At 32.8% G+C, this 72089-nt stretch overlaps 3 protein-coding genes, 2 non-coding genes and 3 pseudogenes across 5 annotated transcripts; 2 read left to right on the forward strand and 6 right to left on the reverse strand.

The window, feature by feature from the left end:
* The first annotated feature begins 14544 nt into the window (after positions 1-14544).
* TRNAS-GCU (transfer RNA serine (anticodon GCU)) lies at positions 14545-14626 on the forward strand. The gene has a single exon. It is a non-coding gene; the product is annotated as a tRNA-Ser (tRNA).
* A 2385-nt stretch (positions 14627-17011) lies between these two features.
* LOC110631644 (mitochondrial uncoupling protein 5) lies at positions 17012-18538 on the forward strand. Its single transcript, XM_021779556.2, has one exon. The coding sequence runs from the start codon at positions 17317-17319 to the stop codon at positions 18289-18291; it is 975 nt and encodes a 324-aa protein (XP_021635248.2). The 5' UTR covers positions 17012-17316; the 3' UTR covers positions 18292-18538.
* A 1355-nt stretch (positions 18539-19893) lies between these two features.
* On the reverse strand, positions 19894-31612 carry LOC131176612 (uncharacterized). Its single transcript, XM_058141677.1, has 22 exons — positions 31452-31612; positions 30917-30960; positions 29488-29738; positions 29333-29404; positions 29042-29179; positions 28005-28123; positions 27597-27902; positions 26796-26883; positions 26610-26715; positions 26415-26528; positions 26101-26264; positions 25874-25994; positions 24839-25063; positions 24556-24743; positions 24173-24340; positions 23968-24073; positions 22662-22799; positions 22407-22565; positions 22120-22320; positions 21119-21313; positions 20936-21007; positions 19894-20324 (listed from the first exon to the last, which is right to left on the reverse strand). The coding sequence occupies exons 2-22, from the start codon at positions 30941-30943 to the stop codon at positions 20172-20174; spliced, it is 3111 nt and encodes a 1036-aa protein (XP_057997660.1). The 5' UTR covers positions 30944-30960; positions 31452-31612; the 3' UTR covers positions 19894-20171.
* Positions 31613-33183: 1571 nt separating this feature from the next.
* Positions 33184-37147, reverse strand: LOC131168720 (protein CURVATURE THYLAKOID 1D, chloroplastic-like). The gene is made up of 5 exons (XM_058141676.1): positions 36876-37147; positions 36342-36556; positions 33702-33806; positions 33528-33599; positions 33184-33443 (listed from the first exon to the last, which is right to left on the reverse strand). The coding sequence occupies exons 1-5, from the start codon at positions 37015-37017 to the stop codon at positions 33372-33374; spliced, it is 606 nt and encodes a 201-aa protein (XP_057997659.1). The 5' UTR covers positions 37018-37147; the 3' UTR covers positions 33184-33371.
* LOC131176615 (small nucleolar RNA snoR128) lies at positions 34315-34399 on the reverse strand (annotated as a pseudogene).
* On the reverse strand, positions 34630-34715 carry LOC131176614 (small nucleolar RNA snoR128; annotated as a pseudogene).
* Positions 35669-35763, reverse strand: LOC131176613 (small nucleolar RNA snoR128). Its single transcript, XR_009146608.1, has one exon. It is a non-coding gene; the product is annotated as a small nucleolar RNA snoR128 (small nucleolar RNA).
* A 1887-nt stretch (positions 37148-39034) lies between the features above and the next one.
* Positions 39035-42918, reverse strand: LOC131176611 (14-3-3-like protein GF14 kappa; annotated as a pseudogene).
* Positions 42919-72089: the final 29171 nt, after the last annotated feature.

Raw genomic sequence — 72089 nt, forward strand, 5'->3', positions numbered from 1 at the left:
ACCTGGATAGTTCTATCTTATGAGGTAGTTTACTACGGCCTTCAACTATTGTGATAGTTTAGCTCAGGAGCTAATTTTCTAAAAGCCACAGGTTCCCAAATTGCCCCTACTGTAAACAGTAGAGCCCCATTCTACCCCCATGATGTTATCGGGAAAATTCCACGAGTATCACAGTGGATAGAGCGAGTTTCAATTTGAGCAGAAGCCTTCACGGATACTAACGGGGTAAAACCCACTGCACCGCTACATGACTCCCTCCTACTTTCCTAAAAGGGTAAGAAAGCCTGTTAGGACCATAGTGTGTGAGGACATTGTGTGAGTGTTCAGTGTGTGAAGGGACATCTTTACCTCTTCCCAATCCAGGGGGATTTTATTTTTCCATTTTTTCCCTTTTTTTTCCTTTTTGAAATGAAGAGCACTGTAAGAGATAGAACAGGCAAAACAAAATAGTTAGCAGTAATAATAATTAACATATAAGACATCGCCGAGTGAGCCCATCTAACTATAATTTGATCGGACAAAATTAAATCTACTTTTGGACCACTAGACCGGGGTATAATCCCCAGTGGAGTCGCCAAGCTGTCGCAATAGATTTTGCGGTCGCCTGGACGATCACTCACCGAAGTGGGAAAAAGTGAGGAGTAGCCACCTTAGTTTTGAGAGAAACTAAAGAAAACCATTTGAGAAGTTAAATTAAAAATGAAACCACTTCAAAACAGAGATTCTAAGTTCGGGGTCCGTAAACGGGTGGGGAAGGTGTTAGGCACCCCACCTCGTCCCTTAATAAGGGTAAGTAGATTTAATTCTGCGTCCTTTATAAATTAGTTAGGAGGGCTTGGACGGCAATGTTAATCCTTTTGGTAAAAGGAATATTTGATTTTTCACTAAATTTGGATCACCCAGATACATAAGTAAATGAGACAACCTTAGTGAACGGGTGTGAGAATCGGATAAGAACTCTCCTCCGATCTCTTTTAAGTTGTTTATTAAAATTTTGAGGGGAGACCGGATAAGAACCCTCCTCCGATCTCTTTTAAGTTATTTATTAAAATTTTGAGGGGAGACCGGATAAGAACCCTCCTCCGATCTCCTTTAGAGTTATTTGTTAATGTTTTGAGTTGAGACCGGATAAGAACTCTCCTCCGATCCCTATTTAATGTTTATTAAAATTTTGAAGGGAGACCGGATAAGAACTCTCCTCCGATCTCTTTTAACGTTTATTAAAATTTTGGATTGAGACCGGATAAGAACTCTCCTCCGATCTCTTTCAGATTAACAGGAGCCTGGAAGGGATTTCTCCGATCTCCCGGATTTTTAATTTCAACTACATGACATAAGAGCCTAAAGCTAAGGATTCTGGCATTCTAAGATGCTGGGGATAAGGCTTCTCGATACCTTTTGACTAGATAGGGAAAACTAGACTTGATTTACAGACCTTCCATGCGTTCATTTTACCAATATCTATTAATGACCGATCTACTCTGTTTCGTTTACTTTGGTCTTATTCCACTTTATGACATCTTCGTCGAATTGCTGTTTACGTCGGCCTAATAGTTTGGCTATCTTCCTGACGTGTTATTCATGTTCTCTCTTTTAAAAGAGACCCCTAAGTTGCAGTTACCTACGTTTACCCAACCACTTACATACTACTAGGAGTTAGAAAATTTGCTTTCAAAAAAGATGAAGATTAATAAAAATGAACTGATCACTAAATAGATGATTTGGGAGTGTCATTCTTTGGGGATCGTTTGTGCAAAAATAGTCTTGAAGAAAGTTGCAGATGTAAGAAGAACACAGGAAAATGCGGAAAGTAAATGCAGACACTCGATAAAACAGTGGTATGAGCTCTTACAGTAACATTCTTTGGGGATCGTTTGTGCAAAAGTAGAAAGTCACAGATGTGAGAAGAACAAAGAAAATGCGGAAAGTAAATGTAAGCACTTAATAAAACAGTAGTATGAGCTCTTACCTGTAAGGAGCCAAATCTACTAAAATAACTATGGGGTGTCAAATAGTGATAAGGCAACGGATTGATTGGCCTGAGGGGTGGTGTTCCTCGTGAACTGGAGGGTGCTTAGCTAAAATGCGATCAGATCAAGATGAAAAGAACCGAGTGGAACGAAGTTGAGCTTGGACAATGAAAACAGAGATGATAAAAGGCGTAAAGTGAGAGTGTGACCAGATAATGAACAAACCGGAAATGTAGAGTTCCAGATTCGATCTTTTCAAGAAAAACACTTGAAAACTAGTTTCAAAAGTCTTTTGATCGACACTTTTAAGTAGCAGAGTAGCAAACTAAATGAAATTTCGAGTTCCTGCTATAATAACAGCCTCGTGTCTATTTTTGCCCGTCCCTTGAACAGTTTTTATGCAGGTATTTATAGGAATCGGGTGCTCTTCGTGTAGGGTCAGGATTTATTTGAGGGAGATAGAGGCTCTAGATTTCAAAGGACATGATCGGAGGTTCAGAATTAAAGAGTATAATAATGAATGTTTGAGATCAATATTCATAATATTTGTCATTTTATTCTTTCCATCCGACGGTTCCAAATTTCCTTGTCCTAACGATCCGAGGGCTAAGAGCGAAAGACGCCGTATTGTCGCTTCTCTCTTGATCTAAGGGTTCCGGTTTGTCCTTACAAGTGGGATCAACGGTGGAGATTGGGATGTACAGGATCTGTCATGACATACCCCGCACTCGGCATTGCGAGCGATTCTTAGGCGTGCGGTGGAGATCTCGTGCCTGCAACGCCTTAACTATCTCGCTGATTCGACGACGGTTATTGGAATTTGTCTTATTCTTTTTGCCTACCGATCCTCCTCTTTCTCGATCTTTTCACATGTTCTTTCCGACCTTTCATGCTGGTCTCCCACCTTCCGATCTACTATTCCTATCTTTTCCCTTCTTCAGTCCTGGTCAAAGTATTAATTGTCCTCGATTCCGGCGTTCGCTTGCTTTCGCCAAAGAATAAATGCTCATTTTCCCTATATACACTCCTGCAGAGACATTTCTTTCATCCGATTTTCCTCTCTTCCTTTCTTACTTTCCCTGTTCTAGCTGCTCCGATGGAAGTTCTGGCAATAACTGTGGCTTTGATCTTTTTCCGATGGACTTCTTTACTCACCGACTGAAAATTTACTATCCCGGTGATCGAATGACCTTAACTGACGATGGTGAGAGGACTGGATTTGACCGATCTGTATTGCGGACCTTGGTTGTACCGATCTCGAGTCGCTCAACCGAAGTTCATTCGGTTTCTCATCACATTGAGTGTTCCGACGGTTTTCCTCCACATTGGGTGTTCCGGACAGAGTCGGTTTGGTGGTAACATCGGTGCGATGTCTCTCATCTTCATGGGAGTCATAGTCACCCCATCCGAGTGCACATCTATCCGATGTCAACAGTAGGTCTCTGGTCAAACACGTCTTTTGATTCACCACGAGACTAGGCTTTGACATAGGCCTTTTAGATAGGATGTTCCACCGGTCTCTAGAGATGGCCCAAATGATGTAATCCTAAAATGTAATCAGATCTCTAGAGATCGCCCAAATGATGTAGTTAGACCTTTATTGTAGTCCGATCCCTAGAGATCGCCCAAATGATGTATTTTATTTTCAATGCAATCCGATCTCTAGAGATCACAGAAATGATGTGATCCAATTTTAGTGTAATCCGATCCCTAGAGATCGCCCGAATGATGTAATCCGATCTTTTGAAAATAAAGACTTTATTTTGTCGGTTATCATCTTATTATTTTTGCATTGATTATTTTCCGATCTCTAATGTGGTTATCCGATCTGGTTCTTTACCTGAATGACACTTAACTGATCCTTTATTCAAAATATTTAACTTATTATGCCGATCTCCAATTAACCGATCTCTGAACATTCGGATATTTGAGAGAAGTGTCGAAAATTGCCGAGTCCCACCAATCGATGCGCGCTTAGAACCTCGCGAGCATTAAATGCTCGGACTAGTATAAATAGGGGTGGGAGGGTTAGCCAGTTGTTCTCTCATTCCATTTTCAATCCCCTGCTCACAACTTCGAAGTTCTCTCGTTTTCTCAAGTTCTTCCGACGCCGATCATACTCCGGTAAGGGCTTTAACGAATGTTAGGTCTTAGCATTGATTCAATTCCTTTTAAGGAGAGTTCGGAAATATGGTCATCTGGTAAAGAAAAATGAAGAGAAATCGGAAATGTCATTGGCTGGCCCAGGGAGACCTAGTGCTGGGGATCGGTTTCAAAGTCTTGTTGATTTTGGGGATCGTCCAAAATATGGTATCGACAGCAGGCATGATCAGATCCTCACCACATATCTCATTCACAAGAACACCCTCTTAGCCACCAGAAGCTAAAACGGTTAAAGCAGTCCTGTACATCCCGATCTACACCGTTGATTATAATTGTAAGGATAGATCTGGAGCCCTCAAATCAAAAGCAAATGACAAATTCGGCGCCTTTTATTCCCATCTTTTGGATCCATTTTGTAAGGCGAGACCCTTGACTATTGGATTATGGGGAGAAAGGATAGATATTCTAAATGGAATCCCGACCCTCCATTTTGATTCTTTTTAATTTTCAGACATCAGATTATGTCCTTCTGAATCTAAGCCTTCCATATCCCCCATTTTGGACACCCATTTCCCTATAAATACCTGCATGCAACACTGTAGAAAAAAGGTGGTGATTATCGTGGAAAGACTCTGAACTTTGATTCAGTCTTGCTACTTGTCATTTGGAGCTTTTGAAGTATTGAGAAACTTTAGAAACCAGTTTTCTGAAGTACCTTATCAAAAGGAGCTCTAAATCCTGAGATTTTCATTTTCTATACTTGTGCATTACCCTGTGAAACCATCTTCACTCCGCCTCATTCCCACCGTCCTAGTATCTGTGCATTACCCTCCGAGCTCAACTTCGTTCCTATCTATTCCCATTACATTAGGTAAGCTCAAGTCCTTTGGCCGTCAGCTTTCACCTCTCCAAGATTTGTGGACACCGGAGTCAGCTCGCCTGTCTCCTCAACTTTCCACAGGTAAGCGTCTAAACTGTCATTTTGTTGAATACCCTTGGTTCATTTTTTCTAGTTTTCTTTTAAAGTTTCTTTTATATTCAGTCACACTAAATCTTAGAATAGGTTATCTAAGCTTGTAGTTATTTCCTGTGCTTTCTTTTTATTCATTCATAAACTCCATTATCGTCACCTAGTTTTCATTCCTTTCGAGAGTAGATGTTCGAGTTATCAGCGACTTGTAAATACTCTAAAGAATATAGGCAGGAGTACTTTAACATGAGAGCTTTTAGTCTGAACAAATGAAAAATGATAAAGGAAGATAGGTGTAGCAAAGGTCGAATAGGTTGGAAATAAGATTAGGTCAAACAAATAAATTATGAGATCGGGCCTTGGAACAAGCCTAGACGATAAGACAATAGATCAGGAATCAAGACAAGTTCGGATCCCGGGTGAGCGGCTAAAAAGAGATTAGATGTCGCAAATCAAAGAGTTCTGATAAAGCGATCATGCAGAAGATCGGCAAGGAGTTCGGCCTATCATCCGCCATTTAGTTATAAGGTCCCGTAGGCTAGGAAAAGCTTTACACAGCGGTTTCCTGTGTCTTCGATACTTTATTCCCGTATAAAAGGGACCAAGAAAAACCCTTTACCTGAATTCCTAGTTTGAAGTTTTTATAAAACACCGTTCTTATTAATATATTAAGAGATTGAGAGAGAGTTCTTACCCGAACTCAGCCTACTTTTTAATGCAATATATTAAGAGATCGAGAGAGAGTTCTTACCCGAACTTAGTCTAATTTTTTAATGCAACATATTAAGAGATCGGGGGAGAGTTCTTACCCGAACTCAGCCTAATTTTTAATGCAATACATTAAGATATCGGGAGAGAGTTCTTACCCGAATTCAGCCTAATTTTTAACGCAATATATTAAGAGATCGGGAGGGAGTTCTTACACGAACTCAGCCTAATTTTTTCTAACGCAACATATTAAGAGATTGGGGGAGAGTTCTTATCCGAACTCAGCCTAATTTTTAATGCAATACATTAAGAGATCGGGGGAGATTTCTTACCTGAACTCAGCCTAAATTTTCAATGCAACATATTAAGAGATCGTGGGAGAGTTCTTACCCGAACTCAGCCAAATTTTTTTAACGCAATATATTAAGAGGGAGAGTTCTTACCCGAATTCTTAGCCAAAATCTTAATAAAATATGTGGAGAGAGTTCTTACCTGAATTCTTAGCCAAAATCTTAATAAAATATGTGGAGATCGGGGGAGAGTTCTTACCCGAAATCTGCTAAAATTTTAACATAATACATATAGAGATCGGGGGAGAGTTCTTATCCAAATTCTCGGCCAAATTCTTAATAAAATATGTGGAGATCAAGGGAGAGTTCTTACCCTCAACTTCGTCTGATGTCCATGAGATGTGAACGGAGGGAGGACTAGCAGCTCTCTGACCATCGGTACCTCTCATTTTCAGAAAACAAAAAGGAAAATTAACTGAGAAAAGATCAAAATCCTTACCGAAGAGTAAATCGGTGCCTGAAAACTTTAGAAAGTGAGAGAAAGTGTTGAAATCACTACAGGAAGGTCTGAAAATGACACGAGGAAACAAATGACTCACCTTTTCCCTATTTATACCCATTTGAGCATTAAATACTCACGAAGTCCCAAGTGACGTATCCGTTAGCGAAACTGTGCGGCCTTCTTGACACGTCGCAAGAAGGTTTCAGAAACATAGTAAAAAAATCAGATAAATGAGATCGGTCAACTAAGGTCATCGGATTGAATAAATTTTCAAACCCACGGATCGGCGAATGGCGATCCGTCTAGGAAACAGATTGGGTACACTTATCAGAGATCAAAAAAATAACCAATGCAATAATTAAACAAAAACATTCAAATAAAAATTTCATTTCAAAAGATCAGATTACATCATTTGGGCTATCTCAAAAAATCTGATTGCATCATTTGGGCGATCTTAAAAGATTTGATTACATTATTTGAGCGATTTCAAAAGATCTGATTACATTATTTGGGCGATCTCTCAAAATCAGCATTATGTTCTACCTAGCTTAAGACTACTCCGAAGCCCAGAATGCTGGCTTATGTCAAAGCCTAGTCTTGTGGCTGAATCAAAAGATGTGTTTGATTAGAAAGCCAGCCACAAATATCAGATAGATGTGCAGCTCAGATAGGGTAACTATGACTCTCATGATATTGAGTGGAGTCATCGCCGATATCATTGACTAGAACCGAGCTGCAGTCGAGACGCCCAATATGGTTGGAAGCCAAATGAACTTCAAGAGGCGGTCACCGATATTAAGATTGAAATTAATAGTCCTTTTGTCCAAGATCGGTCTACCGATTGTACCGATAGACCAATTCGAGATCGACATGGCCATCACTTTTGATCTTGATAGGTAAATTAGTCTGGTTCCCTCACTGTCATTAGATGACATTCTCATAGCTCTCCGATTGCCGAGGTCATAGATTTTCAGGCAAGGGGCAAAGGAAACAGTCAGAAAAAGATCAAAATGGCCATCATAATTAGGATTATCACTGAAAAAGCTAGAATTGGGGAAGTGGTGCATTGAAAATAAACTGAAAGAGGAAAAGTGAAGTGTGAAGGTGATTTTCTATTGCTGCATATATATAGAGCCCCGGCATTTATTGCATACAGAACCCGAAGCAAACGCATCTGTAACTGAAGAATTTATTGCTTTGACCAATTCAAGTTAGATAAAGGGGAAAGATCAAGAGTGAGAGAGATCGAGAAATAGGAGGGGACCCGATGCAAGAGATAGAGATCGGAATAATGACCCTAAAAGGGGATGGTCATAATGGGAATATCGGAAGAAACAGGAGACGACCTATAGAGATCGGAAAGCACAGAGGGGTTAAATAACTACTAATCATGGCCTTCAATTAGCTTCCCCCACCGTTAGATCCAAGTTAGTTAAAGCATTATAGGCATGATCAGATCCTCACCACACATTTCATTCACAAGGACACCTTCCTAGCTGCCAGATGCCAAAGCAGTTAAAGCAGCCCTGTACTTCCCAATCTACACCGTTGATTACAATTGTAAGGATGGATCTGGAGCCCTTGGATCAAAAGTAGATGACAGATTCGATGCCTTTTATTCCTAGCCCTTGGATGCATTTCATAAGGCGAAACCCTTGACCGTTGGATTAAGAGGAGAAAGGACAGATATTCTGAATGGAATCTCGACCCTCCATTTTGATTCTCTTTGATTCTCAGACATTAGATTATGTCCTTTTAAATCTGAGCCTTCCGTCTCCCCTAATAAAATCCTGACCCTTCATTTTGAGAATCCATTCCCTATAAATACCTGCATGCAATACTGTAGAAAAAAAAGGTGGTATTATTGTGGAAAGACTCTGGACTTTGATTCAGTCTTCCTACTTGTCATTCAGAGCTTTAAAAGTGTTGGGAAACTTTGGAAACCAGTTTTCTGAAGTGTTTCATCACAAGGAGCTCTAAATCCTGAAGTTTTCGTAGTGTCAGGAAACTTTAGAAACCAGTTTTCTGAAGTGTTTCATCACAAGGGGCTCTAAATCCTAAAGATTTTCCATTTTCAGTACCTGTGCATTACCCTGTGAAACCATCTTCACTTCGCCTCACTTCCACCGCTCAAGTATCTATGCATTACACCCCCCCCCCCCCAAGTTCAACTTCATTCCGATCCATTCCCATCACCTCAAATAAGCTCAAGACCTTTGGCCATCAGCTTTCACCTCCCCAAGAGTTGTGGATACCGGAGTCAGCTTGCCTGTCTCCTCAACTTCCCACAGGTAAGCGTCTAAACTGTCATTTTGCTAAATATCTTTGGTTTGTTTTCCCCAGTTTTCTTTTAAAGTTTTTTTATATCCAGTCACATTAAATCTCAGAATAGGTTATCTAGGCCAGTAGTTATTTCCTGTGTTTTTTCTTTTCTTTTATTTGTAGACTCCATTTATCGTCACCTAGTTTTTTTTCCTTTCGAGAGTAGATGCTCGAGTCATCGGTGACTCATAAATACTCGAAAGAATATAGGCAGAAATACTCTTTACTTAATAAATGAAAAATGATAAAGGAAGATAGGCGTAGCAAAGGTCGAATAGGTTGGAAACAATATTAGGTAAAACAAATAAGTAATGAGATCGGGCCTTGGAACGAGCCCAGGCGATAAGACAATAGATCGGGAATCAAGATAAGTTCAGATCCTAGGTGAGTGACTAAAAAGAGATCGGATGTCGCCAATCAAAGAGTTCTGATAAAGCCATCATGCGGAAGATCGGCAAGGAGTTTGGTCTTTCATCAACCATCTAGTTATAAGGTCCTGTAGGCTAGGAAAAACTTTACACAGGGTTTCCTGTATCTTCAGTACTTCATAAAAGAGGTCAAAAAGGATCCTTTACCTGAATCCTTAGTTTAAATTTCCTATAAAACGCCATTCTAAACGCAACATATTTAGAGATCAGGGGAGAGTTCTTACCCGAATTCTCAGTTTAAATTCTTAATACACTAATAGATCGAGGGAGAGTTCTTACTCGAGTTCTCAACTTAAATTCTCAACAACTAAGATCGGGGGAGAGTTCTTACCTTAGCTCTCAACTTAAAATTCTTAATACACTAAGAGATCGTGAGAGAGTTCTTACCCGAGCTCTTAACTTAAAATTCTTAATACACTAAGAGATCGGGGGAGAGTTCTTATCCGAGTTCTCAACTTAAATTCTTAATACATTAAGAGATCAGGGGAGAGTTCTTACCCAAGCTCTCAACTTAAATTCTTAATACACTAAGAGATCGGGAGAGAGTTCTTACTCGAGTTCTCAACTTAAATCCCTAATACACTAAGAGATCAGGGGAGAATTCTTACCCCAATTCTCGGCTAAAATCTTAATAAAATATGTGGAGATCGGGGGAGAGTTCTTACCCGAAATCTTCCGCAAAGTTCAAACAGAATACATTAAGAGATCGGAGAGAGTTATTACCTGAATTTTCTTAGCTTAAATCCAAACTAAAATACCACAACTTCAGCATTCATATCAACCCCAACAAAATTCATTACACAACACCTACTCACTAAGGGTCATCTCATGTACTAATGTTCTTGGGCAACCCAAAATAGTGAAATATCAAATATTCCTTTTATCCGTTCAAAGGATTAACATCATCATTCCAACACCCTAATTATCAATTTTGATTTATAAAGAGCACAATATTAAATCAGCTTACCCTCATTAAGGGACGAGGTGGGGTGCCTAATACCTTCCCCACCCGCATACGGACCCCGAACATAAAATCTTTATTTTTAAAGTGGTTTTCTTTTATCTTTACAAATGGTTTTCTTTAATTTCTCTCAAAATTAAAGTAGCAACTCCTCACTTTTCCCACTTCGATGAGAATTCGTCCGGCGATCGCAAAAACCCTTGCGACAATTACCATTCACCTGAAACCTCCAAGACAATAATCATATTCAATGAAAGAGAGAAAATTTCAGCTGACAGATTGAATATTCGAATCTCCTTGAAAATAGAATCCAAGGTAATGAATAGAGAAGTAAGAATTTATGGATTCTCTGCGCGCATCAGATTATAAATCGTGAATTTATACACACACACACACACACACACACACACACACACACACACACAGACATATAACGATAATGAAAGATGATGAAAATATCTATTGAGAGTATTTGATAGAAAAATGAGGTGATAAACAGGATTTGAGAGCAAACTTTAGCAGAAAGAGATGATTAGGGTATATATATTTCAAGAGTTCTATTAGGTATAGAATGGGATAAGAGTTATTATTGAACTGGGTTGTTCAGATTACAGATATATATTTAATTTCAAAAATAATATATATACATATAAATAAATAAATAAATAAGCAGGCCATCCAATAAATATTTCTCTTTTTTTTTAGATAAATATATTAAATTATTGTTAGCTAATTAAAATAAATAAATAATAAATAGATAAAATATTGGGTTTCTACATATTTCCCCCCTTAAAAGAAATTCGGTTCTCGAATTTAAACGGACAAAATTCTAACTTGAAGAATCAAATAAGTGAGGATATTTGCCTCGCATTTTTGATTCTGCCTCCCATGTGGCATCACTACTTGAGTGATTATGCCATAAGACTTTGACCAAAGCCACTTCCTTAGACTATAGTTTCATAATTTATCAATATAAAATCTTTACTAGTTGCTCCTCATATGACATATCATCCCTAAATTGTATGGTATGAGGTTGCAAAATATGAGATGGATCTGGTACATACTTTCTAAGCATAGAAATATGGAAAACTTGATGTACATGTGCAAAACCAGGTGGAAGGGCTAAACGGTAAGCAACTGCTCCAATTCTCTCGAAAATTTCAAATGGAATAACAAAATGAGGACTAAGCTTCCTTTTCTTCCCAAAGCTCATGATTCCTTTCATAGGTGAAACTCTTAGAAATACATGATCACCAACCATAAACTCTAAATCTTTATGCTTACGGTCAGCATAACTTTTTTGTTGACTTTGAGCAGTCAAAAGTCTATCACGAATTAGCCAAACCTTCTCTAAAGTTAATTGTATCAACTCTGGTCGAGTAAGCCTTTTTTCTCTAACTTCATCCTAACAAATTGGTGACCTACACCTTCGACCAAATAATGATTCCTGTCGAGCCATCTCTATATTTGCCTGATAACTATTATTATAAGCAAACTCCACTAAAGGCAAATGATGATCGCAACAACTACCAAAATCCATAACACATGCACGAAGCATGTCCTCAAATGTTTGTATGGTACTTTCTGACTGTCCATCTATCAGAGGGTGAAAAGCAGTACTAAAGTCTACTCATGTTCCTAAAGCTTCTTGGAATTTCTTCCAAAATCGAGGTCGTGACAAAGTTGGTATTAGAGTATCTTGAATAAATATATTGTCACTTACTAATCCCAAAAAAATAGACAAAATCCAAATAAACAAAGTACTGAATAAACATCATAAATATCCCATAAGTAAACTGCAGAGTCTCTACGAATTTCAAATAAAACCTTAAACTGTTCAATAAACTAAACTAATTATTAGCCTGAGGAAATATGAATGCGGGCATACAATGAGAACAAATTAAAGATTGTCCCTCTCCAAAAACTGGATTGAATATTTGGATCAGCTACAGAATTCTACTGATCTGAAACAGATAACAGACAGAGAAAACGTGGTTTGAGCTAATGCTCAGTGAATGATAATTATAGCACACAACAAAACAGGAACAGGTAGATGCTTGATTAATTTCGCAATAAATTTTCTATCCCATAAAATCATGCCCATGTTATCAAAATCATTAATAAAATAATTTCATAAAATATATAAATAAAAGAAATTCATTAAATAAAATTTTATGGTACAGTACACCTAGGTGATGATACCCTACATCACCAAAGGCTAGATGGTGAGCACGCTACAATATAGTAGATACCTTCCTCCTCCTTCACAGATATCAATGCATATGATACTAATGCAAACCATAAATTACAATGATGCATGACTCAACAATGCAATCTAATACCTTGATAGTCCATACGGCGGGGCCAGATAGTAGATACAGATACTGGGTACAAGTACTATTTCAAAACAAAAAATCAATTTCCAAAAATCAATCAAAATCAACTCAAAGATTTCAGATAATGAACAATAACTGATAGTGTAATTCCAATAGTTTATTTCAACAATTTCAGAGAGTCAACAAGATCAAATCAATCTCAAATCAATTCTGCATAACATATCTATAAATTCCACAATTAGATATCAATCAATATAAAAGACATTAAAAACCTATTCCCGAAATTCTAATGGCTCTAATGCAAAGATAATTGACAAAATTAATTATTTAATCAAAATCGGAATAAAATTCAATAATAAAATAAAAATCTAGAAAATCACATGTAAAATAATTGTTAAAATATTAAATTAAATTTTTATTTAATAATAATTTTAATGCTAAGAAATATTAAAAGGGACTAAAATGGTGTCATGTACTATAATTACCACTCACCTGAAACCTCTAAGACAATAGTTATATTTAATGAAAGAGAGACAATTTCAGCTGACAGATTGAATATTCGAATCTCTTTGAAAATAGAATCCAAGGTAATGAATAAAGAAGTAAGAATTTATGAATTCTCTGCACACATCAGATTATAAATCGTAAATATATATATATACACACACACACACACACACACGCACACATGTAATAATAATGAAAGATGATGAAAATACTTGTTGAAAGTATTTGGTAGAAGAAGAAGGTGATAAATAGACTTTTAGAGCAAAGTTCAACAGAAATAGATGATTATGGTATATATATTTCAAGAGTTCTATTAAATATAGAATGGGGTAAGAGTTATTATTGAATTAGGTTGTTCAGATTATAGATATATATTTAAATTCAAAAATAATATATATATATATATATATATATATATATATATATATATATATATATAAGCAGACCATCCAATAAACTATTTCTTTTTTTTAAATAAATATATTAAATTATTGTTAGCCAATTAAAATAAATAAATAATAAGTAGATAAAATATTGGTTTCCATATCGATTCTTGCATTAAAATTTAAATTTTAATTGATTTCAAAACCATTAATATAACTGTATAATAAGAAAAAATAAAGAAAAATTATAATTAAACTATATTGATTTTTTAAATTTATATGAAAATCAAATTAGGCCTATAATTATCGGACGAGGAGAGTATTTATTTTTAGTATATGTATATTGTCATTCACAAAAAGTAGATTTTATATTTTTTAATTCAAGTAATAACTGACTATTTGATAAGTGATGGGTGGACTATTTTCACTGTATACTTTACCTAAAATTACTCAAGTAATAAATGTCAACCCTATTATTCAAACATTTATGATTTTAACTCCAAATAATTTAACACTTTCAATTAAACCAAATTAAGAGTTTTGTTTCTTAAACTTCTATAAAGCGTTCATGAACAATATATTTTAAAAGTATAAAACTTTACAAACATAATTATAATTTATTTTCTCAAAAGGAGAGATTGATAGTTGCAATATCACATGAGTTACCCAATAACAACAATAATATTTGGTAAAGATTCAAATACCATATCTCAAATATTTTAAAATGTATGGAGAGATTAGTCATGTATTGTGTAATTAGCACTAATTACCCTTTTTAATTAAAGTGACATTAATTTAATATAAATTAATTATAGTTAAAATTATTTAATCTTAACTTCATTTTTTCCTAAATGCTAATTAAAAAAAATTTATGAAAAATATATTATTTTAAGTAATTAAAACATTAAATCAATTTTGTCAAATAAAAAAATAAGTGGAAATAAATTAGGGAAACTTTTTATATTTGAATTGGGATTTTATAATTATTTTAAAATATAGATTACAAGTCTTAAAGTGGCATAAATAGAAATATTTATTTATATTTGATGTAATGATCACTAGACGTCGCTTTGGCCGAGTGGTTAAGGCGTGTGCCTGCTAAGTACATGGGGTTTCCCCGCGAGAGTTCGAATCTCTCAGGCGACGAAAGGCTTTTTTGGGCTATTACTGCTTTTTTGTCCTCGGTGGGTCCAATTAAGAATTTTCTCCAGCGGTGGGCCTGAAGAAACACGTCAACGCCATCTTTTGACCTCAACTCGGTCCACGTGACTCGGTCGGTCAATGGAATCGGTTCCATGATATAACTGCCTAACGAAACGTGGAGGGCATAAACTGCAACCCAAAACCAAAAGGCCAATTGGGAATCCGAGTCAATAGTAGGATCTGGCGCCGATGAATGGACGGTCTACTTTTATTTGGATTTGCCCCTTTTCTCTACCACCCTTCGCTCTTCATTGTTCAGCCAACGGCTTTTCTTCAAAAGCTATTTAATGTGACCATCCACTTGCCTTTAGGCATCAACGAATAGCTTAATTTACACAACTACCTCTTTAAATATATATATATATATATATATATATATATATATATATATATATATATATTTCATTTATTTAAAAAAAATAATTTATATATATAAAATATTTTAATATAAATATTTTATATAAAAATATTTTTTATTATTTTGTTGTAATATGAAATTAATATTATGTATTTATATTACATATTTATAAATATTTTTATATTTTAATAAATTTATTAAAATTTAAAATATAAAAAATAATTATCTCTCTTAAAAAGAAAAAATCATCTTTTTTTTAAATGACTTAATTTTTTATTAACTCATTTTAATAAATATTTTAAATGTTAAAAAATATAAAAAATATTTTTCATCAAATAAACAGAGTTATATTTATTAATGGAGTCAATTGAATAAAATAATATTTATTAATTACATTAATTTCAAAATAATTTTCATTTTGTTTTTTAATGTGAACAATATAAACTAAATAAATTAACTACGAAAAAAAAAATAATAAATTGTTTTGAAAATTTGGAGGTGATGAAATTATTGACTAGAAGGTCAAGAATCCATTAATGTTGGCTTGGAATGATTCCTGTAGATGTCTGGAGTCCACAACTAATTCCAAAGAAAAATAAAATAAAATAAAATAAAACTTTTGCAGTTGACGCTAAATAAAAAGTCATGCAATGACTTTTTACATAGTTATGATTAAGGGTATGTTTAGCATTAAAATTAAATATTTTATTTAAATTATCTAAAAATATTTGTTATTTCTAGCAATATAAAGATATTAATTTTTTTATTATTATTTTTAGAAATTTAAGATATTTGAATTTGTTTAAAATGGTAAAATTTGAATATATTACTAATAAAGAATACAAAGATAATAACTTCAATATATAAAATAAATTAGATTCATGGATTGAATTTCAACTTTTGGGGAAAAAAAATTATAATTTTACACTTTATTATATAAAAAAATCGTAATTTAATTTTTGTAAATTTTATACCTTTTAATTTTTTTTATTAATAAATATAATTTAAATTATTAATTACTATAGTTATAAATATATGACACTGATCTGATAAGACATAATAAACATAGTGTTTATATAACGCTAATGCTTACGTGATGCTAACGTGTTATTATGTTAATATTATATATTTATCACATTATTATTATTTAATGGTAATTAACAGTTTAGATCATATTTATCAATAAAGAAAAATAAAATATTAAATTAATAAAAATTAATATTTTTCCAAAAATGTTATAAACAATAATTTGATGTTATTAGAAAAATTATTTATTTCTAAATTGATTGCTTTGTATTAAAAATTATTAAAAATTTGAAAGAAAATTCTAGACGCAAGAAGGGCTATTCCCTCCTGTTATGACTCTTTCATTTTTCAGCAGAATTGTCTTCTAAAAGACTTTGAATTTTATAATTTAAATGTCAATTTTTATTTTATTTTATTTTTCTTATTACATCAATAAACGTTTCCAAATGTTACACTCACAAGTATTATTCAAAATTAAAACTCTAACTTATAAAATTATAATTAGAACTCTATCAATATTAATTAAAAATAATTAACTAATAAATACTAATTAATGTGATCCATAATTAATGTATTATTACTAACAGAAATAGGTTCGAATCTATTTTTTCATTCTTTTACATAGATGAAGAAAGCAAAAAAATTAAATTTAACATCTGATAAGATAATATATTTTTAATTATTGAATTAAATTAATAATAAATTAAATAAAATAAATAAAATAAATTAAATCTGGGAATAAGGTTGGCCCATTTTGGCATGTGCTTGCCAAGGGACCTGAAAGTCTGAACTAAAGAAGCACCCGTCTCTAGAAAACCGCGTTAAAATAATTGGAAAGAAACTTGCAATTTTCACATTTTCGTGTAAGCGCGCAAGAGCCTAATTTCCACCACCTTTCCGTTCAAAGCACCCCACCCGCTAAGCACACTATAAATTCCTCTCCACGCACCTTCTCCCATCATCATTCAGTTCATTTTCTCTTTCCTACTGCATATGTCTCAGAGACCTAACGTCCCCCACTTCTCTTCTGTAGCCTTTGGTCTCCATTCCCATCTCCTGGTTTCCAGTGAGATGAACCCAAATTCTAACTGGTCTTGTATTTCCCATTAAAGAATCTTAGATCTTTCTTTCTCTGATTGTTGCTTTGTTTCTTTTCCTTGAAAAAGACAAGAAAACCTCATAATTTTGCCATTCTTTAATTTATTACCGACGATTCTTGTTGTTTTGATTCTTGGCAAGCTTTTGAAAAATGGGTTTGAAAGGTTTTGTTGAAGGAGGCATAGCTTCAATTGTTGCTGGGTGCTCCACTCACCCTCTGGACCTCATCAAGGTCCGTATGCAACTCCAAGGAAACCCACGCACCAAATCCGCCGCCGTCCAAACTCTCCGGCCGGCTATCGCTTTCCACACCACCACTCCTGGAACCACCATTCATTTGCCTCAACAACCATTACCCGTTCCAGCACCTCGTGTGGGTCCCATCGCTGTCGGTGTCCGCATCGTACAGCAAGAAGGTGTAGCCGCGCTTTTTTCAGGTGTCTCTGCCACCATGCTCCGCCAGACCCTCTATTCCACCACCCGCATGGGGCTCTACGACATCTTGAAACAGAAATGGACCGATCCTAACACCAAAACCATGCCTTTAGCTAGCAAGATTGCTGCAGGGCTTATAGCTGGTGGCATCGGTGCAGCCGTTGGAAATCCAGCCGATGTTGCGATGGTCCGCATGCAGGCAGACGGGCGTCTGCCACCAGCTCAGCGCCGGAACTACAAGAGCGTGATCGACGCAATCACACGCATGGCAAAGCAAGAAGGCATTACTAGCCTGTGGCGCGGGTCATCGCTGACAGTCAACCGGGCTATGCTGGTGACAGCATCGCAGCTAGCATCATACGACCAATTCAAGGAAATGATCCTGGAAAAAAGATTGATGCGCGATGGACTTGGAACCCACGTGACAGCAAGTTTCGCGGCGGGATTCGTGGCATCGGTAGCATCAAATCCAGTGGACGTGATAAAGACAAGGGTGATGAACATGAAGGTGGAAGCAGGGGAGGCGCCACCGTATGCAGGGGCGTTAGATTGCGCAATAAAGACTGTGAAGGCGGAGGGTCCGATGGCGCTGTACAAAGGTTTTATACCAACGATTTCGAGACAAGGCCCTTTCACGATTGTACTGTTTGTGACACTGGAACAGGTTAGGAAGCTGTTCAAGGATTTCTGATGACGACGAAAAAGGAACTTAACATCGCGTCTTTGAATGTTGGGATTTAAAAAAAAAAAAAAAAAAAAAAAAAAAATTATATATATATATATATATATATATATATATATATATATATATATATATATATATATTATTTGTGCTTTAATATTGAGAAGGAATTAAGCTCCCCAACTCTGTAGGGATAATTGAATTAATTATGTAGTATTTTATAAAATATTTATTAATAATCTTTAATTTGTCTTCCTTTCTTGATTGTATTAATTAGTGTTTGAAAATTGCTGAAGAACAAAAGCAGAAGTCCAATGAGATCGACTCAAGGCTATCTTAATGATTTAACGCTTATTTAATATTGCTGTAGTTAGAATTATTATTAAGAAAATTATTTTTTTAAAGTATATTAAATAAAAAATATTAAAAAATAATTTAAAAATAAATTTTAATTATAAAAATATAAAAATAATAAAATAATTTTTTTAATAATATTTAAAATAATATTTTTTCAAATAATTTTGGCCCTGCAAATATAATAACAAAAAGACACTTAATATCCAAAATAAAATTCATTTCCTTGTCAAAATTCATATTATTAAATATTTTATTTTTTGAAATTAATAAAAAAGATTATAATGAATATGAAATTTTATCAGAAAAGATGACCAATGGTGGAATTTTGCAATAGAACGAGTTAGTCACATGAAGATGTCTGATAGAGTACGTTTAGAACATTTGGTTGTGGACCCAAATCTTAATTATTGATCATCTTTTGTACACATCAATGCATTTTGGTTCCCAAAAGCAAAAGCCAATTGATACAAAGCCGCATCATTCTTTCCCTTGTAATGGCCAGTGACTCAGTCTCAAAGAATACCTAAATTGCTCCAAGAATCCTATCTTTATTCGGGTTTAATGTCAACTAAATCTTGCACCCTTCACGTGGATGCTACATGCGAATCCCACTATTTCATTTGTATCCCATTTTAGATCAATAAATATATGTTTTAGCCCCTAAATTATTTGGATAATCCATAAAATGTTGTTATATTTGTTAATCCAAACTATAAATTATGACTCAAATTTTCAGCCTTTAAAACTTATGAGTGATATAAAATTATTATTAATGTTAATGAATTAGTTGGTTAATTTGTTGTCGGCAAAAGGAGAGAATTGAGTTGATGGTGAGCAAAAGGGGCTTCACCCATTAGCATTTTATGGCTGATGTATAGGATGGTATGACAATGAAAGCACTAATTTTTGGACTGTTAGATGAGATGTGCATGATTTTACTTGTCTAGGTTACATGGATTGCCAACCTTTTGCATTGATTAGGTATCCTCTGGTCCCATTTTCCGGTTGACAAAAGATTTTTCTCCCTCAAAAGGGCAAAGTGAGGCTCTACGAGCTATTGACTTCGTCGATTGAACACTTAACTAATCCATGAAGTGTAATGCACGTTACCATTTTTAGTTAAGAGTTTTCACATCGTGATTTCTCTTGTAGATTTAAATTACTACATGTTTAATAGAATTTAGTTGAATTTAAGGGAATGTGACAAAAAAAAATCTAATTCATCCCATTAGATTCACACTACAAAAAAAAAAAAAAAAAAAAAAAAGAGATATTTCACATATAACAATCTCAACTGTAATTCAGAAGGATTGCAATGGGGTACCCATAATTTTACATTCATTGGGGAAAATACACCACAGAGGCTATGGTGATGGTAAAATCTTTACATTGACAACTTCATTCTGTGCATCCAAAACTGTTGCTGTGGTAGTCTGTGGTCTTTTCAACTCTGATTTGCACCATTCCTTCTTCAACGCAAAAATATTAAGCCAAAACAATGATGTGAATCTGTATGTACAGTAGCAAAAAATCTAATAATAGTAGTTGTTGTCCTGGTTGTTTATAGCATCTTTACAAAGCACTGAACGTGCTTCCATTATAGATCTTGGTGGCTCCAAGTCTTTCTCTTGTAGCGCATTTCCAAGCAATTGCTGCATCTGTGATGCAAAAATGTCATCCAAGATCTGCAAGTTCAATAGCAGTGATGAACAAGGATGCTAAGAATTCTCAATAACTGGTATATATGGCTAGTGAAATGCTCAATGGTGAAATTAACTTGTAGCAGCAACTCCATGAAAGTAAAAGAGATCAAGCCTATTTATTTAATTAGGTGAAATATTCATCGAGTCCAATGATCAGTTTCAGTGCAGCACAGCTAATATAAATGGAAACCATGCAAAGAAAGTAATTTATAAAAGCAGCTTGAGCAACAGTCCTAGGCAAAAGCCGCTTGGCTAAAACTTTTATTTATTTATTTTCTTTTCTGCATTTACTTGGAAGTTGGATCCCATCTTATAACATAAAAGCACCAGCGTTTCATTTCAACCTTGTGAAAGTTCGAAGTTTCAATGAAATAATTGAGCTGCACATAGGAGTCCATTTGCTCAGTAAGAAATTCAATAGTTCTAGACCAAACACAAAGTTAAAATTTTCACTGCATGAAGCTAAAAGGGGTAACCTAGCGCACGAAGCATCTCACACTTTCACTGCATGATGCTAACTTTGAAAAATAGCGAGATGAAATACAGCTTATAACAAAGCAATTTGTAAGTCCAGTGGCTATAGTATGACTTACAGAAACAGCAATTCGTGAGCCTTTATACCAGGAATTATTCTCTCCCCTATTTTGCAGAAAGCGTAGTATCTCCTGGGCAAAATAATGATGGTAACAACAGTAACAATAAGTTCAAAGGATTTTTAATCATGCAAAAAAAATGTTCATAATCCTAGGTACAGCATGTGATCCAAAAGTAACTACCTGTCCCATGCGATCCCAAAAACCTCGGCAAATGGCTATGAACACATGAGGTTCAACAACAGATTGTAAATGATCTATTGTCTTTATAAGAAGATCTTGCAAAGGCTGCATTCTGTTCCTTAGATCTGACTCCACCAAAGTTTCCTTCGAATCTCGGATTATGCTCTTCAGTTTTGTTGCACTCTGCATCTTTGTCTGTATAAAATTATGAAACAGAAACATTACTGAATCTTAATGAACACTATATCAAGCACGCAATTAGACGTGCAAAAAGCAGCACCACAAATTTTAAAAAATGCATCTTCAAAATCCTATTGATTATTTCAAAAAAATAGAAAACATTTGTACTCAACATGGAAAGAAAGTTTCTCTTGAGACTTTACCTAAACAAATATAGTCTCAAATGTCTAAACTGCTTTTTTTTGAAAAAAAAAAAAAATACTATCCCTACCATAATCAGCTTCGAAAAGGAACCAACCAACATGAAATAACAATGGCTGCTTGCCAGAACATGCCAAGATGTAAAAACCGTCACTGCAAAGAGTTTCCATTGTCTAAAGGGCCCTTCATGACCAAAATCATTATGGCATTTGCTAGATCTAATTTGATGCTGTTGATATCATGGTATTTATAAGTGATAATGAGGTCTATAAATTGAATGGTTAATGTGGTGTAATAAATTATGTTTCTTGGTCCAGCTCATTAACTTGCCAAAATTGCAGACAAGCTACTATAGGATAACCATGCTAAAAAGCTGTCAAGGGAAAATATTATCAATTAAGTGTATTATTTCACTAACTGGATTCTCCAAAATCTGGCAATTCGATCATATTGCTCTTTAGACCTTCAGATATTTTTCTCGACTGATGCAAAATAATATATAATTTAGTCATGTATACCAATAATTGAATTTTCACTGTGCATATTTTTACAATTCATAAATTGAGTTCCATCAACATATAATTTTAAGCAAACTGGTTTTAAAGTAAAAGAATACCCACATTGTCTACAAGTTTTTCCAAAATTGCTTGAAGGTAACTTCTGAATTTTGATCTGAGCAACAATGTAATTTCACTAAGACATTCTCCTGTGACTGTATCTATGCCATTAAGCATGCAAGAACTCCATGATTTGATTTGGTTTTCTATCTTGGGCCGTAGGACATCCAGCATCCTTTTCATGGAATTCAGAAGAACCCCCAACTAAAGCATAATTATAGAACTTTTAATGGTTAGAACAAAAAAAAACAATGCATCTAAGACAACTTGCAATTGAGATAGATGTTCACCTCATCGGGACAAAATAAATTTCCCCTGTTCTTGGCAAACTTCTGAACATATGTGAGGCCAAAGATCTTTGCTGCATGATGATCCTTCAATAGTGATAAGAAGTCAGCATGCTGCTGATCCAAAATTTCAATAATTGGCTCCTCAACATCTGCATTATCCTTTTGGACACAAATGTTATTCTATCAGTAATTAAAAATCAAGCTAAATAATATATTAATAAAAATATTATTAGATCAAGGAAAAGAGAAACATACATTCTCCAAGATGACAATATACTCTGGCCAACGAGAAATTATTACTTCATATTCATTCAGTGTGTCCTTCAGTTGCGCATACATCTCATCAACGAAAGGAGTTGTTGAATGTTGTGTTTTGACACCAGACCACTTTACCTGAAAGTAATCAATTTGTAATGAAATTGTGCTTATTTTTTATTGAGTAAAATTGTCCAATTAAAGAAAGAAAGAAAAGGAAATACCATTCAACTTATAAACTAGAACCTTTATGATACAATATGGCTGCACATGTACCTATATATGCATGTGCCTACGCATGAGTCCACCTAATATACCTAACCTTTGGACATGTTAAGTTAGTAATCCATTCACATTCATTCATTGGGGAAAATAAATTCCCTTGATAATTACTTTCTCATTTATTCAGGGTAAATCATTGTTCAGAAACCCTTCTCTTCTTCCTTTTTCCTTTTCTATTCTTCATTCGCTGTCGTGAATTGTTCTCCAAATCTCATCATAACAGTTATCACCATTGAAACTACCTCTGTCATGAACAGCAGTGGTGCAATGTGCATTTGAAGGATATTAAATTCTTTAACTTTCAAGAACTTGCATTTTAAGTTTTATTCAAAACAAAGGTTACAAGATCAATCACCAGCAAACTTATTACATGTTTTGGAAATCTGTCAACACAATGGGGAGACAAGATACATTTTGAAGAATTAAAAAAAAAAATTGTTAAATCATCAAAATTTGCAAAATTGTCACAAGATAATTCAAATATTGTTTTGGGTTTATCATATGAAATTTATTATTTTGATATATCTGCACATATATTTACTTGAAATGAATAGCATCTAACTTGGATCATTTGCAAATAGAGGAGGAAAGCAGACTCCTAGCCTCGAAGATTTGCAGGAAAATAAAGAATTTTGGATGCTGAAATGATAAATTAACCCTCTTACTGTTTCTATTGAGAAAAAAAAAAAGATTATTTTATGTGAAAAAAAGAATCTATTAGATTGCTAACATGCGCAAAGAGCCAAAGACTGGATGCACTATAAGATCTATATACATTTACATGCACACACAAGTTAAGTGTGCAATTTTGAATTTGTAAGCAGGAATTAAGCATTTGGATTTTTTTTTCTTTCTGCAATAAAGCAAAAAGACAAACAGACATCAATGTTCGCCAAAAACAGAACTATGATAGTAATCATTATCATGCTAACAAAAATATATCATATAGCATAATGTCTAGAAGCAGTACTGCTAATCAACTTAATACAAAATGTTGACAAAAATCACATATAAAAATTTATACCTTGTCTAGTTTGCACAACTCCAGCAAGGTAAGACGTTTGTCTTGAATCCAGAGGGTTATATATGAATGGAACAACTCTTTTGCATCAACTCCACCTTTCACAGGACTGTAAATTGTAAAATGTAACAAGATGAATGGGATTACCAGGAACAATGAACATTATAAACTTAAAACATTAACAGTAATGATATGTTAAATATATTACCTAATGTTCCAAGACGCAAGATCTTTTTGAAAATCTGCTGTTGCAATAAGCAGTTCAGCAACAGGGGGTGAAAGGCCAGGAGGAGGACATGCAACAAGAAATGTGCGCAATCTACTGGACAGGTCCACACTGTATATGGATGCGCAGAGACTTGAAAGTTCTATGAAACTGAAGAAATTTTAAAAAATATAAAGTGTTTAAAACTGGGATGGTAAATAATGAGTGATGAAAACATGTTTTAGTCAAAAAAAGAATTTGAGTTGGACTTAAATGCTGACAAAATTACTTGAGTGTACAAACATATAAAAGAAAATAAAAAATTTCTGTTTTTCATACAATGTCCAAGTGAAGAACCAACCACGAGTCAGTTGATAGCATGTTACCTTGGCAGCACATGCTGATTGTGGATCTGAATGTCGGTGCATATTTCATTTCTCATACTTAAAATAAGATATTTCATCTTTTGATAAGAAGTTGAAAGCATCATGGGATCCATCAACGTGCCCTCATTACTGCTTATAAATTCATCTGTCTCAACCACATGCCTTCTTGACCTTTTTTTGGCAGCAGCCTGAAGGGTCATTAGCATTATATGAAGTACAAGGGGCAAAGAAAATAGCAATCATAGAAAATAAAAATCATAGAAAATAAATCAATTTTTAGTACCTGAAAATATTTGCAAAACTTCAACTGTGCTTCAGAACTTAATACATCATGCAAGAGGGTGTATAGTTTGACAGCAGGTGTCAATGCAGGAGCTGCCAATCCAGTGGCAGGACCAAAAATATCCATCATACCAGATGGTGCTTCTTCATCAAGTGACTTGTAGTTTTCAAAAACTAGAACAAGAATCTGTTGAATTTGACCCTCAACCTCTCCAAGGATGCGATTCTGGATTATTAACAAATCTGACATTAATTTATTTTCTTTTGCTAAATGAGAATAGTTATCTCCCGTGAACACTGATAATTAAACAATGGAACTTCACCCTCCATGTTTCAATATCATGCTTTAATTGTAAATTCTTAACAAAGTGAAGCACACTCAATGCTAAATTTATGAAACATGGAACACCTGAACTACAAAAAAAATAATGACGGACATTAAGTTATAGAGCAAAGGATACCTATATGGGTAAACAGATTAACCAACCACCACAAAACTAAGATGGTGACAGGCTTTTAAAAAAAGGATTAATTGGACCAGTTAAACTGCAAACTGGACTATCGACTGGTTCAGTGTGCCCCCCCCAACCCCCCCAATAAATAAATAAATAAAATAGCAAAGAAATTAATTTCTAAAATTATATTGACCAAGTAAAAATGGTTGAACCAGTTGGACTGGTGAACCTGCCCGCATATTGGTTCGATAACCATTCCATATTACAAACACTGGTTTAAAATTGGATGACTAATACAAGGTTGGGTGGATGGGGTTGGGGAATTAGGTTTGAGCTGAGTGCTCTCCTTTTGTTAAAAAAAAAAAAAAAAAAAAAGGATGGAACATCTTCACTACTGTGTTTTAACAATTCCTATTCTGAATCAAAACTTTCTCATCACCTATAAAATGTGCACAAAAAGATGACATTACCGTAAAAATATGATATAGCCCCAAAGGCAAACTAAATGTGTAGTATGTGAAGAACAAGAGAAACATTTTCATACTTATAGATCATGAAACTAATAAAATCCAAAATCATACCTCTTGATGGCTCAAAACACTCTTCCTCTTACCCTTCATGATAACAGGTTCTAGCAGATCATATACCAAGTCAAGACAGTCCTTAGTGGGTGTAGCCACATCCATGATATAGGAAAGGTATCTCCAAGTACAATAAAAACCAAACAATAAATTAGTAGTTTCAAACACAGCATTTTATGGGCAAAATTGGGCATTATAAAACAACAGGTTCTGCCTTATCCCAATACCTTAATTTGGTGTATGCATCTGAAACTCCATAGTAAGATGCAAATTCAGCCACTAGCCACTTCCACGGACCATGTAGAAATAAATTTCTTTGCTGAAAATGTTGAACTTTCATTGCAACTTCCAAGACAAAGTCATACGCCACAGTTTCTGCAACGCAACCACACTGGACACAAGGAGAAACATTAACAATATAAAAAAGATTATCTTTTTCTTAATAGTGCTTCATGTGCAATGTCTACTGGATGACAAACTGCTAAGAGCAGGCTAGAAATAACCCCCTAATCATTATTATAGAATAAAATCTGAAATATACCTTGGGATGATTACTTTCATCTGGAGTAGTTGAATAGTTTATGTACAACTGTATTCTGCCAACGAGTTCATGCTCTGGTTCATGGTATATGGGCCACCACCGGAGCTTGTCACTCTGCATTGAATCATTGTTTAAAACTTCTAGTACACTATCTGACTTCTTAACACTTAGAAATGGATAAAATAGTTGTCTTACAGGGTCATCAGCAATAGCAGCCACTTGGGCAAGGACACGGCCGCAATGCCGTATTTTAGAATCTTGAACTTCAATGATCAAATCATCACTATGATTATCTGGAAAGCTGCATTGCAATAACATAATTTTCATGGGCAAAGAAACAACAAGGAGAAAAAACAACTTGAAATTGAAAAGGACACATACAACATGTGAGTTTCACCAGATCCTGGTTGCATTCGAACTGAATCCTCTTCAGAAGAACTTTTCAACCTCATCATGCACGTGTATGTCTCTGATAACGCCAGAATCATCAAATTCAGTTACATAAAGCAAAAGGGAAATGGGTCAACCACTGGTCTGAAAGAACAAAGATAACAGTAAGCCATGTTCAACGCATTAAACCCTATAATTTCAATTAAGATTAATCAATTCATTGGTCTGTTTTTTTTAAAAAAAAAAAAAACAGTGGGCCCCAATAACTGGCAGAATGAAAAGTGATCAAGAATCAAAATAAGTCAATTGCATACCAGCCAAGGTACAATAAACAACCTAGAATTGATGTTATTTATTTAAATGTGTAATGGTTTTTTCCCCATCACTCATTTCAACTCTTCATGTTGAGCTAAAGTTAATGCTTTCCATCATTTGCCAATTGAATAGTTCAACCAAAAGTTGCCACAACTAAAATGAGCATCAGTATTCAGTACTCTACAGGAGAACCTCATAACAAAAAAAAATATTTTTTTTTTCCTAAAAGTGAATAAGGTTAAGAAGAGGTTCAGAATGTCAATATTATGGACAAGGCTTGACTGGCGCTGCAGGAAAATTCAGAATCTTGTCATCTGAATTATTCTGTGCTGCATAATTCTGAGATTTCAAGCCTGTATTTTTATTTAGAACCCAGATGGGTGACTCATCAAAATTGGTTACAGGAGAAAACTATATGGCTAGTAGTAGCTCAATAAATTGAATATAAAGGTCTAAATAATGCTAAGGTTCACGTACCTTGCTCCACTTCATATGGAGAGGGGCTGTTGCGCGAAGTAGTCACTCCATGTCTCAAGAGCCTAGAGACCTGTTTGATATACTGAGTGCTTGCACGCATGTATGCCAAACTTTGTTGTGAAATAGAACCATTTGGAGGAATATGAGGAGTCACACGAACTTTCCTTACAGCTTCCCACCCAGTATGTAATGTAGAATTTAAAATTGACAACTGTTGACGAAGTGGTTCGAGTTTTAGTGTAGATGGATTTAAAGATGAAAAGCTGCAGCCTGCAGGTGGTTCTAAACCCATTTTCACTTTACGTACTGCACAAGAAGCAAAAATTCAAACAGGACAAACAGGCCTTTAAAATGCAAACTAGATACAAAAGTAATAAAAATGATTTAATAAGAAAAACATGATAGTACCTTGCACTTTCATTTTGCCAAAAGTTTTCTTAGATTTTGGGGCAGCTCCCTCACTTATCAACTCTGAAGATCGTTTTGCCAAAAGTTCTTCTTCTGATTGTAACAATACTTGCTGTAAACTATAATATTAAGAAGGAATGATAAATGATGAGAAAACAGACATTTGACATACAATGCAAATTAAAATTCAAAACAGCATCTCATGAAACAGTTTCCATGACTTCATGCTTAAATTTTTAGGAGATAAAAAAAACTTAAATTCTTTACTATTAAATAACCACAATCTGCTATGTGCAAAGCAGATCTTGAAAAGAAAGAAATGTCTTGGATTCAACGTATATGCAGTTCACAAATTTTAACAATAATAAATCATTACATGATGCAGCTTCATTAATCCCATACATAACTCCGACTTTGATGGTAAGAATATTGGCTAAAGAGTGAAGAAGCTGAGTATGTGCCAAAATATTGCACATAATATTTCAAGAGTGAAACCAGCAGAGTAAAGCCAATATACGTTCAACTATTTCCTAGCCCCATTTTCTAACCCCTAGTTCTTGTTTCTCCGATTACCTTGCACATATCTTCATATGCCAACCATACAAATAAAAGAAGAAAGGAATTCACAGCAGAGCATAAACCACCAAAATTAAAATCATTACAGAGAAAATAGATTGGGTCTAACTCAATCCCAAAAGCTAGCACAAGGGGAGGAGGTTTGCCCAAGTCTGATATTTAGCACAAATACCTTATCCCAAAACTAGGACAAGACAACCCCCTCGTGCCCAGGCATGAACATCTAAAACGTGAAATTTGCAGGCACATATATTTGCGGGTAGCGCAACATTGAAGCAAGGTAGGTTTTGATACTATGTAGAAAAAATAAACTAGACCTAACTCACACCAAAAGTTAGCTCCAGGGAGGAGGTTTGCCCCACTCTTATATTTCGCACAAATACCTTGTCCAAAACAACTATGAGACAACAATCACAAATAAAAAGAGAAAAAAAAAACTATAGGGGAAAAAAAGCACCCACCCAAATGAATTGCGCAATGATGCACATTCATCACTCAAGAAGTAGGGAGCATCTTCGGCACAACCTTTGGCCCATGAGTGAAGACATAGGCGAACACATGCATCATAGGAAATCACAGCACACCAAGGACCTTGTGCACTGAATCCAATCATACAGCAATTGATAAAATAAACTAAAGTAATGATGAAAAATAAAATCCCCGTATTAGAGAGGGGCAAAATTTATCCTGACCCATCAAAATTAAAACAAAAACCAGTATAGCCCTATCATTTATTCTGCTACATAACCTACCTTGCATGAAATGTGGGGAGGCGAGCAGGTAAAGAGCTTGTAGGTACATTAACTTCTTTGCCAGCTGCAAACCTATAATGCACAAGAGACAATTGTAAGTTCTTGTCAGGAAATGAGTATTCAGTACATGTAGAAATCAAAACGTCCAGACAAACCTTGTAGATGGGTCAGGAATACCATTGCCAGTTCCATTCAGTACAGTGTTGCTAGAATAAACAAAGTTTGCTGATTTTGGTTTATCTATGGCTACATGACTATTCAAATTTGCAATATGAGGTATACCATTAGCGCTAAAAGCTGAAATTTTCTCAAACCTTTGTTCCATGTTTACAGTAGAACTGATAGGAGGTGCACTGGGCATTTCTTTATAAAGAAGTTTTTTGTCCATTTCTGATTCACGAAAATCCTGCAGAGCATTCATCCAACTTAGAACAGCTTGATGGCATAGTACACAAATTATCAATTGACTATTGGTTCAAGCAGAACATAATAAGATGGTCATAATCTTGTTCACATGTCCAGAAGAATTGGTGATTGAAACTTAGAAGTAAGATACCATTTCACAATCTGCCTAAAATATTTATAGGGTCTATACCCAAAATATTTGCCAATTGCAATCATTGCATTTCTTTAGAAATAACCAAAAATTGACAGATAATTCAGTAATGGGTTGCAATCAAGCCAATCCATAGAGACTGGGTTAAATAAATGTAAATTCAATTCAAAGATGGAAAAGAAATTAAAAAAAAAAAGTAAATAAATAATTGCACACATGTTAGTAATTTTTGTGGACTGCCATCAGCAGGTTAAACCTCCCATAGATATGTTTCTGTGATGGGAATATAGTAAGTTAATTTTACATATTATTAGATGGGTTCCTATGACCCAGCAACAATTACTACTCATTTTCTAAGAAATGGTGATAAGCACAACTTCAAGAATAATTTTGGATTCTATGATTATCAACCTAAATTTTTTATTTAATTATTTAATGACTTATTTAATATTATTTGGTAACTATGGGCATTAAGAAGTCCACTAAATTTAACAATTCCATCCATACAAAGGGGATGCAAGCTAACCAACTTCTTTAGGCTAATACCACTACTGGCCATCACGAAGGTTTCTAAGGTTGCAAGTTTGAAACCACCTGAAGGTTATGTTACCACCTCACCTCATGTCTATACTAAATTCAAGGTGTTTGATAGGTGTAAAATTTTCTATTTTGTTTTCATATTAAATAAACTATAATGATAAGACATGCTCACTTCTAAAAATTAAGAAGATTTGGAAAGTGTGTAAAATCTTATATGTTTCACGAAGACTGATTCTTAATGAGGAAAGTAAAAGTTACAAGTAATTCCAGCTCAATTGTGCCGGTTTTCTAGTTTTTGCATAACAAAGTCAAGGGCCATCGCTCTAATTTATTTATATGTATGCTTTCAAGCACAAAATCATGAATAAGCTTGGGATCACACACTATGCATAAGCACAAACTCACATAGCAATCCATACAGTATAAAAAAAAATCTAAAATCAATCACCATCCATAAGCAGAAAATGAAGGATTCCGTATTGGCTCACCTCTCGAACCCATCTATCAGTGAACATTGTCCTTCTTCTTTCACCTAAACAAACAAGTGACACAGAAAGTTCAATGCAAAGACTCAAAGTACTACATTTCAACAAAACAAAACACTCCTTTTGATTGGTTTATCCTGGATATGAATTTTCCCACTATTTTCTTTAACTTTCCTAATAACCAAACTAAAGATAAAGGAAAACCCTTTTAAACACAAAATCAAAACTTAACCTAATCAACAATGTGTAGAGAGAAAATTCCAAAGACCCCACGGTCAAAACCGCAATTCTACGACTTGTTTTAATTGATCATCGCCATAAAAGTAAGAAAGTAAGATCTAACCCTTCAGTTCCAATTTAATAGACACACAAAAAGGAGAAAATCTGAATCGAAATGAAGGCACCCAAAAGAGAATATCAATAAGATCGTGAATGCATCACATCAATCACTTACCATATAATGTGCACACAAAAGTACGTACACTGAAATGGAAACTTATTTATTGTAGTCAAATAGAGATAGAGAATAGTTACTTACTTACAGTGAGAGAACGAGAGATACAACTGACGAAGAATAAGAAGAAGAAGGAGAAGAGACTGCAAGTTTAATGGGTTTTTGCTGCTGTGACTCTGAGTCTCTGTCTCTGATTGAAGTCTCTTTTCTTTCCCTTTTTCCACTGTTCCATGTTCCCTCTGCTTTTATAATATTTTAAATTTTCTTTTTTTCCATTCAGAATTTTAATATTTTTGGTAAAAAAATAAGAATTATTAATTACTTAATTATACAAATTAATTCTCAAAAATATTCTAATCTGAGACGCAGGATGAGATATTCCTCTTGGCAGTGGGTTTAACGGAGGAGACGTGTGATTAACGTGTAAAGCTGACGTGGCAAATAGAAACGCGCCTTTTATAACGGTCGCATGTTGTCGCTGTTTCTGATTGAAGCTGTGTTTGGTCGGTTGGACATGCGAATGCAATGTCTGCTTTATACTAATAAAAAAAATAAAAATTGCACTAATTAAAAATATAAATTTGATTAATTGATTATATTATTTAGTTAAAATTAATAAAAATACTCAAATTGTTTGTGAGACTAAAATATTAGTAAACAGTAATATCAAGTACACTCTTAGCATTGATTCTACAAAAATTTACATCGCATAATGAGAGTGTGCATGTCAAGTGTGATTTAATCCTGTTTCTGACTTGTTATTTGTCAAAAAAAAAAAGAAAGAAAACTCCGAGAAATACGCTTTGCAGCCCACTAACTGTGTGCGGGGCTGTATCCAAAATTGGAAAGTTGGAATAAAATAATGAATTAAAAAGCAGACCTTTTTTGACGGAAGCTTAGACAGTAAGAAAGGGAGAGGCTTTGCTTACCAATTTCTCTAATTTGGAATCACTCTTTGCTTTGCTACTCCCAAACAAATCCTTGTCATCCGTCCTACAGAAAAATCAAAAAATATTACAAATTTCAACCCACCGAACTTCTGGAAAGTCCAAATGTATATTTCTGCAGAGAGATTTTAGACTGTGTTTGAAATAATTAAAATTGAAATCATGAGAAATTAGAATTCACAACTTGCCCCAGCGTCGAAATAATTAAATTTTCATATTATATATATTTATATTTTTGTACTCAACTTTTGAAGAAATTAATTTTTTTACTCCATTAATTTTAATCATTCTATTACTTAAATACATATTAACATATTGAAAAGTACTTTTTTATATTTTTTTTATTAATTATCCATATCCTATTTTTATGATGTTTTATTTATATATATTAAATAAAATAATATATAAGAACAACGATTGTGTGAGATGCACAAGGAAAATTGATTAATTTTAATTTGCTACGATTTTTTAAACAAAATATAGACTAAATGTCAATTAGCCGATTTAAAAATTTTTGCAATTATATAGTTCATAACATTTTAATTTATTAAATCACAATTATGTTTAGTTGATATTATTTAAAAATTCCAACGGACGTAGAAACAAAGCATGGGACTAAAATGCCCAACAGTCACCAATATAAGTTACCCTCGAACAAATGCAAAACTTCACCCTTTTCTTTTCCTTGTAATATTTTTCAGCATAGCCCACAACACACACCTCGTAACATGGCGAGAATTGAGAGCCAAAAAGTCAAAAAAGCACAACCACTGATGGCAACCATTGATTGCAATTACTATTGCAAATGTAGCATGACTTGAAAAATAATAAGTATGATAATGAACGAAGTATATTGACCAGCCAGAACATAACAAATATAATGACATTTTATAACTATATTAATTTCAATGATCAAAAACATGCGTTGCTCTATTTATTGATATTAAAAATCTAGAAACCTAATTATTGACAAGAAAGCTTATCTAACTCATTCAACTATTACAATACCAGAACAAATAAAAATTATGCCAAAAAATATATATATATATCCTGCACATCAATTGTCGCTGGATCCAAGGACCTGTTGCTTAAGCTCTTCAACTTTAACAGCCAACTCATCCCTACTTTTCTGCAGAACACGTTACCGATGAAAAATCAGTATTCGCTTCTAGTGTTACGTTTTGTCAAATCCAATTAGCAACAGATGACTCACCTTAAATAGAAAATAGCGGGTAGTGAACCAGATGGTGTAACCAAGACCCACAACTTCCATCAATTTAGGAAACTGAATTTGTAGGAAACAAAATTCATGTTTAAACAAAATGATTATACAAGATGTTCCACAATTATGATCAAATCCTTGGTCACACATAAAAAGTATACATACCAATGGGATAGAATCAATAGCACCAACAACGGCTGATGCTAACCACAGGGCAACCAGGGCACCACCACCATACAACAGAATAGAATAAGTATATTCAGAGTCAAACTGCAAATTTTTAAAACACATCATCAACATCATAAAAGTGACAATTTTAGAAGTTTGCTGTGTGTGGAAAAAGAAATAATGGTTTTCAATGTGAAATAACTACAACTAGAGTCAAATGAGAAGAAATTTGAATCACTCAAACTCAAACATCTGATGACTCTTAATTGCCTATGCAGTTGCAAGCCTTCTCCATTCATGAAGACTCAGACAAATACCCTTAATATTATCGGGAATGGAGTTAATAAAAGCCTGACACAGTTCATTCTGATAATTATTATCTTAAATTGATACATGTTTATTTGGTTTATTACCAAACACCCTTGAAGACCTCCCTAAGGGCTCTGAATTGAAGTGCGCTTCACATCTCAAAGCAGCACTAAGAGAACATTAGAACTATATAAAAAGACATTTTTCCTACACATAAATAAGGAGAGGAGGAAAAATGATTTAATGAAGGAATTGAAAAGCGAGAACTTACTTTAAAAAAAATTTAAACATGAACTATGAGTTGCTCAGGTAACCGCTCAGGATGAAATTTCATCAAGCAATTAAACATTAACTTTCACAAGATTCTGGTACACTCATCACAGCAACTATTTTGTATTCAGATGTCTTGTATCTGTAAATATTGACTATACAAAACGTTAATAACTCTTTTTTTTTTTTTTTTTTTTGGGGTGGGAGTGAGGCCGGCTAAAAAGGAGTGGGAAAAACAAAGGGCAAAGAGAAGTAGATGGTAAAAGGACCCAACCGGGAAAAAAAAAAAGGAGTAAAACATCAAAGAGAACTCAGAACAACTACAATCAAATTATCTAACCAAGTAGTGCTCAGGTAACCGCTCAGGATTGAATTTCATCAAGCAATTACAGTATACACTTTCATGAGTTTTTTTATTACTCATTATTGCAACCACTTTGCATTAAATACTCATGCACATTCAAAAAATATCAAAATCTTAATAGCTTATTTTAAAAAAGGGAAGATGGATACGCAGAAAAAAAAAAAAAAAGGGTAAAAGATGATGAGGAAAACGTCAAAAAGGACTCAGATTAATGATGCATCGACAAGGCCAGTCAGCCATTCTGACGAGCGAACCTTATAATCATTCATCTTCATTGTCCTCTATAATTAGAAGATACAGATGAGCATGTGTGCACAGTGCACATGTCTACATGCACATGCACATCCTCAAGTGAGAAAGAGGGTGAGAGCAATTTTCAATCACTTGGGATGAATATTATCATAAGGCATATGAGTACAATTCCCCAATCTTAAATTACTATGAATTCTGTGACAAAATGACAATAATTACTTCTGATAGAAAAAGAAAGAGAATCATGAAGCATAATTTACAGACCAAAACTTTTTTTCATTTGTATAAATAGGCCAAAGAAAATGGAGGACCACCAAAAACAGAAAAAAAAAGGGCAAAGCATAGGAAGAGGACTAAAAGAACAAAAATGACAAGTTGATCAAGTAACAAGTAAGATAGAGAAGATTGTCTGTATTTTACCAAGAATTTTAAAGACTCCAAACCATTTCAACAATCATTACAGCATCCAATATACAATTGAATGAAAGGAATAGATGAAAGGTTAAATTTAAAATAAAGGAATGCATAATGCTCCAAAAACTAGTTCACACTGAAATGAATAGTAATCACATACAACAAAAACTATATGTCGTTTCCATGGTTCTGCCATTCTCTATTGATTAATTCTTAATTGAAAAAAAAAATGCAAGAATTTCAAATGATAAAAATTTCTGGTTCCAAAAAATAATTAAACAGAATATGGAATTTTGATTAAAAAAAATATCAAAGGAGCCACTAAAATAAAAATATTTTAGTAAAACATACAATGTTGCTCAGGTAACCGCTCAGGATCGACTTGAATGTCGAAGTTTCATCAAGCATTCAATGGATGCTTTCTACTTATTTATGACATCATCCTAGCAACCAACTTTTCAATTCCATCCACTCACTATTTCATGGGAGAAAAAAAATGACTTCAACTTGTATCAACAAATGAGAGTATGAGGTAAAAAAAAGGGGAAACATCAAATAGTATATACCAAAGAGAAGTAGAAACAACTGAAAGAAGGAAATGCCAAATAAGTGAACTCACATGCTCCCGGTTATCAGCCCTGAGCTCCAACCCGCTTTTCTTGCCAGAAAAGCAAATATAAGCAAACAGAATGCAGACTATAGGAGGTCAAAAATATGTTAAATGAAAAAACAGAGGCCTAAAAAATTTAATGCATAGCTCATAATCACCATAGATAGCACTAAGATTGTGTTGCATAGTTCATAATCACCATATAGCTGTAAGATTGTGTTGATCTCCCAATAACCAAAAACACATAACAAGCACACCATAAAAATTTGCTCATGGTTGACGAATTCAGTACTTTCATTTTTGACATCAAAATGGAGTTTATTAGATTAGGACAGCGATTCCAAGTACAACAGGAAACATTAAAAGAATTGACGTCTCTAATTACCATAAAATGAAAAGTCTATGACTCCAAACAAACCTTAATATCCAGGTTATCCAAAAACCCGTTCACTTGTTCATCAACAGGAGAATCATCCAGAGGCGCTCCAGTTGCCCTGCTCTCATTGTACACTCTCTTTTCAATTGAAGGATCAACTTCTACTACCACTGCACTGTCTCGTTCTTCGGTAGCATATAGACTTGCTCCGGTCGAAGATTCCTCAGGTGCTGTTGCTCGTGGTACAGAAAGAAATCCTGAGAAAGTAGACGCAAATGCTTTAGACACAAATATCAAATTTCTCTACCTAGCAACTTGTTATTTCTATGCAATTGCCTCCAACAAAAAAGGAAAAAAAAATGAGAAATTGCATCCAAATATTCAACTAGAAACCAAATAAAGCTAAGCAAATCTAGATAAAGGTCTGCAACTGCAGGGATTTTTTTTAATAAAAAAGCTACAAGCATTAATAATCAAAAAATGAAGAGTAAAAGCACAAAACAGAAGTTTAAATACAGAAAATTTCCACGCAAATGTGGAAAAATGACAAAGGAAACCTAGGGTTCGGTTTCGTACGGGAGTGGAGGCTGCAGAGGAGGCCGGAGCGAGGGATTTGGGCTTGCTGGAGAGTGAAGGCGGTTTTGGAGCGGAGGAGAATGGTCTTTGAGGTGAAAATTTTGGGAAGATTAGAAAAGGATTGAGTAGTACACAGCTCCATTTGAGGAGGCTGAAATAGAAAAGTGCTTCAGGCAGTTGTTGCTGGAGCGGAGAGTGTTGCAGGGCTTAAATGCAATGCCCCGATTAGAAATGGATTGCGCCGCTAGGGCTTTCTATCGTTCCCCACTTTACTAGGCTAGGATTCGGATTGAATTTACACTTCTAACCCTTATTACTTTTGTTTTTTCATACTACTCCCTTCATCTCAAATCTATTAGTATTATTATAAATCGCTCTTTAAGTCTTGTAATGTAGATTTGATAATTAAAAAGAATTATTATATTTTATTTAATAGTTATTAATTTAATAGTATAATAAATAATAATTATTATAAAGTAAGACTTATATTTAAAATGAATTTTTTAAAAGTCTCAAGAAAAACTCATTTCACCTTGCTTTTCACAAGAAAATTACCATTCCGACCCTAAACTCCCTTGTACAAGAGAATCGATTTCCAGCCTAATCCACTCCGTTAACATTTCTATTGCAATCTTTGTAGCAATTTAACATTGCCTTTAGAGTGAAGGAAGAAAAATAATGAAAAAAAATAAAAAATATGGGAATAATGAGAGGAAAGTATATTTTCTCTTTTATATTTAGATAGAGAAATAAAAATGTTAAAGAAAAAATTACTTTATAAATAATAAAATTATAATTTTATTTATAAATTAAAAAATAAAAATTTATAAAATATAAGAATATACTTGTAATTTTTTATATTTTCCTTCTACTTTCTTTCTCTTTCAGAGAGAAGGTTAAAGTGAATAAAAAAATTTTATTTTTATTTTTCTCTCAAATGATAAAAAATAAAATTATTTTCCTCTAAACTTTTCTTTTCTCTCTTATTTTCCCTCCATCCAAAGGCTAGTTCTGTTAAGTTGCGCTAGTGACGGAGTTAAGGGATTAAGGGCGTTTTGGCTGTGAAAACAAATCCTATCTTCATCATTAAATATTGAGGTCACCTACTTTGCCGCGCAAAAGAGCAAAAGGGTTCTCGTGCCTATGACAAGTTAATGGAAGAACACGAGAGGGGAGAAAACATTATTAGGGTTCTAGGATTTTGTTTGGGGACAAAGATATAAAATTATCTTTCTCTTAGTTGCTTAGGATTTTTTTTTGTTTTTGTATTGGGCTTTTTTTCACTGGTTATGGGCTTTAGATCCTTCTTTGTTGTTTAGAAGCCCATCTTTGAAATGGTTTGATTTCCAATGAATGTCCCATCTACCTTTCGGAAGAAAAAAAAAAAAAAAAAAGTAGAGAATTGGTTAGAATTAAAAAAAAAAAAAATCCATAGACATGTCTCGCTGTGAAATTGGATTTACATGCTAGTACATGGCACTCACCAGGAAACATGTGAGATCTACTCGGCCATTTTTCAGCAACTCGTAGGAAAAATCCCATGTAAAAAATTCTTATTCAAAATATAAATATGTATAATCTATGTAAAGTGGCAATGTGAATTGATGAATTATTTTCATGTTATTAAGGGTCAACACTAACACAACATGTAAATCGGACAGTGTTAATTAATACAAAACAATCCATTTAACAAGATTTTATATAAATTAATTTATTTAATATGATGTAATTTGATTTATTTAATATGATTTAATACAATTTAATATGATTTATTGGACATATTTTAACACAAAATTTACATATTAATTTTAATTGTTACATAAATTTAATAATATATAAAAAAAATGAAATCTAACATTAAATAAATAAGCAATTATCTAATAATTAACTAATTAATATTTTAACAAAAAAATTAAAAAAAATAAATACTTGTAAAACAATATAATATTTAACTTGTTATACAAATCCATAAATTAAATAAATTTTAATTAAAAAAAAATAAAAAACAACTATAATAAAGCTTTAATATAAGGAATAATTATATTGATATACACTAATTTATCATCTAAAAATGTAATTTGTGAGATTACCGATTCAAAAACAAGTTTAGCAAGTTAACAGGTCAAAAACATACATGAATTACAAAAAGTGTCAAATCGGATTACTGGGTCAACCCACAACACAACACAATTATTAACTTGTCGTAAACAGATCAGCGCGAGTATGACTTGAACATGAATAAGCCTTACCCTAACTCTCTATAAATTGATCCCGCCACATATCTTGTATTTTCAACTCATGAACAACAATCGAGACAGGTCATAGACGGCTTCCAGTAGAACCAACAATAGAAGAAAGTAGAACCCACTACATAATATATAAGCACAATTTCAAATATTCAACTCAAGGAGCACTGATCAATCACTCACCTGGGAATTGAAATTCATTTCCTAAAGTTGTTTACAACCAAAAGTTGTAGCTACATTACATCTTCGGAAAAAGTCAGGAAGCTAAAACCAGAGCATATTTTACACAGCTTTGTTATACTTAGACCAAAGTTCATGACATTCTAGCCCACCCCCTTGGAAGAGCCAAAACAATCCCATCCAATTATGCCTCATCTATCTGCTCCTGCATAAATCCAACCATACTGCTTTAGTTATTTCCATATTAAAAGGGATAGAAAAATGCAAAAGAACACAAAACTGACTTAATATCTACAGTGCTCCCCTAAACAGATATAGGTACGCATGAAACAGGCAGGCATGGGCACCATAAGTATGGTCGCTTTTTATAAATTGTAACTGTTCATCAAAATCACATTTACGATAGAAAGATGGGGTCCTTCGTATGTTTGGGTGATGCTACGTTCATTTCTTTTTGTATTTCTTTGTTTCAACAAAGAATCTGATGTAGTTTTTGCTTTACTTTATTATAAACAAAAGTGTTTAAAAATAAAAACCTATAAATTTAGTTGCACTAACCTGCATATCTAAAGTCCACATTGATTTCTTTTTGTATTTCTTTGTTTCAACAAAGAATCTGATGTAGTTTTTGCTTGACTTTGCTATAAACAAAAATGTTTACCAAATGAAAACCTATTAATTTAGTTGCACTAACCTGCATATCTGAAGTCCAGAGAGTAAGGTTATCCCTGAGCAGTTGCATGATGAGAGTACTATCCTTGTAGGACTCCTCACCCAATGTGTCCAGCTCCGCAATGGCTTCCTCAAAGGCCTGAAAATTGAAGGTAATCATATATAAGATTTCACATGCACCAAATTGATAGAACAAATAAACAAAACATAAGATCCACAACCAAAACATATATTAGCGCAAAAAAAAGTATGCATTAGTAACAACTGCTTCATGCTAACATGTAAATTAACATCAGTTATTCAGTTAGAATCTAGACAAAAACAAACAAGCTCAAATATAGACATGCTAGCATAGACAGATGTGCATGTTTATTTACAGGTGTCCCTTCTGAGCTCACACATTTTCCATCGATTCTGGTTCTGGATTCTGCTACACATCAGTAACAACCATGTGCTCCTTCTAGCTTCTGTAGATGGCTAGCAGAAGTCTCTCATAGCAACTAAAAGCTAGCTGCTAACAAAATTGAATTTAGAAAATGAAACCATGAAAAATACATGCTTTTATATGCTATTAATTTATCCTTGACACACCCTACCAGACACATAGGATAAGGAACTTTAAGGCTAGGTTTTCCACGGACTTGGGCAATTCAAAGAGCAATCTCTCGTTTGAAGACATTCAGTGATCTTGTAGAATTATTTTCTCTAGCCTTAACCCAGTTTCTTGCCAACTTTAGGTCTACAACACTATATCCACATCACTGAACAGAACATCAGAGGGCGAAGCATTTTGATTTCTATTTCCAAAAAATCTATTACGTTCCCTTCCATGTCTTGAAAACTCAAATTCAAGACCATATTAACAGGAAGGTTAAGCATCTAAAACCTATGACCTAAGGAAATTAGATAAGGAGATATCACCAATCAAAATTAGATGAGATATACAAACAATTACCATCCTGTAAACCATACTCTATTTCTTACCTCCATGATCAAATTTATTAACCACTCAGTCAAAAATGGTACAAATATGAGTCTTTCTCGGTTTCTCCAAAATTTTGTACTTTTGTGGATTGAACAAGTTCTTTGGTCCTATGAACGTGAATTAATTCAAATCAAGAACTACAGCCCCATTCCAATGACTTCTATATTTGCATTGCTGCACCAAATTTAACTAACTGAACTTTCTCATCTGATATACCCTGTCCACAGTGCATCCCACAGCACATAGCAAAAATAGGATGGACCATATGCAAAAACTATTTTGGTTCACAAATTTTAACAAAATGAAACAGAAACTTGCCATGAAAAGACAAAATAATAAAAAATGTTGATGCAGATTTGCTAAATATAATGCACAAACAAGTAATAGGACAAGACTATGATTATATTGATATATTGTATTCCATTTAATATACTATTTACATTGAGCAATAAAGGAAAGGTGATTCTACTAGGGGTGAGCATTCGGTTCAAACCAAACAAAACCAAATTAAATCATGAAAACTGAATTATAAATTTTAGAAATCAAACCGAATCGAAATTGATAAAATCGAATCAAACCAAATCGCTCTATTTTGATTCGATTTGATTCAAACCAATCGATTTTGATTTTTGATTATTTTTTAACTTAGACTTGATTTTCAAGTTATTTGTTGATTTGAACCTAATATCTATTAATCAATGAAATTAAATAATTTATATATATATATAATTACATATAATTCATAAATTTGCATAAAAATAAATCAAATAAAAAATCAATAAAATTATTCAGTTCGATTCGGTTTAACCAATTTTTTTCTCATTAAAACCAAACTGAAATAACCAAAATTTTTATAATACAAAACCCAACCGAACCGAATTATTTTAAAACCGAACCGAATTATTTTAAAACCGAAATGAATCACTAAATTAAGGTGTTTCCCTTTGATTTATTCAATTTGAACTGAATAATGCTCAAACCTAAAGTTATGGAACCTAACTAACCAGCTATTATCCACCTAAAGTTATGCTTTAACATCAGAGGAAACAAGAAATATTATTTGCTAAATTCTAGCAGTAATAGGGATGGAGAGAACCTGTTTCGCCATGCTACAAGCTTTCTCCGATGAATTGAGAATCTCATAGTAAAACACTGAGAAGTTGAGTGCCAACCCCAACCTTATAGGGTGCGTTGGTGCAAGATCAGCAAGAGCTATATCCTTCAGACCCAAAAAGAACGGAAGCAAACAAGTGAGAGAAGCTATTGATAAAACCCAAATTTGACTACTCGAAGCCATATGAGATCCAAATAAACGCAAATTAATAAAATATCGCCATTCGAAACTTCAAATGAAACAATTCCTCAAATCACAGAAATCCACAGCATAATCAATACCTGAGCAGCCTTGTAAGCAAGCATAGTATCCTCAGCAGCAGCTTTCCTCTCATCCCCAACTTTAAACTCCGCCAAGTACCTATGATAATCTCCTTTCATCTTATAATAAAACACCTTCGATTCAACGGCTACCGCCGATGGAATCAAATTGGATTCCAGAATCCTCAAAATCCCAGAACAAACAGCCGATAACTCAGTCTCAACTTTCGATCTGTAGGCCTCCACGAGTGCCACGTGCTCCTCGTTCTTGCGGCTTTCCTCCTTCTGCTCGATCGAGGACACGATCCTCCAAGCGGCACGAAGGGAGCCGATGACGTTCTTGTAGGCCACGGAGAGCAGGTTCCTTTCCTCCACGGTAAGCTCAGGCCAGGAGTTGAAGACGTGACAAGCTTCTCCATGAACTGCACCATCTCCTCGTAGCGCTCAGCTTGCTCAGCGAGCTTCGCCATGTACACGCACTGCTCTCTGGTCAGGTTTTCCGGCATCACAATCGCCATTGAAGAATTAGAGAGAAAAGTGTGCTTGTTTTTGAATTTTCAGAATTTCAAAGGAGCAGAAGGGACATGGTTGGCTTAATGGAGAGAATAAGAGAGAGTAGAGTAGTTGCTTGCAAGCTGTAACAGCCAAGTACTCGCTCACACTAGGGGAAGCATGCCACTAACGGTGTCGTTTTACCTAAGTGAATGCGAGAGTGTTTATGTAACGAGATTGAGCGCGTGAGAGAGAGGAAGTGGAGTGTGATTAGTTGAGAGCTGAGTGAGATAGATTACAGTAAGATTCATTCCATCTCCTGTCACTGACACGACCGCTGACACCGGTCCGGGCAGCTTCAGAGTCAAATTTCGGCAAATTGGAAGTTTCTTAAAGCCCATAAGGAAATATGCCGAATTTTTTAATTAGATTTGATAAATAAATATTTCTGATTTTTTTTTTTGAAATTTGACTATATATTAATAATAATAAAAAGTTTTTAAATTTTGTTTTACTGTATTAGCATATTTTACCATTAATATTTTGATTCTCTTTATATAAAAAATTTGTTTGTAAAATGTAATTATAAAAAGATTTTAAATTAAATTATGTTATTTATTTCTTACATTATTATACCTAAAAAATTTTTTAAAAAATAAAAGAAATAAAAAAACATACACCAAAAAAATTTTTAGTTAAATAATGTTATTTATTTTTTTTATATTATTATTAATATCGTTAATATAAAATTTTATGCAATTTTTTTAAATACTATAATTTTAATATTTCATTATCTTTTTATCTTCTTAATATAAATATATCTTTTTCTTTAACTTTAATAAAAAAAAAATAGATAAATAAAAATAATACAAATTTGTTATTAAAAAAAAAACTCTATCAAATTTGTTGGTCTTGTGGTTTTTTTTCTATATTAGCTTAATTGTAATTTTTTAAAATTAATTTTTTTTATATCATAGATAAAGATATAAAAAAAAATCACTTATTTTCAAATTATAAATTTCGAATTACTTGCCCAATTAAAATAGGAAGTATTAGCTTCAATGTTTAAATAAAATCATAGCAGAAAATTTCTATTATAAATATAAATTATTAAAATTTAAGTGTGTTAAATTTTGAGAGAAAACTATATAAATAACGTATTAATTCATTTTAATTTAAACTTATATAAGCCATTGATCTACTTTACATTACAAAATAACTGATTAATTTAATATTACAATTCAATTATTTATAAATTATCTTTTTTTATATATTTTTTAATGAGAGATTCCCAATACTTTTCCTTCAATATAACCACATAGTTATTACTTCACAATTATTTAGTATTTTAATTTAATACCCATTCAATTATATTGTAATAATCTGAATTTTCAAATATAAATTTTATAGTATTTAAATATTATTTTGTTATTGTAATATATTTTATGAGATTATTATGAAGTTTTAGATTTAATCTTTTGAATTATTGAATTTAGACTATAGTAATATGTTTTGACATTTTTAAATTTAGTATCATTACTATTATTATTATTAATAATATTATTATGTTTAATTAGTTTATTAAGAAAGGGTTTACTTTAAATATTGACAATAATTAAATATTATTTTAAATTAAAATTTAATAAAGATATCTTAATAAAATATTATATATTTAAAAGTTAAAATTATTATATTATATTATATATATATATATATATATATAAAAAGTTGATTGAAGTGACATTTCTGGACAGCATATTTTAGTGCAACAATTAAAAAAAAAATTCAAAACGGTAGGACCCATCTTCTTCCTCTCTCTATCTCACTTCTCCCTCTCTCTCTCTCTCTCTCTCTCTCTTTCTTTTTGCTTTAGCCAACCACTGTCACCGTGGGCGAGCCACCCAGACCAAATCCACAGTGACCTATGATCTTCCAAAAGCGGTGGCCAAGACCACTAGAAGCGGCAGCAAAAAGGGATGAGAGAGAAAGACACGCACGTAGGTAGAAACTTTTCGATGCAATTTCAGCTTCATTTAACGCCAGATCAAGGTAATTCAGGTGGCTTTAGAAAAGTTTATTCCAAGAGTTTTCTTTTGATATCAATTTTATAACATTTAATGGTGGGATGAGTGAGATATAGAGGAGAAAAATTTTAGGTTTTTCAAGTTTTCCTAACAGATGTAGGATGATCCAATTGTTGGATCGATGATCCGAGGCCACTGATGGACTCAGTGCATCGAGACCTTCGAGATGGGATCAATTCCGCTCTGATCGGACACCGTTTGAAAAAGGCGATCATCGAACGGTCCAGATTGCTTGACGAGATTTTCGACTTTTTGAGATCCAAAAATTAATCTACTTATATGATAATTATTAATAATTTTTGGGCTTCATTTAGGTGTGATCAACTTGATGATAGTTCACCAGGGCCCAAAACTGAGTTGTCAGCCAGATCCGATTGGTCGACGGTCCCGAACATAGTCGATTACGATCAATTCGACATTTTTATGAAGGAGTGGAAGCGTGAATAAAGGGCATTAGAACCTTGAATTTCAAAAATTATTTCTAAGGTTACATGCACCATACCAAGTGTCTTATAATCCTAATCAATTTTCAATGTCCAATTGCATACCAAAACACATTTTATCATGCATTAAAATTTCATTTGCCATTAAAGATTATAAATTAACATTTAATTCAATTAAACCCTAAATAAAAGAGGTATTTTTAGGTATTAACCTCTTAATGCATAATTGAAGCCTCTTAGGATGTTCTTAGGACCCCAAATGTTGTCTCTCTAGTTTGTCCACCATAAGCACATACCAAAGATGCAAAGATAGCCCCTAGATTGGCTTCTCAAGCCTTGTCAACCAATTTTGAGATAGGGTTTATGCTTTGTGAAGGTTGTATGAATGTATTGGGTGTTAGAAATACTTTCTAATAATTTTAATTCAAGAGGAAATCATAGTTTTCCTTTGAATCAATTGAGAAATTGAAGAGGAGAGAGAGAGAGACAAAGTTGCCGTCCAACTTGAGAGAAAAGAGAGAGGAGTGTGTTTTTTCTTTATAACTTTTCTTTATATAATTAGGTCAAACCCTAACTTACTCTCTTGCCACATGTCATCACAAGATCTCATCTTGTTATTATTTGATTTAATCCTATGAAGCCAAGTGTCAAGCTCCATTTAAATCATGAGATGTGGTCTTCCATCATAGGAAGACAAGTGGTAATATCATATGGTACCATGTGTCACCATCTCATGGTGTCATATGTCACCATCTGAAAAGACTAATTTGCTATTACTTTTTAATTTGAGTTCTCAACCCAAAATTATAATTTCTCCTCTTTAAATCAATTTATATCAAATATAAATTAATTAATTAATTAATTTCTATTAATTAATTTATCATAATTAAATTCATATTTAATCAAATTAAATATAAATGTAATTTATACTATACATCCAATAACCTAGATTTAGTTTCAAGTCATGCTAGGGACTTTGCAATCTTATTGCAAACCAAACCTCTTTAATTAATTAATTAAACTCTTTAATTAATCAATTAAATCACATTTTAAATGGTGATTAGCTTGTGTAGATGTGTGATTTACTAGACCCATTACTTATTGGCAATGAAAAATGATATTAACTCTTAATATTATTAGAACTATTTCTTACCATAAATAATTTATCTAAATCATTTTAGACATCTCATAGACTATGGTTGACACCTAGCATAGTATGTCATGGCCACCCAATCAGTAATAAGGAATACCTTAAATGAACCTTTAATCATATGTTACCATGCATTAGAATCTCTCCATTACAAAATCTCAATTCGAGCTGGAGTCATGGTTACTGCCAAACCCTATTTGCTATGAATATTATATTCTCTTTTAATTCCAGTTATTGATTAATTAGATTTTATTGTCAGAAACTCTTTTCTGAACAAATCTGTCTGTTCTAGCCAGAACTTGAAATATCAAGAATAATTAAATTAACATAGGATTTTATCCCTATTTACTTAGGGTAACGGATTTCATCTTGATTAATACCTATCTCCATATATAATTAGTAGGAGCCAACACATGCCTGTATACCTATACACAGTACAAGTATGTAATAACCCGAGTTTTTAAAAAATATAAATTTTATATTTTTATATGATATTTAAATATTATCCTAACATTATTTTGTTATTTTAATAAATAATATAAGATTATTATGAAGTTAGATTTAATCTTTTGGATTATTGAATTTAAATTATAGTTTTATGTTTTGATATTTTTAAATTTTGTATAATGACTACTATTATTAGTATTAATGATATTATGTTTAATTAAATTATTAAGTAAAAGTTATTCTAAACATTATTAATAATAGTTAAATATTATTTTAAATTGGGGTTTAATAAAGTTTTTTTAATAAAATAGTATGTATTTTAAAAGTTAAGACTTATATATATATACACACACACACACACACACAAAGAGAGAGATGAAAAGTGATGGAAGTGTGTGGGCATTTAAAAAAAATAAATAAATAAATCCTAAAAGTTGGCAGACACACTCCCCCCCCCACCCCTTCTCCCTTCTCTCTCCCCGTTTCTCTCTCTCTCTCACCATCTCTCTCTCTGGTCTTCTCTCCTGACAGGCTAGTAGCAGCCAGTGAGACTCGGCGAGTTCTCCCCCAACCAGTGCCCCTGACCAATGGCACCAGATAAGCAGAGAGAGAGAGGAGAGAAGGAAGAGAGAGAAAGAGGAGAGAGAAAATGTTAGACCACTTTTTCGCCATTTTTTCGGAGATCCGACGTTCGGATCGAAAATTCAAAACCACTGATGGACTCAGGACAGCGAAATCTTTGAGATACGACCAGTCCCGCTCTAATCGAACATCGTTTGAAAAAGACAATAATCGGACAGTTCAGATCACTTGGTGAGATTTTCGAACTTTTTCGATTCCCAAAATTTAAAAATAAATTTATGATAATTATTAATAAAATTTGGACTTAATTTAGGTGCAATCGGATCTAGGATAGCTCATTGGCGCCGGGACCGCATTTTCAACCCCATCCAGCTGCCCAACGGTCCATCTAAGAACATGGTCGATACTATAGTCAATCCTAGCATTTTCAGATGTTCTGGATGCGTTCCAGGTGTTATAATTGGCATAGGTAAACCCAAACTGCAAGTTGCTCATTTTCGGCTAATACTGATTTAGAATAAAAATTCATAAAATATTCATGGGTGATTATAAAATTATAATTCTTTTTGCAATAGTTTTATAACCCTATTAAGGACCGCGAGGAAAAATTTTAGAATTTTTAAAGCTTGTTTGAGTAGATTTTTATAAAATGTCAATTATAGAAATTAAAACGTAATTTTTCAAGTTTATGACTATTGTCTGATTTGGAGGGCCCAGGAAGAGCCATATGATATTGATGAGATGTGATTGTGGAAAGTGAGATTTAGAAGTATTATTTGAATCTTTTTGCAGGTTGGGTAAGTCCTAGGTATAGGGAAAACTCTATCAAATTTTTGGCATAAATTAGAATGTGTTGCCTCTTTAAATTTATTTTTATTTGAATTAGTACTAATAAATTCATAATAAAATTATATAGGTGATCAGGGTCAACCATCTTCCTACACTCAACCTCTACAGTAATCTCTAGTATACTGTGAGTAAAATATTAATTTTAATTATAATTTCAATATTATTATATGTTCAAGCATGCCCATGCACTACTTATAAATATGTATCTATGTAGTTAGACCCTATACACGTTTTATATTGTATTCTTAATTGATGAAGTGCCATGGATGTTGTTTATGGTAATTTGGAGCAGTGTGCGTACGTTGGCGTGCGTGTTGTGTGTGGTATTGGATATGGATAGGACGGGTAGACACGGCTTGAGAAACACTCGCTAAGACCCAATCCTCTTATGGATAAGTCAGGGTAGGCACGTCTCGAAAGACACTCGCTGGCCCCCCGCATTTGATTCATTAAGTGAAAGTCCGGCTTTAGAGACACTCGCTGGCAGAGGTTGGATTAAGAGAGCGGTATAAGGGATCAACTCCTGTATATATATAGTTTGAATATTATTGGGTGTGTGTGTACTCCAAATTATCTTTTTGCTGTTATGATGTGACTTATATAGATATGTATGATGGTGTTGCATTTCACTGTTAGGACGCATTAGTTTTAGATAGCTATAGAAATTATATTTTAAATTGGTATTTTATTCTCTGAGTCGAACACTCACTCCTGTTTACCCTATTTTTTCCCATGCTACGGGAGGAGATCTTTTTCAGAATAATCTGTTTCTTTTCTCGCAGGTTATTGATAATTACTTAATTGTATTATTATTCTCTAAATTTGTAATTTAGAACTTCGCATATACTAGCAGTAGCATTGATCTTGTCAGGGACTGTATGAATTTAAGTTTTTGTATTAATAAATGAAAATTTTTTATAATTTTTAAATAGTTTGTGAATGACGTAATATGTCACACTCTACTCCTCGTAAGATGTAACATGCTCCCATAGTACACATAATAAATTACCGTACTTCGCCTACCAATAACCTATTAAATATACTATAAGAGATTTTGAAAAAATTTTCGTTCATTTTTAAATTGGTGGGTAAAATTTTCTCATATATTAAAAATCTTTATTTAAAGTCCAAACATAAATCAAATTTTTAGATATTTAAAATCTCCACAATTTTTATAAAAATTTCGACAGAGTGCCGTCTGTATTTTAAAAAAACAGTTCTTCAAAACCTGAAAATAAAGACAATTCCAATATTTTTCTCAACAACTTCTTCAAATTTCACAATCAATCTCAACCAATTTCTCCAGTCTCAAAATTCAAACAATTCTCATTTCACAAATTAACACAAGCAATTCAATACACAGTTTAAATTAAATCAAACATTGAAATATCTCATTAAGATAACAAAATGAATATTTACATTCATGGGAGTTTTAAAAATTTAGTAGTGCAAACTTTATAAATACTTAAAATCTCAATATAATATTACAATAATTTATATTTGATTACAATCTAAATATATATATTATAAAAGAATCGGTACAACTGCTCAAAGGAAATTTCATACATATAATTACAGAATTACATCAAAAGCTAATGTATAAGGGTATACCTATGATATACCCGAAGATAGTCTCACTATGTCTTTTTAGAAATCTTGCTCAGCTGCTTTATTATTCCTTTCACCTGCGACAGCATACAAAACTATCGCTGAGTGGTGAACTCAGTGGTGCACAAACTAATAAATTAAGACTTAATACAAATTATTCTTAACAATTCATAATGAATAAAAATTTAAAATTTCTAAATTCTTCAAAATCCATGACATTCAAAAATCAATATTTTCATTCATGCAAATTATTCATTTGAATAACATTTTGATCAAATAGTAACTATTTATTTACATTTCTTTTAAATTCCAAAACAATACAAAAATATTTTAAATCACTAAAAAATTATTTATTTCAATCATAATTTATCAAATTATGCATAATTTAAAGGGCATTGCCAACAATTCACACAGTTGATCCCATGACCCATAATTCAAATAGATGCCATGTTGTACACCACGACATTTCACATTCTCCCAATAACCGAGGCTAAAAGGGAGAAACTAAGACTAGCTAGCATATATGAGTACTCATTCATATTCTTCCCCAACTGGCAAGCCAAAGAGGAAGTAACTCGCCCCATCTAGTGGAGGAGATATCTCACTAGACAAGCTAATGAGAATTCACAACAAATTTTACCATGTCAACTGTGGTTTCAAATCATATTCAAAACAATTTCTATTTACAAAGTGTTTACAAATCATCAACATATTTAATCATCATAAACTTATGCTCAAGGTTGGCAACACATCAAACTTAAAATTTACGATTCTCAAAACCATGCAATAAATCCTTAAATGCATAAGAAAATTTGCATTTAATTTATACAATTTTATTCAACAAATTAAAATCCTCAACACAACAAAATTATAAATCATAAAATAAACTTGTTCAAATCAATTTAGAAGTAAAAAGTAACAAAATAGTTAGTTGTGCACAAATCTTATACGAGTCGCCTCTTGGCCTTGACTCGATTCCTCGGGTTTTTTCTAGGTGTTTTTTTCAACTGAAACACACAGTTTCACAGTGTTTCAGTATCATAACTCATCATAAATTCAAAAATAAATTCAAATTCACTTATACCTAGCTTATATATGCTAAACTTGACGTTCTTCAAAATTTGTGTTTCGGGGTTACTATTCACTGCACTATTCAAGTCAATTTCTTGACTTTCTAAGGCTTAATAGATATGAGAATCCCAACTTCACCCACATACCACATTTTGGTCACTAAATTTGTTAGTTTTGATGGTTTACTCAAATTCTAAGTCTTTTAGGCAAATTTGATAAATTTTCAGTTTTGGTGTCTAAGGTTGCCTTTGTTCCATTGGTCATTTCTTTGTTGGAATTTGGCAAAAATTTCTTCATAGAAAATGTTCCCTATTGTCTTAAGTTTATTCTCTTTTTAAATCACTCCAATTGGAGTTTTGTAGCTCAAGTTATAGCCATTTGAACCATGGCTGCCGGATTAGACCTAACCCAGATTTTCTGGGCAAATTTTGGTTATGGCAGTTTTAAGTCACCAACTTTGGGTGGCCAAATGATTGGTTAATGGCATAATTTGGATTTGTGTTCTTCATGAAAGTTTTAGGTCTATACCTCAACTATGCCTTTGGTAAAATGAACAAACCTTTGTTCATTTGGTCATTTGTCTGAGGTAGTGAGATTTTTGATTTGGTTATTTTATTCACTAGGTTTTGGTCACTTTTTGGGCATGCTTCCTAAATGAAAATTGTGTCATTTAGTGTCTATTTTCATTCTTAATTGGTCTCATACCAATTGGACTTGTAAATTTTTATTTTTGGTCCCTCAAAGGGACCTTGGTCATGCTGCTAGCAGCATGACCACACTCAATCCGAATTTGATCTCAACTCCAATACTTCCAACACACTTCATTTGGTTACCATTGACCATTTCTCACTTCAAATTAAGTCAAAGACATCATTTATCAATTTTTCACATTTTTGTCTCTAAATCCTAAGTGTCCAAACCCTAGTTTACCAATTCTTTGTATTTGATTGATTCAATGCCTATATACATGTTTCTTCATCTCAAATAAGATCACATACACTTTTAAATCTATCAAACTCATGCATACACATATCAAAACCCTAGTTGGCCAAAATTCAACTTTGTCCCCTAACACTTGTCTTCATTTCATTTTAAGCTTATTTCCAAGTTCATTCAATCATAAACACATGTATTAAACTCAAAATTCCAAAGTAAATAGCTTACCTCAACTTTGATAGTCAATCTTCAATTTTTCTCCTCTTTTCTTCTTTCTTGCTTGCTAAATCTCTTTCTCAAAGGAAGAAAATAAGGTTTTATGAAGTGATTGGGGAAGAAATTAGGGTTTAATGGGGGATTTAAAGCTTGGAGCAAGCTTTCATGGAGGTGTGGTAATGGTGGTGTTAAGGGAGAGGTGGGGCGGCAATTTAGGGAAGAAGACCAAATGAATTTTTTTTTCTTTTCTTTTATGTATTTTGTCTTATGGAAGACTAAAAGTCAATTTAATTAATTATAAGATTTATGGCATCATGCATGATGTCACCTCTCTTCACTTTTTCTTTTTTTTTTTTTTCTATTAGTTCTTTAATTTAATTTTCAACTCTGTAATTTTATTTTATCAGATTTTATTTGTGATTAGGTCGAGTCGACTCGAGTCAATTGACCAAAATTGCCTCGCATGGTTCATCGGTTTGTAAATAATTCAATATTTCTTTGGCTCTCGACCTAATTATTTGGGCTTAACTTGATTCTTTTTCGTGATTTTCTCTTTTCCACTGTGTTCGTAAGGGTCCTAAGAATTTGGCGTCACATTTCTGATTCGAAATTTGAGTTTAAAATGACTTCGCAGTCGTTCCCGAGAAGGTCACCCATCGCTGTGACTCTCGACTCGTTTAACTTCTTATATTCTGTTTTTCTTATTTATACTTAACTAATTGACAATTACTAATTATTTGTGTTTATAGCTCATCTAGTTGTCTTAAGTGTGGTTTTAATCCCCTTAATTGTCCGGACCGACACCGGTCACCAGAACAGTAACATATACCAGGCTATGCAAATAGGGGTGTTACAATTCTCCCCCCCTTAAAATAATTTCGTCCTCAAAATTTTACCTGGTATCAGTCTCTGAACAGTTGTGGGTGCTGTCTCCTCATGTCCTATTCACGTTCCTAAGTAGCTTCCTGGCCTGAATGATGATTCCTTAGCACTTTAACCAATACTATTTACTCATCGATTGCTCACCTCGTATGCCAAGTTTTTTTTGAGCTTCTGTCATAAGTTAGATTCAAATTCATTTCAATTTTAGAGGTAAGCAAATATGTGTGCTAGTGGATCCACTCTTTCTGGGATATCATTACGCGTCTTAAGTAAGTTGTTTACCTTGGTGCCAATTCCTCATCTAGGGTTTTTCTCATTTCTTAATGTTTTATTTGTTTTCTTCTTTCATTCCACAACTTAACTTTAATTTTTTTTTTCTTAATCTAATCTTCTTCCTTAACTTGACTATCGAGTCGTAATTTAGCACCACTTATCGTCCCTAATAAATCCACTATGCTTCAATATTACTTTGATTTGGTCCTCTGACCATTCTAGTCAACACTTTAACTAATATTCATAACGTTTCTTTATTACATTTGCACTAACTATTCTAATTTTTACTTCTATATTTTCTTTTATCTACCGATATTCTATAACTTATTTTCTGCTGGTTTGCGATCATTACCCCCTTTTTTTTCTTCAATCATAAACAATTCTTTAACCTTAAGAAGGGAGTCTACTGGACTCTCCTTTTTCCCATGCTATTCAAAAGTTTCTCTTGAATTCTAATCTAATCCTTATGATCCGCCAATAAAATTGTGCTCTTCCTAAAGAATACATGAGCAACTAGTTCCTATCGGATTACTGTTATCAGTAGAACATCATTTCTTAACTGTTTGATAAGTTATAATTGTCATCCATAGCATCCTGTCTCTTCCAGGGGAACAAAATTATATTTTGTGTCTTACTGCTACACAAATAGAATACTGTTCCTTACTAAACTTTGAGCAAAAGATCCATTGCAACATCATAACAACTACAACCCCATATCGGAGACTGGATGACTTAGCCCTATAGGTGTTATTTTTAAATTTTTACCATGCTAAAATCTCTAGTCTCATAATAATTCTTGATGTAATGTAATTCATGCTAGGATAACGGAGTCTTTAACTCTCACTACCTTGCAACCATGATCTTTTGATATTCTAATTATAGAGTTTTAAATCCCAAATTAGGATTTTCAAACTCAATTCTAGTAATAAAACTCTATTCTGGTATATTTGTACCAGAGTGAAAGTCATTTGTAACTATGCTTATCCTTATGTACTATTGGGTAGTACGTAGCTCTACACAATAAATCCCAAGTCAGTATTGTAATCTGCAGCTTACAGCACAAACATCAAGAATATTGCATAGTTACTACGATACATCCCAATAGATTAAACTTTCCTAAGTCTTATTTCTTTCAAATCCACTAATATCTTAAACTTATTTTGATTATGGTATTTACTGACATCTATCAATAGTAATACCTTTACTTCCATCTAGGTCAGATATATTGCTATAACTTACTTTTAGGTCCTCTTGCCTTACCTAATTGGGCTTACTAATTAACTTTATAATTTATCGTAGTCTAGGAGATGTCTCTCACTAGAAACTTTTCCAAAATTAATCTCAATCACGCTTATTATCATAATTCTTATCCTAAAAGACTAATTATTAACACACTAAAATTTATCTCCATGCAAGGGAATAGCAATAGAACATATAATTTTGCATTAGCATATAAATAAGTAGAGCCGAAATCAAATAGTACATAATTATTCCTTTCACAATTTAAGAACATACCGGTAACTACATCTGAAGTCTCTGCTTCTTCGCCTCGATGCATGGCGTTCCCTCTTTCTAATGTATTCCTCTGTTAGGGTTGGTCCATTGTGCGAGGATTACCCGAAGTATTGTCTCTACTTCTGCCTCTGCCTCTACCGACTATTAATGAACCTCTAAAATCAGAACCTTGAACTGATTCCTCTGGTGTAGTATGTGGCATAAATCGACGTGCACTAGTACAACCTCGGGCTAAATGTCCAATTCCACCACAATTGAAGCAGGTTCCAGTGACCCTATGGCATATACCCCCGTGTAATTTTCCACAAAGGTCACAGATACGGATAGAGTGGGAACTTTTGGTTCTTTGACGAATGGTTCTTGATTGCTTCCGCCTTGAAGATCCGCCTCTGTCATACTTAGGAGCTCGGGGTCCCTCAAAATCCTTTCTCTTTCCCAAATTACTACCGAAGTTTGTGATGGGTTTCCCACTTTTCTCTTTTCATCTTTGCTCTTGAGGGTTGGGTTTGTACTTGGGCCTAGGGTGTGATTATCGACCATTTGCTGAAAAAACATGGCCATCTGCTGGGCCGTTTGTGCAGTAATTTGTATAGGAGGGACTGGTGCAGTTGGATCTCCAATGCTCTGCGAAACTGGGGCCTCTCCTTGTACGTTAGCTATATCAGACTGCTCTACCGTTTTATCCTCCTTGTCCATATCTATTCACAGGATTTTCTTTTTTTCTATTTCTTGTACAACCAACACAAGGAGATTTCTCCCCGTTAGTTCATATTTATGATGTAAATGTACTATATGTATCAAAAATTTGAGCAGTTGTACTTATCGAAAAATATTTCAAATTCACAGTTCAAAATTTATTTTAAAACCTTTGCTCTGATACCACTAAAATAAGTCACATCATACTCCTCGTAAGATGTAACATGCTCCCGTAGTACACCTAATGAATTACCGTACTTTGCCTATCAATAACCCATTAAATATACTACAAGGGATTTTGAAACAATTTTCGTTCATTTTTAAATTGGTGGATAAAATTTTCACAGATATTAAAAACCTTTATTTAAAATCCAAACATAAATCAAATTTTTAGATATTTAAAATCTCCGCAATTTTTACAAAAATTTAAATGATGCCATCTGTATTTTAAGAAAACAGTTCTTCAAAACCTGAAAATAAAGACACTCCCAATATTTTTCTCAACAACTTCTTCAAATTTCACAATCAATCTCAACCAATTTCTCAAGTCTTAAAATTCAAACAATTCTCATTTCACAAATCAACACAAGCAATTCAATACACAGTTTAAATTAAATCAAACATTGAAATATCTCATTAAGATGACAAAATGAATATTTACATTCATGGGAGTATTAAAAATTTAGTAGTGCAAACTTTATAAATATATAAAATCTCAATATAATATTACAATAATTTATATTTGATTACAATCTAAATATATATATTACTAAAGAGTTGGTACAACTGCTCAAAGGAAATTTCATACATATAATTACAGAATTACATCAAAAGCTAATGTACAAGGGTATACCTATGATATACCCGAAGATAGTCTCACTACGTCTTTTCAGAAATCTTGCTCAGCTGCTTTTTATTCTTTTCACCTGCGATAGCATACAAAGCTATCGCTGAGTAGTGAACTCAGTGGTGCACAAACTAATAAATTAACACTTAATACAAATTATTCTTAACAATTCATAATGAATAAAAATTTAAAATTTCTAAATTCTTCAAAATCCATGACATTCAAAAATCAATATTTTCATTATGCAAATTATTCATTTGAATAACATTTTGATCAAATAGTAACTATTTATTTACATTTCTTTTAAATTCCAAAATAATACAAAAATATTTTGAATCACTAAAAAATTATTTATTTCAATCATAATTTATCAAATTATACATAATTTAAAGGGCGTTGCCAACAATTCACACAGTTGATCCCATGAACCAAAATTCAAATAGATGTCATGTTGTACACCACACGACATTTCATATTCTCCCAATAGCAGAGGCTAAAAGGAGAAACTAAGACTAGTTAGTATATATGAGTACTCATTCAGATTCTTCCCCAACTGGCAAGCCACAGAGGAAGTAACTCACCCCATCCAGTACAGGAGATATCTCACTAGACAAGCTAATGAGAATTCACAACAAATTTTGCCATATCAACTGTGGTTTCAAATCATATTCAAAAAAATTTCTATTTACAAAGTGTTTACAAATCATCAACATATTTAATCATCATAAATTTATGCTCAAGGTTGGCAACACATTAAAGTTAAAATTTACGATTCTCAAAACCATACAATAAATACTTAAATGCATAAGAAAATTTGCATTTAATTTATACAATTTTATTCAACAAATTAAAATCCTCAACACAACAAAATTATAAATCATAAAATAAACTTGTTCAAATCAATTTAGAAGTAAAAAAGTAACAAAATAGTTAGTTGTGCACAAACCTTATACGAGTCGCCTCTTGGCCTTGACTCGATTCCTCGGGTTCTTTTCTAGTGTTTTTTTCAACTAAAACACACAGTTTCACAGTGTTTCAGTATCATAACTCATCATAAATCCAAAAATAAATTCAAATTCACTTATATCTAGCTTATATATGCTAAACTTGACGTTCTTCAAAATTTGTGTTTCGGGGTTACTATTCACTACACTATTCAAGTTAATTTCTTGACTTTCTAAGGCTTAATAGATATGGGAATCCTAACTTCACCCACATACCACATTTTGGTCACTAAATTTGTTAGTTTTGGTAGTTCACTCAAATTCTAAGTCTTTTAGGCAAATTTGATAAATTTTTAGTTTTGGTGTCTAAGGTTGCACTATTCTATTGGTCATTTTACTGTTGGAATTTGATAAAAATTTCTCCATAGAAAATGTTTCCTATTGTCTTAAGTTTATTCTCCTTTTTGAATCACTCAAATTGGAGTTTTGTAGTTCAAGTTATAGCCATTTGAACCATAGCTGCCGGATTGGACCTAACCCAGATTTTTTGGGCAAATTTTGGTTCTGGCAGTTTTAGTTCACCAACTTTGGGTGGCCAAATGACTTGGTTAATGGCATAATTTGGGTTTGTATTCTTCATGAAAGTTTTAGGTCTATACCTCAACTATCCACTGGTAAAATTTCAGGTCATTTAGACCTGCCTAGCTCAAGTTATGGCCAAATGAACAAACACTGTTCATTTGGTCAGTTTGTACAGGGTAGACTGAGATTTTTCAGATTTGGTTAATTTATTCACTAGGTTTTGGTCACTTTTTGGGCATACTTCCCAAATGAAAATTGTGTTATTTAGTGTCTATTTTCATTCTCAATTGGTCTCATACCAATTGGACTTGTAAATTTTCATTTTTGGTCCCTTAAAGGGACCTTGGTCATGCTGCCAGAAGCATGACCACACTCAATCCGAATTTGATCTCAACTCCAACACTTCCAACGTACTTCATTTGGTCACCATTGACCATTTCTCACTTCAAATTAGGTCAAAGAAATTATTTACCAATTTTTCATATTTTTGTCTTTAAATTCTAAGTGTCCAAACCCTAGTTTACCAATTCTTTGTATTTGATTGATTCAATGTCTATATACATGTTTCTTCATCTCAAATAAGATCACATACACTTTTAAATCTATCAAACTCATGCATACACACATCAAAACCCTAGTTGGCCAAAATTCAACTTTGTCCCCTAACACTTGTCTTCATTTCATTTGAAGCTTATTTCCAAGTTCATTCAATCATAAACACATGTATTTAACTCAAAATTCCAAAGTAAATAGCTTACCTCAACTTTGATAGTCAATCTTCAATTTTCTCCTCTTTTCTTCTTTCTTTCTTGCTAAATCTCTTTCTCAAAGGAAGAAAATAAGATTTTATGAAGTGATTGGGGAAGAAATTAGGGTCTAATGGGGGATTTAAAGCTTGGACCAAGCTTTCATGGAGGTGTGGTAATGGTGGTGTTAAGGGAGAGGTGGGGCGGCAACTTAGGGAAGAAGACCAAATGAATTTTTTTTTTCTTTTCTTTTCTTTTATGTATTTTGTCTTATGGAAGACCAAAAAATCAATTTAATTAGTTATAGGATTTATGGCATCATGCATGATGTCACCTCTCTTCACTTTTTCATTTTCTTCTTTTTTTTTTTCTATTAGTTCTTTAATTTAATTCCCGACTCTGAAATTTTCTTTTCTCCGATTTTATTTGACAGTTAGGTCAGGAGTCAGCTCTCGGGATCAATTGACCAAATTGCCCATCGCCGGTTTAACCCGGTTTGCATATAATTCAATATTTCTTCTGGCTCACTGACCTAATTATTTGACTGGCTTAGTAGTTATTTTTCGTGATTTTCTCTTTTCCACTGTGTTCTTAAGGGTCCTAAGGATCGCGGCGTCACATTTTACGATTCGAAATTTGAGTTTAAAATGACTTCGCAGTCGTTCTCGAGAAGGTCACCCATCGTTGTGACTCTCTGCTCGTTTAACTTCTTATGTTCTGTTTTTCTTATTTATACTTAACTAATTGACAATTACTAATTATTTGTGTTTATATCTTATCTAGTTGTCTTAAGTGTGGTTCTAATCCCCTTAATTGTCCGGACCGACACCGGTCACCAAAACAGTAACATATACCAGGCTATACAAATAGGGATATTACATAATATGGTTGAGCTGAGCTCTCATAATTTTATTTCTGATAATTATTAGGTTAAGTTTGCCCGAAATAAAATTATAATAGTTCAATTTAAATTATTTTATATGCATGTTGGGCCTAAATTGTGGGTTTGGTTATAGATTTGGGAACAGTAAGGCTTACTACGGGCCTCGGGGGCTTTATGCCGGCCTAGGTCCTAGTGCCAGTTTGGCCCATAGGATCGGGTCGTGACAAAGTATGAAAGCAGTATCAAACTCAAACTACCTATATACAAGATAACTGTATTATCTCAGGTCTAAAAATTATATGCACTGATATGATATATGACAAGGTATTGACAAGAGTAAACTCTATGTGCTTGTCATAAGCATCACTAGTTCAGCCTACTTATCATGTATAAGTGCCTATCATGTTTGTTATGTGGCATGACACTCACAACTCCATCTTGTTTATATCTCATATAAATACATTGGGAACAAACATGATTACAATCTTTCTGGATAAGTCATGTCCTTTGTGAAATATCATCAATTATGAACCAATTTATGATACTTTGTGCTAGAAATACTGTCACTCATATTCTTAACAACTTAATAATAGAATTTCTAACAAAACATAAATGGACCTTTTTTATTACACATAAATATATTATGTAAACGGAAAAGTGAAATTATCTTTTATTAATAAGATATGTATAAGATACATACAAAATGATATGTTCTAGGCATCCTACTAACATTTTAGACGTTCCGGATGCGTTCCAAGTAGCAGAATTTGTAAATGTGGTCCTAAACTTAAGTTGTGTAATTTTTACCTTGGTTAAGCTAGCTGATATATCTGTAAAATATTTCTGATTTAGTAAAATTAAGTAAAATAATTTTAATTAATATAAAGACGATGTAGAGGACCTTCAAAAATATTTTTATAATTTTTAAAGCGTTAAAAATAATTATTTGAACTGTAGATGAGTTAGAGACCCGAGTTGGAGTCTAGAGAATTGGACCTAGATTAAAATTCTTATAGGCCTCAGATGGGCATTATAATTATTATTGTGAGCCTGAGGCCCTGTGTTATTATTGTTGGTTGAATTTTCTTGCAGGGGTTAAGTCCAGTTATGGGAAAAACTCTACCGAAATTTCGATAAGATCTTAAGATTTATTTTGATTCAATAGTTTGAATTAATTATTTAATTTTGTCAGTCTTTTGATAGAGGTCAGTGTGTATGTTTAGGTGATCTGTGCCGACTGTCTTTTCCTTCCAGCTGCAATTCAGCTGATCAATCTATAAGTTGAATATTGATTATTTTTGTAATTTCATTATTAATTATATATCTGACATGCTCATATATTTTATAAATATTTAATTATGCACATTTATAGTCAATATATTAGGGGCACTTTGGTTGCTGTATATTTAATTATTACTATTTATTTGTGATTACTACCTTTAGGATAATTTGAAGCTGTGTGCGTGTGGTGTTATATTGGTTATGGATAGGTCGAGTAGAGTGGCTAGAGCTTAATTCGTTAGGACCCGATCCTTTTTATGAATAAGTCGATATGAGTACGGCTTTAAGTTGATCTCGTTAACCCCCGCATTTGTATTCTTAAGCGAAAGTCCAGCTTGAGTTAATCTCGCTGATAGGTATTGGATTAAGAAAGCTATATAGTGGATCAACTCCATATATTTTTCCCATATATGATACACTGAGTGTGTGAGTAGCTCTAAATTAACTTCTCGTGTGAATGTTGGGTGAATTACTTATTTTATGTTTTGGATGTGCATTTCATCATAGGATTGCATTAGTTTTAAACATTCATAGAAATTGCATTTATAATCAATATCTAAACTCTCTGAGTCGAACACTTATTTCTGTTCAAATATTTTTTCCAGGTTGTGGGAGAAGCGTTTTATTTCTTCAAGTCTAACTTACATTTTTCCTTCGCATGTTGTACTTCTTCATTTAATAATTTCTTGTGGCTATTTATTTATTTATTTATTTAATAACTAGCACTCCGCTGTAACATTGGGTTATGTATTTTTAGTATTAATAAATTAAAAATTTTTATGATATTTAAATAGTTTATAAATGATAGTATCAAGGTTAAGCTAAGCTTCTCTAACTTTTGTTTCTGATGTTTATCAAGTTAGGTTGGCTAAAATAAAAATATATTATTTTATTTTATTTTATTTATATGTTGGACCTTAATTTTGACTCTGGTTATTGATTTGGGAATAATAAGGCTTACTATGGATCTTGGAGGCTTTCTGCTAATTCACACCCTAATGCCGGTCTAGCTTGTGGATCGGGTCGTGATATATATATAACCCTATGAGTAGCCAAAACCCCACAACCCAGTTTAGATTATAATATCATGCTAAATTAAGAGAGAGTACTAAGTAAATTATGTATTAATTCATTTTAATTTTAGTTTATATAAGTGCTTGAATTACTTTTCACATCAAAATGACTAACAAATTTAATATTGTAATCTCAACAATTGACATTAAAATTTTTAATTAATATTATAAAAAAATTTTGGCTATTTAATCAGTTCATAAATTCACCTCTTTATAGATAATTAAACCAATAATTTAGTGTATATTTTTAAATAAAAATTTTAAAAAGTTGAAATTTACTCAATCGTTAAACCCTAGGAAAGAAGCTGGGCTTTTGGGGATCCAAACCCCTTAAGTACCAAATGGGCTCCCCTACCCCTATGACTAAAACCCAATTATTCCTGCCCAAACTCCTTTTATCCATCTCTGTCTGTGTTGACTGTTTATTTTTGATACCGTATGTATATTCCGATGCTGTGAGAGTACATAATTTAATGCCATGGCATTTTTTTTTTTAACAATTAATTTGAAATTGCAAAAAAGTAATCAAATTAAAGCAATAAATTATTTTATAAATACTCAATTTTATGAATATTTTTATAAAAATTATTAAATTTTAATTTATTTCATAAAATTCATTAAACTTCAATTTAATTACATAAAAATTACCAAAACAAAAAATTAAAAATTTTCAAATTAATTTATTAATCTTTTAATTATTTAATAAATAATTTTTTATTTAAAAAAAAAACATAAAACACATCAGCTACTTCCCTCCACATCAAATCCTTTCTTTTTATTCCTTTTTTTTTTCACTTATAACTACTATTTAGTTAATTTTATTTGTAAATAGTTGACAAGTTAGTAAAATAACTTAAAATTTTTAATTTTTAATTATAATAATTTTTATGAAATTAAATTGAAATTCAATAAGTTTTATGAAAAAAATTAAAATTTAATAATTTTTATGAAAAAATTATAAAATTGAATGATTGTGTGTGATAATTATTCAATATATTGATATATTATTAGTTTCAAATATATATTTATAACAAAAAATTTTAGAATCCATAATTTTTTTTTTTTTTTAATTTGGTCAACTGATTTGAAATTGTAATTGAATAAAATATTATGAGGTCCTTGAATTTTGATATTATTTATTATTTAAATTTTATATACGCCATTTATCTTTGTCTTATTGAAATGAAAGATAAAGGTACGAGGATTATAATGATATATAGAGGGAACTAAAATTAACATAAATGACTAAATAATCTATTTTTTATATTACGAGATCAAATAATAAATAATGTTAAAATTCAGAAACCCATAGTAATTTACCCTTGAAACTATGATTTATTAATAAAAAATTAAATGAAATTAATTAAATTATTAATAATTTATATTGATATAATTTTTTAAGAAATATTCTCTTTTTATTCACACATAATGAGATAAATAAATAAATATAAATATATATATATATATATTTTTTTTTTGGGTGCATCTAAAATGAATTTCAAAGGAAAATTAAAGAAAAATTATGATTTTTAAAAATTTTATTAATGTAAATGTATATTTTTTTTATTATTAATGTGTTATTCTCTTTTTTTTTGTTTTAATTTTATCACAAGCAAATTAAAGAAAATTATGATTTGTAAAAAAAAATTATTGTGAATACATATCTTCTACTAATGTGTTTTTCTATTTTTTTAATTTATTTTATTTTTAAAATAATAAAAATATCTAAATTTATACAGTGCATCGTAAATATATTCTGTGTCTATCTCTACGCTTTATATATCTCTACTAAAGTATTAAGTATATATCAAATTAATCAAATCTTTATCAAATAGGATTAATCGAAAGATGATAAGACTCATTATTCTTGATTTGTATGTGTGTTTTATAATTTTTTTTACTTAAATTTAAATTATTATAAATTGAAAATATAAAATATATGATAAAATTCATCCATTAAATATATGAATTATTTAGTATCAACAATAAGAGGAATTATTCCCGAGAGCTCGAATCTGAAACACTAGATAGCTAAGCCTTAATTATAAAGGCCAAAAGATTGTTTTTCTTTAGGACCACCATGAGATATAGGAGATCAATGCATTTGGTAGCTAAATCTAAATTTTTCTAATACACCTTATACGAGTTTTCTATTTGCTAAGTTGATCAATAAAAAAAATAAAAAAAAAGGAAAAAGCATCTCTATGAAAGCAAAGAACAGAATGAACAAAGAAAGGGTTTGAAATTTCTGTGGTTAAATTATTGAAAAAGGGAAAGGGACAGACCATGCGTGCATATATATATATATATATACACGATCTCAAGTTTGAGTGTTGTAGAATGCAAGAGAAGAGCAAAGGATCCTAAGTTGATCATGAATTTTATTTGTATATGCTATGGTCATATGCACATGATTACCCTTTTTTTTTTTCACAAGTCTCGAAATCTTTCTTTTTTTGCATGTTATTGTTTACAATTATCAATACAAAACGACCTTTTTCTTTATATATATGTATACCCAATTTGTCGTTTTGGAATTGAGAAGTTAAAATAAAAGATTTGGTCACTTGGAATTTTTTTTTTATTTGTGTCTTTGGCTTTCTATATGTTTTAATCAACTGAGATGCGAAAAAATCCGTTGGAATATATAGTTTTATAAAATTTAATTTAATTAAAATTTTTTTATTAATTATAGTGTTTAAGATAAAAAATTTAATTATTTTTAAGTTACAAAATAAAGTATAATTTTATGAAAATTTAATTGAATTTTTTCTTGTAAATAATTTATTTTAAAGGAAGCTTATGTCTTTTTTTTATCGATAGATAAAACAGACGCATATACGAGTTAGTGACATGAATAAATCGCTATTAAAATTATGATAATTTTAACAGAGTCTTTATTTTTATGTCTTATTTGGATACATGAGTTTAGAATACTCATATTAAAAATTAATGATGCTTTTAACAAATTAATTTTTTTTTCAACAATATTTGAAATGTAACACCCCTAATTTTTAAAATTTTATTATTTTTGGGTAAATATTGATATTTTATTTTATTTGAATTTTAGGAAACTATTTGAAATTTTTCAGATTTTAGAAATCGGGTTCAATTTTCCGAAAATATAAACTTTGATGATTTTTGAAAATTAATTTAAAGACCACGTTGCAAAAATAAAAATATATTTGTAATCTACGTATTTTTCTGAGTTTTCTAGAATTTTTTCGAAATTTTTGGGCCTCGTTTTCGGTCCCAAGGCAGAGTAAAAATTCAAAATTTTGTATTCCGAATCGAACCGGCTGAATCGAACCAGACATTATCGTACCGGTAGAATCGGACCGGCTCCTTCTTCTTCTTCTTCTCTTTTTCTTCTGCGCGTCCCGACCTTCCTCTCCTTCTCTCCTGTTTTCTCTCTCCTCCCTCCTCCCCTTGCCACGTCGTCTCCTCCACCACCCAGTAGCGCCGTCTCAGTGCCCACCGCCGAGAATCTGGAAAAAGGCGCGCAACGCGATGCACTGCGGCGCCGTCTTCTGGAAATCCGGCCGATCCGGCCACCAATCGGACTGGGTCTTGTGTCTAAATCCATCTACTCGTCGAGAGCTTCGCGGCGATATAAATTTCAAATTTTTCCTACACCGTTTTTCAGTGGGTCCCACGGAACTTCGCAATGTTTTTCCGAGCATTTAATGAGCTTAGAAAATTCTGTAAAATTTATGTACTAACCCCCGTGTTGTGGGCTTCGTGTAGGTATCTTCAATTCGCGGAAATTCGACAGTTGTTCAGGTCTGTGAATTTTCGGTCGACAGACCGATTACCGGAAAAGTCTCCGAATTGGATCGAGATTTTGGCTACCCCCCCATTGTCAGACGTCCCGAGCGCGTCCCTGAAGTCGGAATCGGCATAGGTAAACCCGAACCTTACTTTTCATAATTTTCTAGTGCTTAAATAAGATTAAAAATCCATAAAATATTCGTGGTAGCTCAGAAAATTATGATTCTTTTTGCATTAGCTAAGAAATATTGCTAAGGACCGCGGGGCAAAGTCTTAGAATTTTTAGAGCTTATTTGGGTAATTTTTGCAAAAATGATCAATTATAAAGACTAAATTGAAATTTTACATATTGTGATGGATGATTGATTTGATGGGCCCAGGAGGGGCTGTGTGATGTGATTGAGTTGTGGATATATGGGTTGTGAATATAGAAGTGTGTTTTGAGTCCTTTTGCAGGTTGGGTAGGTCCTAGGTATAGGGAGACTCTAGGATTTTCGTCGACTTAGGACGTATTTGGTCTTTTCTTAAGTTTGTATTGAGTCAATTTATTAAATGATTGTAATAAAATTGTCAGGTGAGCCGAGACAGCCTTCTTCCTCCGCCCAGCCGCCACAGTGATCGCTATTAAGTCTGTGAGTAAAATATTAATTTTAATTATAATTTCACTATTATTATATGTTCAAGCATGCCCATGCTTCACTTATATGTATATATCTACGTAGTTAAACTCTAGGCACGTTTTATGTTGCATTCACAACTGTTAAAGTGCCATGTATGTTGTTGTGGTAATTTAGAGTAGTGTGCGTGCGTTGGCGTGCGTGTGATGTGGTGTTGGCTATGGACAAGACGGGTAGACACGGCTTGAGATCTTCGCTGGGACTCGGTCCTTCGGGGGTAGTCACGGCTTGAGTTCTTCGCTGGGACCGTGATTTGGTTTATTAAGCGAAAGTCAGCTTGAGTTCTTGTACGAGGTTGGATTTAAGAGAGCTGTATAGGGGATCAGCTCCCATATATTATGATTGATATTACTGGGTGTGTGAGTGCTCCAAATTACCTCTTTGCTATTATGATGTGAAATTATTGCTGATGTTGCATCTCACTCTACAAGGTGCATTAGTTTTAAATAGTTATAGAGATTATGGTTAAAATTGATATTTTACTCTCTGAGTCGAACGCTCACTCCTGTTCATTATTTTTCAGGCTACAAGAGGATTTTATTGTGGTTAACCTGCTTTTCTCCTTCGCAGGTTGTCTATTAAGATTTGTGTAATTTTATTAACTCTTAGAATTTCTGCATGTGTTATAAGTATTTATTTGATTGGGTCTATAATATTATTATCATGTCGGACCTGTAGACGCATAATTTTATGCATGTTTGATGGGTTGGATGTAACACCCCTATTTGTATAGCCTGGTATACTTCACTGTTCCGGTAACCGGTATCGGTCCGGACAATTAAGGGGATTAGAACCACACTTAAGACAACTGGAGAAGCTATAAACACAAATAATTAGTAATGTTCAATTAGTTAAGTATAAACAAAAAGCGAGCGAGAAAGAAGTTAAGCGGCGAGAGTCACGGCGATGGGTGACCTTCTGGGAGCATGCGAAGTCGTTTTAAACTCAAATTTGAGCAGTAAAATGTGACACGCGGTCCTTAGGACCGTTATGAACATAGTGAAAAGAGAAAATCATGAAAAGAAGCGTTAAGCCGATCAACTAATTAGGTCGAAGCGGAAGAAATATGAAATTATTTGCAAGCCGGGTGAGCCGAAGGGCAATTTGGTCAATTGACCAGAGTGACTCGACCTAATCCAAATAAAATCGGAGAACAGAAAATTTTGGGATCGAGAATTAAATTAAAGAACTATTGAAGAATTAAAGAAAAAGAAAAAGAATAAAAATGATACTTATTACATCATGATGATGACATCATATAAGATGTCAAAATTAATTTTAATTTTCAATCTTTTTGACCAAGTCAATTATGGTCACAAAAACAAAAATTGAAAAGTCAAAAATTATCTCTTCTTCTTCTTTTTTTCACTCATTCCCATAGCTCCTTATCCCTACCCCTTATCTCACTAAATCCTCCATGGCTACTTAATATCAAGCTTTTAAAGATTGAATCAACCCCATAAATCCCATAATTTTTCTAAATAAAACTTGTTCTTAGATCTTGGCAAGCCTATTGAGAAGGAAATTTGAAGGAAAATAAAATGGTAATTGTAGCTGTGGTTTACTTCACAATTGGTTAGTGACTTATTCTTCAAAGGGTCTATTGAATTTTTGTTTAAGTAATTGATGTTAGTTATGAATTAACTTTAAATGGAAAGAAAACAATTATTGAGGGACTATATATGAGTTCAACCAGCTAGGGTTATGTTTGAAATGGGTGATTTGATGCAAATTAGAAAGTAGTTAAGTGAGAATAAGTGAATGAGAACTAAATATGCATTTATAATTCAATAAATGAACTAAACATGGAAGTTAGGGTTTTGCACTTAGGGTTTATGAACCAAAAATGTAAGAAATGAGTAAATGATGAATTTGACCTATTGTGAAGAGAAAAATGGTCAATAATGACCAAAGGAGATGTGTGGGAATTGTAAGAATGGAAGTCAAATTCGTAGGGTAAATGGTCATCTTCTTTGGCGGCATGACCAAAAATGAAGGACCAAATCGGAAATTTTACAAGTTCAATTTATATTCCACCAATTGGGGAAGAAAATGGACATAAAATGACACAATTTTCATTGAGGAACTATGCCCAAAAACTGACCAAAACCTAGTGAACCAATTAACCAAAGTTGGTTAAGTGCAGGCTGTCACTGCACAAACTGACCAAATGAACAGTAATAGTTAATTTGGTCATAACTTGAGTTAGAAAGGTCAAAATGACCTGAAATTTTACCAGTAATTAGATAAGATATAGATCTAAAACTTTCATGAAGAATACCAACCCAAATTATGCCATTAACCTAATCAAATTATTGAGCAAAGTTGAGTTACTAAACCTGCAAAACTGCAGAATTGCCATTTGAACAGTAAAGTTTCAATGGCTATAACTCTCTCTAGAAAACTCCTATTTAGGTGAATCTTGAACCGATGGAAACCTAAGACATAGTAGAACATTTCGTATGAAGGAAATTAGACCAAATTAAGGACTTAGCAGTCAAATTATTGAGCGAAGTTAGATAAAAATTTGCGAACCAAAATTGCGGCATGAATAGTGCATAAGCGATGGCTGTATTTTGGCTATAACTTGAGCTACAAAACTCCAATTGGGGTGATTCAAAAAGGAGAATAAACTTAAGACAATAAGGAACATTTTCTATGAAGAAAGTTTTGCCAAATTCCAACAGTAAACTGACCAATGAAACAGTATAAGTAGGGACACCAAAACTGAAAATTTGGTAATTTTGCCTAAAAGACCTAAGTTTTGAAAAAATGACCAAAACCAACAAGTTTGGTGACCAAAATGTGGGATGTGGGTAAAGTTGAAATTTTCATACCTATTAAGCCTTAGAAAGTCAATAATTTAACTTAAATAATGCAGTGAATAGTAACCCGAAACACAAAATTTCAAGAACGTCGAATTTAGCACGTTAGAGCTAGGTAAAAGTGAAGTTAAATTTATTTTTAGATTTATGTTAAATTATGGTACTGAAATGCTGTAAAATTGTGTGTTTCAGTTGAAAGAAATACCGAGAAAGAACCCGAGGAACCGAGTCAAGGCCAAGAGGCGACTCGTTTGAGGTTTGTGCACAACGTATACTTTTTATAATCATCTTTTGCATACTGTTTTGAATAATGTGAAATATTGAATTATGGCATTCTTATGATGTTTTAATTTAAATTGTTGAAAGTTATTATGTATATTGAAATGATAATGTTTAGCAAATTGTTAAGATAAGTTTTGAAACCATAGTGTCATGACCATATATTTGAACACCTCACTAGCACGACTAGTGGAGGTAATTAGTTTCGAATTTTGATTCCTTCTCTGGAGAAGTGTTGAGGTGTGCCAGTAGAAGAGGATGTGAATGGATATCCATATATTTGAGCTAGCTAGCCTTGTGATGTGATTTCTCTTTAGCCTCTGGCTATTGAGATTATATTTGTTTCGAATGGCATGATCTAACTGTGGGTTTTATGAAATGTATTTTAATACTTCGAAATGAACTTGGTTTGCATTAAAATTTCATAATTCATGTTTTGCGTTTAATGCTTATGTTTAGTCAAATTTTTGAATAAATGTGATTATATTCTGCATAAAGATTATTTTAGTATGTTATGCACCACTGAGTCCTAGTACTCAGCGATAGCTTCTGTTGCTGTCGCAGATACAGAGACTAGAGGAGCAGCAGACTGAGCTGCTAAAGATTGAGGATCATTCAGCTTGAAGTCTTCGGGTATAATTTATACCCCAATTGTAAATTTTTTTTTTGATGTATGTATTGCATATAAATGTATGGACGTGCAAATGGGTCTTGAGCAGCTTGTACAAAATTTGTATGAAGTTTGTAATAAAGTTTAGTTTGTATTTCTTTTGATGTGAATTTTGTAAGGATGTATATAAATTGTTTTATCTCAAATGAAATATGAGTGAAACTATTTTATTTAATTTGAATGAAACGTATTGCTAGTATTTTGAGAAGTATTGAATTTTGAACTTGAGAAATTGATTGAAATGATTGTGGAATTGTTGAAATTGATAGAGTTTGATTGTGAAATTGAAGTAGTGGTTGAGAAAAATTTTTAGAAGTGCTTTTTACAGGTATTTGAAGAACTGTTTTCTCAAAATACAGACAGAACTCTGTCAAAATTTTTATAAAATTTGCGGAAAAATAAAATGGGCCAAAATTTCTAACTAGCTTTCAATTTAATTACATATTTTAAATACTTATTAGAAATTCTCACCACTTATCAAAAATAAGAAAATTGTTTTAAAATCCCTTGTAGGGTACTTAATGAGTTATCGGTAGGAGAAGTTCGGTAGTTCATTAGGTATTCTACGGGATCATGTTATGCCTTACAGAGGGGTAAGGTGTGACATTGGATGAGGGAGCTAAGCTCCCATTTATTTTATGATGATATGAGTATGTGGAGGATGAGCTGAACTCCCCAATTGATTATTTATTGTGTTTACAGGTCGGGTGAGTGAAAAACTCCCCGTTGAAATGTCCATTTTATGGCCGGACTCTGTTCGGTTGCTTTCTTGAAATTGGGCCCAAATGGGCCTTAGAGTTGGATTAATGAATAGTTAGGCTTACTACGGGCCTCGGGGGCTTTAAGCTGGCCCAGGTCCTAGTGCCGGTCCGGCCCATGGATTGGGTCGTGACATGAAATGTGTTTTTTTTTAAAGATTTTTTATCCTAAAATTTAGTGTTAAAGGGACCTAAGTAATTAAATTTTCATCTAATTAATCAAAATTTTAATTATATTGTAATATTATGAGAATGGCATTATTTTTAATTAAATTTTAATAATTTAATTGCATTTTTTTATAAGTATTTTTGTTTTAATGTTTGATATGGTATGAAAAATCATGAATTTAATATGATGTATGAAAAATAACTTATATTATGTAAAAAAAAATCCCTAATATTGCCTTATTCTTATAGAATTACAATCATGGTTAAAGCTATTTTGCTTTCGAATTAGAAAAAAAAAAGGTAGGTTTAATAATCTATGAGAAAATTTGATAGTGATATGTATCATCTGACCATAATTAAAATGGAAAGAAAAATTGTAGTTTTTTTTTCAATAACTTTTAGATTTGGATCCGTTTATAATAATTTTGAGCATAAATCATTAGATATATTTTTATTAATAGATTTTGAGTATATTTGCTTAATTTTAATAAGCATTTGTTGTGTTTGTCTCCTTCTTGTAGAATTGTTCCTTTTAATTGGGGAATTTTTATATACATTTTTAGGCGAGTTATTTTGTTCATTGAATAGGAGTATCATATAAGATGCATATCATTACAAGAAAGCGCGTATTAGCAGATTTTTTGTTGCTAATGTAACACCCCTAATTTTTAAATTTATTATTTTATGGATAAATATTAATATTTTATTTTACTTAAATTTTAGGAAATTATTTGAAATTTTTTTCGGGTTTTAGAAATTAGGTTCGATTTTCCGAAAATATAAACTTTGATGATTTTTAAAAATTAATTTAAAGACCACATGGTAAAACTATAAATATATCTGGATTCTATGGATTTTTCTGAGTGTTTTGAATTTTTTTCGGAATTTTTGGACCTCGTTTTCGGTCCCAAGGCAGAGTAAAAATTCAAAATTTTGTATCTTAAATCGGATCTGTCTGATCGAACTGGACCGGATTGGGCCGTCGAATTGGCCAAGCCATTTTCTTCTT

This window comes from Hevea brasiliensis, unplaced genomic scaffold (assembly GCF_030052815.1).
Source record: "Hevea brasiliensis isolate MT/VB/25A 57/8 unplaced genomic scaffold, ASM3005281v1 Scaf185, whole genome shotgun sequence".
Lineage (NCBI taxonomy): Eukaryota > Viridiplantae > Streptophyta > Magnoliopsida > Malpighiales > Euphorbiaceae > Hevea > Hevea brasiliensis.

Coding starts and splice junctions, on each gene's coding strand:
- LOC110631644 (XM_021779556.2), top strand. CDS start 17,317: ATGGGTTTGAAAGGTTTTGTTGAAGGAGGCATAGCTTCAATTGTTGCT.
- LOC131176612 (XM_058141677.1), bottom strand. CDS start 30,943: ATGTTCACTGATAGATGGGTTCGAGAG. Junction 26,716..26,795: donor TCTGGTGAAACTCACATGTT/GTATGTGTCCTT, acceptor ATTGCAATGCAG/CTTTCCAGATAATCATAGTG. Junction 24,074..24,172: donor CTTGCGTCTTGGAACATTAG/GTAATATATTTA, acceptor TACAATTTACAG/TCCTGTGAAAGGTGGAGTTG.
- LOC131168720 (XM_058141676.1), bottom strand. CDS start 37,017: ATGGAGCTGTGTACTACTCAATCCTTTTCTAATCTTCCCAAAATTTTC. Junction 36,557..36,875: donor CCTCTGCAGCCTCCACTCCC/GTACGAAACCGA, acceptor CTACTTTCTCAG/GATTTCTTTCTGTACCACGA. Junction 33,600..33,701: donor CTATTGATTCTATCCCATTG/GTATGTATACTT, acceptor CTACAAATTCAG/TTTCCTAAATTGATGGAAGT.